Source organism: Lactuca serriola, chromosome 3, assembly GCF_051521515.1.
Source record: "Lactuca serriola cultivar US96UC23 chromosome 3, Lser_US96UC23_V15, whole genome shotgun sequence".
NCBI lineage: Eukaryota > Viridiplantae > Streptophyta > Magnoliopsida > Asterales > Asteraceae > Lactuca > Lactuca serriola.
The window spans coordinates 140381251-140453339 of record NC_136410.1 but is presented as its reverse complement, the minus strand read 5'-3'; the positions used below and the strand labels follow the sequence as shown (position 1 = coordinate 140453339).

The window sequence follows — 72089 nt, the reverse complement described above, 5'->3', positions numbered from 1 at the left end:
TACATAAGAAACCTCACGTGGCGGCTACATTTTGCCTCACTCTTAACCCTAATTGTGAATAATACATGACTATTTATAGGGAAAAGACAAGTCTTGGGCTTTTAACCTAGAATTCATCAAAGGGGCCCATTGCCATCATCCATGGAGTGCTTTGAAACCCTACAAAAACTCGCTTGCTACAATTACTAAACTCACCTATTGTCATAATATTTTTTGAATTTTGTCTTTATAGCATGTTTTGGTTTATGGTATTTCAGTTATGAAGAGGGCAAAGATTGACCTTACAAATCCACCTCCTGTATTTGCACCCCAGGTATTTATAATCTGTTTCAACAAGTTTATTAGCTTTTATTCCATTGTATATCTAATATTTTGCATATTTGGACATCTTGTTTTACGATGTTGATCTTGAAGAAGATAACGATGACATTGATGTTCTTGAAGTTTTATCTTTACAAGAACCTACCGATGATGTTATGGAATTGGATAGCCTCAGGGGTGAAATAGACCCGGTACAACCTTGAGTTGATGTATATGTATGGTATGTGGTATTTTGTGAACTCACAAAGTTTTGTGCTTACGGTTTTCAGTTTATGTTCCAGGTCCTTCCGGTTTGAAAGGGAAGAGCTTGGGATGATCGCATTGCACACGCTATAATCTCCGCACTATTTGACTATGATGTATTTTTGGGATGATTATTGATATACTCTAATTTCCTTTACGGTTTTTATAAACATGTTTGGTTGATGGCTTTATTAATATAAAATCAAAAAACTTAGTTATTGTAACAACCCAAAAATGTAATAATTAGAAATCTCAACCATATTTGTTTTCCCAAAATTCCATTACATAAACACATTGTCCAAAAGATCAGAGTATCCAAACAACAAGTGCTGAAATACTGGAGAGTACATGTTGCGGCATCAAGTCGGGCCCTTGCCCTTAGAACCAAAAGTACCTGAAAATCCAGGCCCAAAGTTTCAAAGTCCGCCAAAGGCCCAAAGCTTCCTGAGTGCATACGCCTAGCGTACCTCTTCTGTACACTTAGTGTACTAGGTTAAGGAGTTGTACGTGCAGCGTACAACATAGTACGCCCAACGTACAAACTATATTGCATCCAACTCCATTAAGTCCTTAATGCATAAATACTTTTCACTCAAACTTCAGATCTAATACGTTTTAAGGGTCCTAAGGCATAAAGTTGGCAACTTTATGCCTTTGCATGCCATATATGTGATGGGTTTTGGTCATAAGACATCCTATGTGCTCATACAAACCCTAAAGCTCGGATCTAGGTTTCTCTATTGTACATACTTTGAATCCAAGACTTTGAACCCTAATACTAGCATATGGAAATCAGAATTCACATGTAAATAGGTTTAAGAACATACCTTGATTGTTATATAGCAATAACAATCCAATTCCTCCTTGAATTGACCTTGGAAAGCAAAGAGTCACAAGTGTCACTCCTCTAATGGCTCACAAACACCATAAGCAAGTGGAGAAGGTATATAGAGAGAGGAGGGAGGTTAGAATTCGTATTTGGGACCTCTTGGGAAGGGATACACGAATTCATAACCCTAGGGGTGTTTATATAGGTGTAGAGATAGGGTTTCAGTCATTATCCTTATCTAGTTGATTATCCATTAAGCAACCAATAAGATAATCCTTGAATCCTTATCATACTCGAATTCTAAGACTTTCCAACCTTAAATTCGTTCACCATACTTAAAAGATAATCCTTACCTTATTTTGTAACTATCACATAATTACAAATCAGCCCCTCTAGTTTAATTAATTGCATTTGATCACAAAATTAATTCTTAATTAATTATTGACCAATATTAATTAAACAAATATGATTTCTCCTTTAATATATTATTCTTATAACATATTAATAAATCATATTATCCTCTCTCTCTTTATTCATTTCTCCAATCAAGTTGCTTTGGTGAAGGCAACCCAAAAGGACCATGCACCATCGGGTCAAGTACATACCAAAATAGTTATGGACTTAAACACTAATCCAACAGTCTCCCACTTGGATAAGTCTAACAACTATTCTGCGTATGACTTCGGATCCCGATCTGCAATCGTAGCTTTCCAAAGCCGCTGTCAACTCTGATCATATCAAATACGCGTGTCCTTAGATAAGGGATCATATATTCCTCCATTCTAGATATCATATGAGATATGATTTCAAATCATTCTCTTTGTACTATATCTCGATTTCCGATTTATGACGACAGACTAATTGAACAAATCAAATTAGCCCTAGCCCGGCCGAGCATTTACGTTTGTCATCACTAAACCATCGAGGGGCCCAAAGATATCGCTTTTATTCTACTTTGAATAAAAGGAACGGATAAACTTTGATACAATGCTTGCTTGTACTCACGCACCGAATCACACACAACAATATGTTTTATAACACCAAGTTACTGGTGCGTTTACATATTATCAATGTGCAACCGATTCGCAAGATACAACTCACACATCTCGGTTTCAAGAATATAAGATGTTATCGTCTCACCAATCACTCGTGATACAATCCATGGAGTGATCCAAGTGAGCGTGGGTCTAATCCAATGCTCAAATCGCATTCATAAGCACTCATGAACGTTGTAGCAAACATTTGCTTATGTCTAATACTTTTCTAGACATTCCACACACCAATTCACGACAGTCTTCATTCATATCTACTTCCAACATATGAACGACTGTGGCCCGTTTGAATAATTCGATTATTCTTAATAAACTCAATTATTCTGGAAGTCAAAACATGCAAATGTGAAACACAAGAATAATATTAATCCCATATGGCCTCAAACCTTTGAGTATAAATAAAACTCCTTTTATTTATCACCATATCGATTACTCATTATTTGTCGTTTCGGGTAATCAACTTCTTACTTGAATTACAACACTTGTCCCATGCTCCTAGCATGCACACAATGTTTACCTATGGTTCTTACTTTGTGAAATAGATCATATTGAACACATTTCCAATCCTTCTCATTTCACAACTCCAAATCCGTTTTTCATAAGTTAAAGAATATCAAATTCTTGTTACTTATAGAATATGCTAGATTCTAACATTCTATGCAATTTATCCTTTCGTAATGTCACTGCACCAAAGTCACAAGGACTATTGCCAATGATATTACAAAGTCCTCTATCGGAGATTGTTACAAGACAATTCCATAGATGTGATGTCTCTCACTCAAAGTACTTTCTTTGAACATCCTTTTGCATAGAAGTTTCTAATCTAGTCATAGATTTCTCAATATTCAATTCCCAATATGGACACACTTCCATATGTTCCATATGACAACTCATTCTTAATAGAATCTCATCTATTCGTAATGATGTCAATATGGTCCATCCAATATGGAAACATTTCCATATTTTCCAATACTATACTTCCAACTACTCACAAGCGACCAATCCTCGTCGAACTTGGATTGTCCTTTGATAGTTGTTTAATTATTTTAGTCAAAACCAATTCTAGTCCCTTTTCCCTCTAAATGCGCTCGTCATTTGGAAAATTTTAGAATGGTCAAACATTAAAGCATTTGCAATCGATCCTATACCCGAAGCGTATGGGACACGACGCATAATGTTTTATTTGCTATGTTCTCAAAATTCGAATTGTGAAAAGGGATGCCGTAATCATAATCGAAATTTTAAGAACACACTATGAACCTTTGACTAAATATTATTAACATTTCTCAACCTAATCCTTTAGATTTTGAAATGAAGCATAATATTCTCTCCCTTAATTATAGCAAAACAACTCTTCAACTATTGCGACTTTGCAAAGTATGACTCTTGTTTTCTATAATTAATATTGCTAACCTTGCAATACTTTCCTTAATAATCATACAATCATAACATTTATGCTCCCACTATCATGATGATTATTATAAAACATAACACTTATGCTCCCACTAGCTTCGACATGTATTCATAAACATTTTAACTTTCAGAAAACAATACTTATTGAATTTCTTAAGTTCATGTTTCTAATACTTAGTGCTTTGATAATCCTTTATCAATGCTTCTTGAACTTATACACCTTTGCCTTCGATAGTTCATATGTGTGTCTAAACAATTAAGACTAATTGCCAAACCTCACAATTCAAATTATGGAAAGGGATGCCGTAACCATAATTGAATTCGAGAATGCAATTTTACAATCACTATCTTCTTAAAATCTTTCTTAGTGAAAGCATTTCCTCACAATCATTTTCATGAAGGAGGAAATCTTATGACACTTAGATTTTAAACGGTGTAAATGTTCCTATCCATGTGAATTTGTCAAAACCAACGTTTACGACAAATTCAAACTCATATGGATCGAACTTTCTTAATCTTGATTTCTTGCCTCATGGTAGCACAGCTGCCCACCACGTCTTCCAAGTAGTTAAGCATCTCACCCTTTCAAATCAATGTACCTTTCATTGATTAAGGTGCCTTGCCTTTTATGCATTCAAGATGAGAACTCATAGAACTCATATGCATAATTAACTCAATTGGAACAGCACATAATTAAAATAATGTCAATACGATAGGTTGTGAACCTCAACTCGTGTGCCAGTGATGATCGATAAGGTTTATTTGATTTGTTCTTGAAACCTTTCAAGACCATTAAGACTCCCACTGACTCCTTGACATATAAGATTCTCTTGTCAAAACATTTCTTGACAAACAAATATTCAAGAGTTAGTGTAGCTTTTATCAAAACTCTTCATAAATTGGTCCTAGTTGCTCTTTGTCTTATCCAAGACATCACAACTTTTCACATTTGATGAACGTTATAAACCTTTTAATACTTATCACTCAATGTCACAATCTTAACTTTAAGACTTGTTATTTGAACGAAGTATGATTGACTTATTGATTTAACCATTTCTTCAATTCTTGATTCCTCTTCTTAGACATTCAATTGTACTAAGACTCACTTAGAGGATCAATTGAGATATGGTTCTTAATCATTAAGACCTATCATAAAGCATAAAAGTTACTCTCCCATCTTCTTAGAATGGAGAAACTTTTATCTTTCTGCCTATATGATTCTTCTTATTCGTTCTACTATTGATCTAAACCCTTTAATCAATTTAGAATTACACTTAATCTTGTAAGTATAATCATATTTACTAAGCCTTTAGTAAATCATGACGAATATCTTTGTTACTCTTATGGTGAACTTGATTAACACACTACTTTGTGTACTTGATCTCCTAGTCCTTCACTTGACACTTTGTCAACGAATTGGTCTAATTTCCAAATATGAAATTTCTCATTCATCGTGCAACCAAGTTGCATGATTCCAAATTTCTGTCCAATTGAAACTTGGGCGATGAGAAAACTCTCCCTATTTGGTAAATTCTTGACTTTTCCATAAACACCATAAATAAGAATCATATCCATTTGTTGTAGAAATATGCAAACACCAATTTTCATGACGATTTCATTGCAAGGAAATAAATAAATAAATAAGTCAAACAAAATTTATTTTATTTATAAAAGCAACGGAAAACATATGTCCTTACAATGCAAAATCCATTGAAAACTATGTATTTCAAAAGAAAAATTTCTAACAACTCTATCATAACTATCTAAGATCAAAATCTAATCTTCAAGTCCATGCGATCAAGATCCATTCCTTGTGATTAGATTCATCTTGCTCTTTCACCAAGCTTCCTTTCTTTTCACCGATCCTGTAAAACATTCAAATGCAATCTTATTACATTATGTATTAAGAACTAATGAATAGGAACTTAATGGAGTTAGATAGTGGATTTTACCTGAAGCGCAGCCATACTCTTTGACTCTCCCATCTTCTGGACTCTTCAGGCTCTTTGGGCAGACTTGTATCCAACGCCCTCTCTTTTGGCAGCAAACGCAGGTCGGTTCTCCTAGAACGTCCTCGGAAGCATGGTCGGTTGACTTTCCCAACAAATACGCTCCATTGCTTCGCCAAATCATTTCTGATTCAGCAGCAATGAACATGTAAGTTAGGTCAATGAGGTTGTCGTCATGATTCATCATATAATACTTTCTTTTGAACTCATTATATGATTGAGAAAGTGACTGCAAAACCCAATTCACAGCCAACTCATCTGGGAATGACACACCCAACATTATCAACCTATCAATGTGTGATTTCATTCCTAGAACGTGGGCACACACGGGTTTACCATCTTCATGTTTCATTTCCAATAGGGCTTTAGTGATATTGAACCTTTCAATTCTTCGATCTTGTGGGTTGGGGAGAACAATAGGAGGAGGAGGAGGAAGTGAAGCATGATTTCTTATTCCTCGATTGAATCGTGGAATACCATCTTCATGTGGAATACTTGTTCCACGGGATTTGGGAAGACCATAGTTGTCGAACTTTGACATCTACAAAACGGGAGAAAACAAAAACAAATTCAAGTTAGTTGATTGATTGAGTCCTTGGTAAATCACCCAAAAGAAAATTCCAAGGCTAGGACCCAACACAATATTCTACAACTCGGGAGAGGGATGCCGTAACCCTAATTGCAGAATATTTGAAGGTAAGTGAATGACGATTCACTAATTTCCACCATGAAAAACGAAAAAGAAATTTAAGTTTTAAATCTATGAAAATTCCTAGATCCTTTGAGATACATTGAACTTTCAATGGCATGTTTATATCTCGATATGCCCCTCTTGTTTGTGACTGGGATGCCGAGGATCACAAAGCGGGTGTGAATAACCATGCAAACTACATGGTGCCCTCACATGTTACGGTCACCTATTCGATGTGCCGGTAAACCACACACGCTCCACCGAACTATGACAAACATTGAGTCACCCTTTGCTACCTTTGCTTAGAACCATTTAGTGTGCCGGTAAACCACGCACGCTCCACTAACGTCTTCGCAAGGGCACAAAGTGTAATTTCATGGAATTGCATCAATTCACTTTTGCCTAAGTAACTAAGATTGGGAATTTTATAAAACATTTAGTTACTTGATAATTCATTATACTTATAATGGAAGGTTTCGTCCTATCCTACCCGTTCGGCTAACGACCCTCCACTAGTCAAGAGTGCGGTGGGTAAGAGTGGATACCCATTCAATCGCCATTTTATAGGCAATTTCCTTAAACACCCCTTATAGACCAGCTTCGTGAATGAGGCCTACTAACGGTAAGACTGACTTTTAGTTATACATATATATAATGTTAGACTTTTAATGTTATATATAGTATAGGGTGTATTTTATAACCTTTTAAAATACTATGTGGTTAACTTTAACAATTACACTTTTAATTCTATTAAATGGTTAACCTAAACTTTTATGGATTTATTAAACCTCCTTTAATTATACACCTTAATTAATTAATAAAACCATAAGGGTGTGATTTGAACAATACTAGAGTTTTAGAATTTAACATTCCTAATTAAACTTTTAATCAACTTTTAAATTCCAAAACTTGAGGGCAAGTTTTGAAACATTTTTTCAAAACATTAGGGTTTCAACTATTTAAATTTCAAAACAACAAAAACTTTTGGGGTTCAAATTTAAACTATAAAACCTAAAGGACCAAATATGAAACTTTTCACAACAACAAGGATCAAATAACAAATAATTCAAATTAACATTTAATCACATAATTATCCATATTTGATGATTTCTTGCAAAATAATTTATCAATTTACTTAAAATAATTAATCAATTATCTTATAAGGAAACAATTATCCTATTAATTGATAAATATCTTCAATTAGATTAAAATTATAGTCAAATATATCATATAATCGGATTAATATTAATCTAACATGATAAGGTAATTATCCCAATGCAAAAACAGCAAGAAATCCCGAGATAAGCACTGTCTGACGCACCGACTCGCCGAGTCACCCTCTGGAACTCGCCGAGTAGGGCTGACTCGCCGAGTCCAAGAGTGACTCGCCGAGTTAGGTCGAACAGTGAGGCCAAAACACGATTTTCAGTTACATCAAGCATCAATACAATAGAAACCAATCATGGCTCTGATACCACTGATGGGTTTTGGTCATAAGACATCCTATGTGCTCATACAAACCCTAAAGCTCGGATCTAGGTTTCTCTATTGTACATACTTTGAATCCAAGACTTTGAACCCTAATACTAGCATATGGAAATCAGAATTCACATGTAAATAGGTTTAAGAACATACCTTGATTGTTATATAGCAATAACAATCCAATTCCTCCTTGAATTGACCTTGGAAAGCAAAGAGTCACAAGTGTCACTCCTCTAATGGCTCACAAACACCATAAGCAAGTGGAGAAGGTATATAGAGAGAGGAGGGAGGTTAGAATTCGTATTTGGGACCTCTTGGGAAGGGATACACGAATTCATAACCCTAGGGGTGTTTATATAGGTGTAGAGATAGGGTTTCAGTCATTATCCTTATCTAGTTGATTATCCATTAAGCAACCAATAAGATAATCCTTGAATCCTTATCATACTCGAATTCTAAGACTTTCCAACCTTAAATTCGTTCACCATACTTAAAAGATAATCCTTACCTTATTTTGTAACTATCACATAATTACAAATCAGCCCCTCTAGTTTAATTAATTGCATTTGATCACAAAATTAATTCTTAATTAATTATTGACCAATATTAATTAAACAAATATGATTTCTCCTTTAATATATTATTCTTATAACATATTAATAAATCATATTATCCTCTCTCTCTTTATTCATTTCTCCAATCAAGTTGCTTTGGTGAAGGCAACCCAAAAGGACCATGCACCATCGGGTCAAGTACATACCAAAATAGTTATGGACTTAGACACTAATCCAACAATATGCTCCTAACAACCCATTCTATCTCATGAAGACCTTTCCAAGGGTCTTAACTCATGCATGGAGCCATAGAAGTCACCAAGATTGCATTTTATGATATAATCAAGCCAACGAACCTCATATCTATCCTTCCTAACCTCTAGAGTTTCCCAAACTCCCAAGAGAGGATTTATGGAATCAAAAGAGAACTTCTAGAAAACCCTAACTCAATGAACAAGGATAAGCAAAAAGAAAGCTTTTTACCTTCCAAAGCTTCCCAAGATACTCTAAATGTAGGATCCTCAAGCTCTTCCCACGTTCAAGGCTTGAACATCACTTCCTTCTTCTTGAAAACCAACTAGAATGGCCACCAAGAACACTTTAAGACACAAAACCCACTCTCTTGCAAAACTAGGGTTTTATGACGAAAGGAGGCTATGGAGGCTGATTAGGGTTTAGTCTAAGTGATATAAGTGTACTTAAATAGTGTCTAAGCCAAGAAATTAGGGTTTGGTCATTGGCCACGTACACCCCGCGTACATGCTCATACGCCCAGCGTACGAGCCTCGGCCACCCATTGCATGCACACCCGTACGCTAAGCATACGCATATGTAAGCCCAGCGTACGGAGGATCCATTTTTTGCCAAAAATGAAATAATTTGAGGGTAAACAATGGAATTCCTGGATTGGAGTGTTACAATTCTAAATTTTGGGACGTTACAAGTTGGTATCAGAGCCTTGGTTTGAGGGTTTGGTAGATTTTTCATTAAGTTAATTGCTTTATTAAAGGATTTTATAATGAAACAAAGGGGTGTGGTGCATCCAATCGACCGAGCTAAAATAAGTTTTCTCAAAATACTCATACATGTTCTATGTGGTATGCTTTGAACTGAGAATATGAGAATCACATGCTGGATTAGAGCTAAGGATCTGCTCAGGATTGCATTATGAATGCTATGAGAAATGCATTTATATGTCTACTGTATGAGCTAGTAGATTTGCATGCTAGATTTGGATCAAGTATTTGATAGGATGGTATGTTTAGGTTATGCTTTGATTCATATTACTCAATGTTCGAATGTAGCTTACTTTGTAATTTTAGGAGCATTTCTTTCTTTAAATTGTCGAACCAAGCTCTCCCTTGCTTCTTTATTGACCGAAAGATCACAAATTGGTTCTATTATCAGCGCTTCCCCTTCGAATCAAGCACATACTTCATCCTCAAGACGATCAAACATACACTTCATCCTCTAAACACATCTTCAAAAGCTGATCTTTTATCCTCAAGATAGAATTGAATTTTCTTCAGCTGACTATCTATGATCTCTATGGTTGTTTTCAGGTAAGGAAAATACCGTAATTGGATGTTGAAGCTCCCCACTGCCCTGAGGTACTTCCTCATCCTTAAGGGTAACTTGAAGGGATCCACATCCCTTCTTAAAATGGTCAATGTACCAACCATCCCTAAGATTTCACTTGCACTCACCTTTTTATTTTCTTTGATGACTCTATCAAAACTCAAACGAAAAAGTTTACAACTATCATTGAAAGCTTCATTTTTCCTCCTTAGAAAATCCACGAACGTAATTCAACATGATTTATACTTTTTCGGATGATAATTCACGGCCAGAATCGCATTCATATCTTCATGTATTTTTTCATAAACACGACTGTTGACTACAATAGCAGATGCACTGATTTTTGGAAACTTAATTACCAATAAGTCGGGACTTAGATCCTGCAGACCGCTGTCTAGATGCATATACCTAAAAGTTTCCCCGGTTCTGCCAACTTTAACATCCACCTGCACATTTAATATGGAGCATTAAATGTTAAATCAATTATTGGTTTTCTAAAGATAAAAATAAAAAATCAACCTCATCATATATAATCAGAGCATTTCTTTCTTTAAATTGTCGAACCAAACTCTCCCTCGCTTCTTTATTGACTGTAAGATCACAAATTGGTTCTATTATCAACGATTCCTTTTCTTGGTTTTCTGAATTACCTCTCTCTGTGTAGTAGCTCATATTGTGGTTAAAATCAAAAGCTTCTTTCTTGCAAGTGAAAAAGAATTTTGTGTTCTCCTTGTTATAGAAAAGTTCAGTAAATTCTCTAGCTGCCTTCCTTGCGTCATTATATGATTCAAAAAAACAAATTTTTCCTTTCATTCCTTCTTTTTCTATAAGCAAGGAACTCAACTCTTCATCAAACATGTAATGATCTGCATAATTTGTAGATTTTGATGATGAGAATCTAATGGACAGAGAATAGGTGAAAGGACGCAAATAAGGTTAAACATGGGGCGGGCAGGTAAGAAGACGAAAATAAGTTGAAACAGGTGGCCATTTGACAATGAGACTCATACTCTTCTGGTGATGAACTGGAAGTGAAGATAAAGAAGAAATCACAAGAGAAGTCATAGGTCCAATGCAAATGGAAGAGCTCCATCATGTTTCTTATAGTCATCATATGACGAGATCCACTTCTGTCTGAGATGGATTCTTATACCATATTTAGAAATTGATAAGTAGTAGAAATTGATATAAATTGGTAGTTAATGTAAGTCTATTCACCATCGGACGTGCTCCTCCACCAGCCGCCATTGGCATTTCAACAGTAGTCGATATCGGCTCTAGTTTGAAAGGCTTTTTTACTATACCCATGGGATGGATTATGTACAAGGCATTATATCACCTCCCCTATTCGTTTTTATATAGGTAATGATAGTTTTGGATATAAATATAATATATTAAAATTTGTTATATTATTATTTATTTAAATTAAAAATCTAAAAAGAAACAAAAACTTAGTATCTCTTCGTTGAATATAACTCAAATGCTTTGATTCTAACTTACATATCGTTATTAAACTTATTAACATTATTTTGTTATATTTAACGTGTGTGTCTCTCTCTGTGTGTGTATATATATATATATATATATATATATATATATATATATATATATATATATATATATATATAAACTAGTGGTGTACCCGTGCGATGCGGCGGCGCCAAATAGTTCATTTCGGTGGATAGTTTCCATGCAGCGATTTGTTTCCTTCTTGCATTAGATAGTTTCTTTCGGCCATTTGGCGGACTGTTTTGTGTCAAATAGTTTCTTTAAACGAATAGTTTCTAGCTTGGTGCGTAGATGCGGGAATGAATAGTTTCTTTTTGGTGGCATCTTTAGCCTTGATTTTTAACTTTGCGATAATTTTGTAGGTCTGTCCAAAATGGTAAAAATGAAAAGAAATGATTTGGAAAACCGACACTCTAGTTTTTCTAAACTGATTGTTTTGTCTAGTTACAAATTTTATAGATATAAAAACTAAATGTACCAAACCTACATACCATCTGTAAAGAAATCAAAGATTGTGGTCATTGCATGAACAATATTACGTAAAAAGGCTAAGACTAAACTCCACAAATGGCCGTTATGGTTTGGTGAAAACTGTCATTTGTGTCCAAATGACTAGCACCACAGGTCCAAAGTTTTCATTTTGTTGCGAAATTGGTCCAATTTCCTTTAAATTTTTTTGTAGTGACGATATTTTACCCTTGTTTTTGCTTTTCCAGTTTTTATTTATTTATTTAAATATTTTTATGACTAAAAGAAAAAAAAGGTACTTATCTCTCTCTCTCTCTCTCTCTCTCTCTCTATCTATCTATCTATCTATCTATCTATCTATCTATCTATCTATCTATCTACAGTTCACATATTCCATCTGGTTTTCACATACAGAAAAATACGACCCCCACGACTATCGGCCGAATATATGAACACCACCAACGCCATGGATCAGTACCACCAATCCATTACAGTGAGATTGTTCCGAAATATCATCGTAGTTTCCTTCTAACCAGGATTGCAAATTAGGGCGATATCCTTTTCAAATCCGAGCATAGTCGTATATGGATACTAGATTCCACATTAGAACAATCCACCGGCTTAATAATGTTACAAGAATGGTCAGCCATAACAACATCATAAACTAAAGGGACAGGAATCAACGAACTAGAACCAGATTTATCAAAGTCGCACTACCCTTCAAACTTGAAAATCGATTTTCTGGGAATTTCTCTTATGTACCAATCTTTTTGACAAGTAATGAAACCGATTTAGGTTGAAAATTGTCAGAATGATGGTTAGAGGCGTCAACAAGCTAACAGTCAATTTTGCACTTATTTCCCCTTCCGATGTAAAAAAACATCAAGATTTAGATATGGAGGATACCCTCTATAAACTAAGATTGAATTAACCACACATTAATTCTATGCGTGGGAGTTGTATATAAATAATACAAACAAATATCATGTGATAAAGGAGTAACAAATACAAGATAAATACAACATAAACATTTAAATATAATTAAGACTAATTATCTAATATCCCCCCTCAAGCGAATGGGTGGTGGACCGAGACGTAGCATAGCCCTAAATTGTTCAAACTGAGGGTGCGGAAGACTCTTGGTGAAAATATCTGCCACTTGAAGCTTGGTAGAGACGAACTTAGTATAGAGCTTTCCTGAAGTAACTAACTCTCTAACAAAATGATAATCTAGATCAATATGTTTAGCGCGTTTGTGAGAAATTGGATTTTGAGTCGTAAAAAGAGCACTCTTATTGTCACATAGCAATGTTGGTCGATCAGGAGGCAACGCATGTAGCTCTCGTAGAAGCTGAGTGATCCAAACAATCTCAACTGCAGCATTAGCCATGGCACGATACTCAGACTCGCAGCTAGAGCGGGAAACGGTCGGTTGCTTCTTGGCACTCCAGGAGACTAAGTTACCGCCTAGAAAAATAGAATATCCATAAGTTGATCTACGGGTTTTAATACAACGAGCCCAATCTGCATTAAAATAACCAAGAATGGTAGTAGTGTGAGGGCGACAATAGATTAGTCCAAAGGAAAGAGTCCCTTTAACATATCGCAATATCCTTTTTACAGATTGAAAATGCAAGGTGGTAGGTGCATGAAGATACTTACTAGCTTGGTTAACAACATAAGAGAGATCGGGTCGTGTAATAGTCAAATACTGAAGAGCACCAACCAAGGAATGATAGAGCGTAGGATCAGCAAAGGGTGGTCCATCAGAGGTAAAGGTTTCGTGACTGACCAAGGGAGTAGGAACCGGTTTTGAATCAAGTAAATCTGCTCGTGTAAGAATATCGGTTGCGTACTTTGACTGAATCAAAAAGAGACCGTCAGTGGTATAGGAAACTTCCAAACCAAGAAAGCAATTTAAGTCACCCAAGTCTTTTATAGCAAATTCGCTATTTAGTTTGCTAATAAAAGATGTGATAAGAGAGTCGTGATTACCAGTGAGAATCAAATCGTCAACCTATACCAATAAGTACATAATAGTAGAATCTTGAGCAAAAACAAATAGAGAGGTATATGAACGGCTGCAGCGAAACCCATTTGCAAGAAGAAAAATGTTGAGGCAATGAAACCAAGCTCTAGGAGCTTGTTTAAGCCCGTACAAAGCTTTAGAAAGTTTGCAAACGTGATTAGGAAAATTCGGATCAACAAATTCCGGAGGTTGTTCCATAAAAAGAGTCTCGTTGAGCGTGCCATGAAGAAAAGCGTTTTTAACATCAAGTTGATGTAAACGCCAATTGTGTAAGACTGCGAGAGAAAGAACGATACGAACCGTTGAGGCCTTAACAACAGGACTAAAAGTATGAGAATAATCAAGACCTGGAATTTGTGTGTAGCCTTGAGCAACTAGGTGTGCTTTAAATCGTTCTATTGACCCATCAGAATTATATTTTGTCAGATAAACCCATTTTGAGCCAACAACATTTGAGGAAGATGGACGTGGAACAAGGGTCCAGGTATTGTTGTGTCGCAATGCCTCCATTTTCTCTTGCATTGCAAGCATCCATTGTGGGCTTTTAGCAGCAGTTTTAAAACCCTTAGGTTCAGTGGACGAAAAAAGTGAGACATGTAAGGCATGAGATGTGAGAGATGCAAGATCAACAAAGTGCTTTTTCTTGAATATTCCTGCTTTTGAATGGGTCACCATGGGGTGAGATGAACTGGGTTCAACTAAGGGAGGATCTATAACTGCCGATTGAGAAGGTGCAAGAGCCGCTGAGTCAGGTGATATGGGGTCAGGAGATGATGGTTCAGATTGAATCGGGTTAGCAGGAACAGTAGCAAAAGTCGAAGATAATGGTTCAAATGATATTGGGTCAGGATTACACAGATTACATGGGGAGGTGGATGATCTGGGCTTAGGCGTAGCGGGTTGACTCAAGGAAGTTGCGTGCTGGATAGGCGGCCCATCATCAAGAAAAGATTACAACTCCAATTTATCAAGCGATTGTTGATCAGAGGAACCAGAAAAAGGAAAAAGAAAGTTCATTAAATCTGGCATGCCTTGTAACATATATCCGAGAGGTGCTGGGATCAAGACACTTATATCCCTTGTATTGGGCATTATACCCAATGAAGATACAAGGGATACTTCTTGGGGCAAGCTTATGAGCAGAGTAGTCGCGTAGGTAGGGATAAACCTGACAGCCAAACGTACGGAAATTGCTATATTGAGCTATTCATGAATAAAGAAGCTCAAAAGGAGAATAATCATCAAGCACCTTGGTGGGTAATCAATTGATAATGTAGGTGGCTGAGCTAAAGGCGTCAACCCAATATGAGGTAGGAACATGAGAGTGGAAAAGCATGGCTATTCCTGTTTCAACAATGTGCCTATGCTTCCGTTCTGCACGTCCGTTTTGTTGAGGAATGTAAGGGCAAGAGACTTGTTGAAAAATGCCATTTTCTTCAAATATTTTACGAACATTATGATTGATAAATTTCGTGCCTCCATCACTTTGAAAGACTTTGATTTTCCCGGAAAGTTGAGTTTGAACAAGCTTAATAAAGGCTGTCAAAACTGAATAAAAACCATTTTTCGTTTTTAAAGGATAAAACCATGTGAAGCGTGAATGATCATCAATAAAAACAACATAATATAGATAACCATCAGAAGCAACAGGTGCAGTGATAGGTGCATTTTATGCACCTATTTTTCATGTTTATTTCCGTCTTTTTATAGCATTCTACTTCATAATTCTTGCATTTAGTTGATTATTAGGGCAATTTCATATTTCATTAAGAATGTCTGGTACTTCACAATTTTTGATTTATTTTGCAGCCATTATGGAGCATGGAACATGGAGCTTGGATGCATGGATGCGTGGAGCTTGGATTCTTGGAGCTTTAAAGCATGCAGAGAAGATGAACCGGTCATTCCATGGAGGAAAGCATGAAGACATAACCCGAGTCATTGTCGCATTATCATCATAGCAAAGGACTACGTTTGAAATGTGGTTCTTGTCACACTGACACGGGTCGTGTTTGTCCTTTATCATCTCATATTTGACCAACATGACTCGTGGTGAAGCTAGACTGAAGATGGAGTCAACAGTGAAGACTTTTTGGAATTTTAGCAAAAAGCATGGGCCATGCCAAAAACACATGGGCAAAAGGCATGGCCATGCCAAAAACGCATGGCCACATGGCATGCACGTGAACTTTAATAAAAGACAGGAGAAGACGTCATTTGAAGGGAGAACGGTTTTTGGGAGCAGTTTGGGCGATTCTAGGAGAATTTTTGGAGCTTTTGAGAAGACCTAATCATTGCAAACACTTTTGATTTCATTTTAGTAAGAATTAAACATTGCAATTCAATCTTTATTCTTGTTTGATTTGTTGTTAGCCATGTGTGGCTAAGAAACCCTAGTTTCTAGTTCTTGTTCAAAACATGTTGATTGCTTGACTTGAAGCATATGATTTGATGTTCGATTTGTGATTCTATTCTAGTGATTATGTTTTTGTTTAAACTAGAATCCTTGAATTTGATTTGTGCTTGATTGGCCACTTTCATGAATTGAATTTTTGTGCAGTTAATTAACTTTTAGGGCGCCTAATCGTTCTATTGAGTTAATAATTGGTAACAAGCAATAAGTTTTCTTATTGTAAAACATATATCACATGTTTTCACACTTCCGAGCGTATGAGAAGAAATGAACATTGTTGGGAAGCTTGTACAAAACTTAATGCAGTTTTTCAATGCAATCTAAGAGCGTGTTTAGGTTGAATTAGTAAAGCTGGGTCTAGTCAAAGAGCGTGTTTTGGTTAGATAATTTGGCAAGAGAGAGGTATTAGAGCGTGTTAATATCTTTCAGTACCAACTTAGAATAGCAATCATGAATTACATCAAGTCATAATCAAGTTGAACAACAACATTGAGAACTAGAACTAGAATCACTTTTACAATTTGTTTGCAAATCTATTTTATTTTATGCATGCTTTTAAAGTAGATTGTTATTTTTTATTATTTGACTTTTGCAAACAAACCCCCCTTTGTGACCAAAGTACCTTTTGAAAAGAGGTATAGACTTTTGTCCTGTGTCTCTGTGGTTCGACCCCTCTTGCCTTGTATTACTTTTTAGTGCATTAAAGCAGTGTATTTGGAGTCTATTGTACCCCTATTATTTGTTGGGTTTGACACCCCTAACATGCAGGCCTCCATAAATCACAATGAATCAAATCTAAAGGATATAAAGCACGCTTGGGATTCAAATCAAATGGTAATTTTTGTCCTTTAGAAAGTTGACATGGTTCACACATAATAGGTTTAGGTAAAACGGAAGTAACATGCAAATATCCTAATTTGTTCAAAACAGAAATAGAATCAAAAGATGTGTGTCCTAAACGATGATGCCACAACTCGAATGAGGCCTTCGTAGAAGCTCCAGAAGGCGAAACCGAAACCAAAGCTGTGAATCCATAACGTAGAACATAGAGTCCATCTTCACACCGTCCTTGTGCTATCACTTGATTGTTTTCCCTATCCTGAATATAAAAAAAATGGTTGAGAAAAAATAACATCAACAGGATGGTCCAATGTAAGTTTGCTGATAGAGAGGAGGTTTTTGGTTAAATTAGGAATGACCAAAACATCACGTAATAAAAGTTTCTTAGATATGGTAGAACTACCCATGTGAGAAATAGGTAGTTGAGCACCATTTCCAAAGGTGACATGCATATTACCCGTGTAAGGAGCCGGTTTAGACACATTGTCTATTTGTATTGTGATGAAGCCATGTGTGCAGTAGCACCTGAATCAACATACCAATCAGGATGACCTTGAGTTACATGGCACTGAGACTGAAAAGCTTATGCTAGATTGGAACCGGAAATGACAGAATTTGAGGCATAAGTGGACAAGTTTGGACATGATGAGGCATAATGCCCGTTAGTCCTACATAATTGATAGTGGGGAGGCCGACGACCACCACGGCCTCGTCCACTGTTAGAAGCACCACGATAACCACCACGAGAATGAGTTTGACCACAACCCCGGTTATTGTTGTTGTTGTTGAAACGTAAGTTCTGCGAAATAAAAGCAGCAGGTGGTGTGGAAGAACCATATAATGACTGAAGAAAAATCTCATGGGCTTCAACCTGAGCAACAAGATCACGAAAAATAGGAGGGGGTTTGGTGGTACGAATAGCAGTGGAAAATGTTTCAAAAGAGGGACCCAAACCACATAGATACCAATGGAGCTTATCAATATCTTCAACAAGTTGAGCAATAGCAGAAAGTTGATCACAAATAACCTTGAATTTTCGACTATATTCAGGGACAGAATATGTACCTTTAGTGATGTTACGAAGGTTATCACGCAAAGAATGAATGCGTGCAACTGAGGAACTGCTATATGCATCTTCAAGTGCTAGCCAAATAGAAAGAGCAGTCGATAATCCAAGTACTTCAGAAGCTGCTTCTTCCGTCAGAGAAGAATTAAGAAGGATAACAGATCGTTGGTCGAGATTGAACCAGGTAGCATAAGCAGGATTCGGAGTGAGTTTATCTTCAACCTTAATCTCTGTGGGTGGGGCTTCAGAGGAGCCATCAATGTGGGCGCTAAGTTGTTGATAGGAGAACAAGGGCAACATTTGATTTCGCCAAAATAAATAATTAAAAGAGAGTTTAATCGATATCATATGCAGCAACGTGTTCATAGTGAAAGTGGTATCTGTAGACATCGCCATGAACAGATCCCAGGAAGAAGAAAGAAAATAATAAGATCGATAGAAGGTTAGGGTTTAGGAAAGAATGAGAGAGAAAAGACTAAGCTGATACCATATAAACTAAGATTGAATTAACCACACATTAATTCTATGTGTGGGAGTTGTATATAAATAATACAAACAAATATCCTGTGATAAAGGAGTAACAAATACAACATAAACATTTAAATATAATTAAGACTAATTATCTAATACCCTCCATGAAAACGAACATCAACTAGATCTAAGGAAAGAGGAGAAAAAGGCTGTCAAGAAGAAAAGACGAAGGAACCAAAACACCCACCTGAAAGTCAACTACAGTCCACCTTAAATCTTCAATGTCGGATTCTCCCTCTTACTTTTCTAGCATCCTATGTTTGCTTCATTATCTTCCATCAACGAGAATCTTGGAGAACACACAAAAGAATTTCGTTTATGGGTTTAGGGCTGGTTCATTCGAGAGCCCATATCTTCCTCCCTAAATCCTCTGATTGTGTTTTCGATCTGAGAACACAAATCAATTTTGATCTTTGTTTTGAGGTATGAGTGTGTGTGTGTCTTTGAGGAAGATGATGGGTGTAAGTCTTGAGGAAGAAGATAGGAGTGGTCGTGATATTTTGTCTTGTATGTGTGTGAGAAAGACAGAGATAGAGAGAAAGAAAGAGGGAGAGAGAAAGAGAAAGAAAAAAAAAAAGGATTTTTTTTAAATTTCTTTTAATCTTAAAAATATTTAAATAAATAAATAAAAACAAGGATAAAATCGTCATTACAAAAAAATTTAAAGTAAATTGGACCAAACTCGCAACAAAATGAAAACTTTGGACCTATGGTGCTAGTCCAAACCTTTTTTTGACCAAAATAGCAATCTTCAGCAAACTACAGGGGCCATTTGCGAATTTAGTCATATCACTATAGATGTCTATCTATAATGAATAAAAAATTATAAATTTTGATATATATTTGAATTAGTTTTTCTAATAAAAAATAACTCCTTAAAAAAAAATTTATATATTAAGATAAGGATTAACATAGTTTAAGGAAAGATGTATATTCATTTTCCTTTTCTGTCAGTACTATAAAAAGTTTTGCAGAAAAAATAAATGATTGACTGAGAATAATTCTTTTATTCTCAACATCTTTATTTTCTCAATTAAACTATATATATATATATATATATATATATATATATATATATATATATATATATATATATATATATATATATATATATATATATATATACCCCTCTACTTTCTTAATACGCAACAAAAACACATAAAAATTCGTAGGAAAACACAAACTTAATTACTAGTTAATACCAAATGTAAAATTAAAAATGAATAAAATGATAACAATACACAAGAGTAAACTACATTCACTATATAAAATTCAAAAAAATATGAAAGAAGTTCAAAAAAAAAAAAAAAATTGGAGATCATTTAAGCACGAACTCATCCCCATATTACAAAATATAATCCAACTTGATCCCATAAAAAGCTTAATGGCACAATATAATACATTTTACACTTCATCTCGACTTCTTACTTCTCATTCCCATCCTTGATTTCGCATACCTTTATTTCTAGTTAAACAAAACCTCATTTATTTTTCAGTATAACAAGGGCATTTACGTCTTTTACACAAACAATATACCATACCCAACTAACCAACTCCCAAATTGTTCAACCTTTTTTGGTGGGAAAAAAATTTGCAAATCTTTTGTCCCATCAACATTAGTCTCCGTAGTTGTCATAGTCTACGTTGTCATAATCTACTGCATGTCAAACACAGTATAATGTTGTCATGTCAGGTCATGTCCTATTATGGATTTAAATTTAATAAACAATAAATAAAAAAGGTAAATAAAGAATATATATATATATATATATATATATTAAAAGGATACTCTAGCCGCATTCCTTCACCAGATACCGATGAGTATAAAACAGTGCCTTGTAAATGATTTAGTGCTTCACTTGAACAAGCAGTATCCTTCAACAAATGTCACAAATTAAATATTATTTCCATGTTTAAAATTTTTATAAATAAATTTATAACATACATCAAAGTCAACAAATGCCACAGGTGTCCCATATGTACTTTGCATCTTTAATTTCAAAAAACCCCGACATCTGTAAAAATTCACAATGTCAATAACTTAAGAAATCCACCCTTAAATCTAAAATAAATAAATAAATAAATAAAATTCCTAACCTTGAAAATACTTGATTTAACTCTTGTTCTGTGCAACCTTGTCCAAGATTAGCAACAAATATTGTTGGACATGGAGGAGCTGATGAGTTTCTCTAATTAAATATATAAAAGAATTAAATTACATTAACTCATTTTTTTTGTTAATTATAAACATAAATCACAAAAAAAAAACAAAAAACAAATGAAACATACCAATCTTGAAGTGTTTTCAGTTCTAGCTTCAAAGCTTCCATGGCTGAAAATTTAAAAAACACAAATAAGAAATTAAAAAGAAAAAATGGTGATTTGTCTAATAATGAATGTCATCATATGTGATGTTTTGAAGCCCTTTAACCTTTCAGTAATAATAAATCATGTAACAAGATGTGCAATAGTGAAAGTTACACTAAAAATCTTTTTTATTTTTTTTTTCTTTCAAAAAAGGTAATTAAAAGTGTGCTTATGTATGACCTTTGTGCAGATGGATAACCAATCGTGTTGTAAGCAGAATTACTCAATCCAGGCATGTGAATGCTGCCAACACCTGTTAGTGTACACGTGTGCAAAACATTGTGCAATTGTGAGCTTCTAGAATAATGTGTTTTTGAATTTTCAATTTCACCCCTCACTAACTCGTGTTTTCATAACTTAAAACTACTTGTTTTGTAATTTGTAATTTATAGGTCTCTTTGGTGCTTTCTTTTTTTGTTTTGAACAAGTAAGAGTTTCTCACCAGGATCTGAAAAGCCCCTTGAAAATGAAGATGACCCTTTTGCCCTTTTGTCGGATCCATGTCTATCATCATCTAAATGTATAGTTGATGAGTTTTAGAAAGATAAGTTAGCTAAAAAAGTTCAGAAAGGAAGAGTAGATTGAAAAAGAGAAGAGAAGTAATGATATATAATTATATATACCTCTTGAGCGCTTTGACCTTGAGTTTGACTTTGCAAGATCAATGTGTAAAGTTGAACCCTTTTCAAGATCAAACACCATTCCCTACAAATTCAATACTTTTTTCTTGATGATTTGTGTAAAAGATTGTTTTTTTTTCAAAGGAAATCAGATGGGTATGTATGGGAATAGTTTTCTTACATTTAAAGTGTGTAATGCTGCAAGTGCAGAAGGCTGATCCATGAAAACAGCAAACCCAAATGGCTGTTTGATATAAAACAAGACAAATAAGAAAAGATATGAAGCAAATTCGAGTGAATACAAGAGGGGAATTAATAGCTACCTTATATATAAAGAAAGAAAAAACATAAATGAAGTTGATAGCTTGAGTTATATATTCAATAGCCATTTCATGTGTGTGATGCATTTTATGAAGTTCAATGTATAGTTATCAATTCGTTTTCTTAAACAAGCTACCAATCCACATCAATTTTAAATTTGGAAGAACGTTTGATTCCCACATGTATCACATTTGATCTATAGAGAGCTTCTTTCTAATTGCGCAGAAATTTGACCCGAACTTTCAATGATCCCTAGCTTTCATCGTCAAATATGCTTTTGAAATAAAGAATAAAAACAACCACAGTTTCAACAATGCAGTTTCGAGTTTCAATTTACAATTGATACCTGAGTTTGTGTTGCACTGGGGCTACGAAGGTGACAAGATTCATATCCCGGGAATTCACGAAAAAGATTGTAAATTTCACGAGGCTTGACGTCCTCGGGGAGTCCAGCAATGAATAGCGTTCGAACCTCGTCTTGAAACGACGGCGTATATAACGGTGGTGCGTAAGAAGTTAAAGGGGGCTGGTGGTACTGATGGTGTAACTGAGATACGGCGGCGGGTGGATGTTGTGTCGCTCCGGGAGGAGGAGGTGGATTTTGGTAGTACGAGAACTGGGTGGTGTGAACACCCGCCGGTGGTGGGTAGTAAGCTGCCATGTCGTCCATTTTAAGGGCCAATTTTCCGTTCTCCAAGCCCTAATTTTTTCCCCAATCTGTGTTATAGAACAAAACTGGGTTTCCGCCGATGAAATGTTGCGGTTATTTCTATTTTTCAAATAATACACATTTTCGTCCTTTCAAATTTGACAAATTCATTTATAGTCCATCATTTATATTTACATTTCAGTCCCTCAAGTTAAGTACATTTACATTACTATGCCTCAATTCTTATAGAGTGTTAAGCAAATGTATGTTTATTGTTAGCATTATTCTTAGTATTTCTTCTAAGTGATGATTTAGCTTGGATCAAATCAAAGTAAGTATATTCGTGTGTTGACTAGATTAACTAAAAAAATTACCTTTTGTATTTTGAAATACATCCTTCTTCAAAATACAACCATAAAATCCCTCATAAACATTAAACATACATTGTCTATTTACATTATTTACTTTTATGTCTTTATGGTTCAAGAAAAGAATTTTGAAAAATATTATTTGAAAACCAACACTTATATAAGTATTTTATATGTATTCTAACTTATCGTCTACCATTTTTTGTTTTTTACAAACACCCATGATACAGTTACATATGAAAATAGATATACAAGTAAATGAAAACAACATTTGATCCAATGAGACATTTTGGGATTAGGGTATGCCTTCATGAAATGATGAAATTTCCTTATTATTAATTAAGTACTATTTAAATCATAAATGCATTTGTTGGCATATTCGTTACGTAACATGTCATGAATATGGATAATGTGTACTGAACCAGAAGCGTCTTCATCTTCACCTTCCATAACATGAGTAATTCGATTCATTGAATTTTTCCAAATAAAACTTATAGGACATCATCCCATTAACCAGTTTCATATGGATATGGATGATGTCTATTTAACCAAAAGAGTCTTTCATCTTCACCTTCCTCACCTTCACAACTCGTTGAATTTTTCCAAATCAAACTTATAGGACATCATCTCATTAACGAACAGATCTAGCCACTCAAAGAATGAAGGTGGTTAAGTCGATGTTACATACATCAATGGACAAAACTCTAAGAATTACATACATCTATGGACAGAACTCGAAGAACTCTTCTATTACTCGAGTTGTTCAGGTGATTATATTGGAATCCCTATTTACGAATACTTATAACTATAAACCCTAACAACTATTAGATCAGTCCTATATATAAGTAAATCCATAAATAACCAAGTAAGTTCATACATATTCGATCATTTATCATCAATGAGCTATAAAAACAAACAAGTAGCAATAGAGAAATTGCATTTGCATTATTAGACAAACAATCACCCCAAAAGTAGATCCAAATCATTTCACATTGTTAACAATAGTAAAACCTTAAAACCCATTCACACAAATATAAGTTTTAATCTTTTTTTCACCACCCGATTAATCTTTTTTTTTCAGATATGAAAATATAAGTTTTTAATCCAACATCATCATCATCATAGAAAATCATCATCATCAACATCAACATCAACATGGTCTACATCAAATTAACCATTGCATCCATCTAAACGAGAGGGGGATATTGCTTAGCTTGCTGACGGACTCTTCTCTTATACTCCACCGTATCCTACATCATCAAAATCACAATTTGTGAAATGACCAAATTACCCTTCAAATTATTAAACAATTTTAATTACCTGGATAAAGAGATGATATCCATCTGTCTGTGCAGGGTCAGCAGGGTTAGGGGAATCCAACAGATCCTGAATTCCAACTAGGATTTGTTTTACTGTTATTGCTGGCCTCCAACCCTAGAAAAAAAAAACCAACAAAAAAAATTAAAAAAGGAAGGGTATTTTGGTAATTTTGTCTAGATTCAAAGAACTTACACTGTCTTCATTAAGGATAGACAAACAAACAGTTCCAGAGGGGTAAACATTGGGATGAAAGAAGCCTTGTGGAAATTTACACTTTGGTGGTTTACTTGGATAATCTTCAGTGAAGTGAAGGGTAAGAGGGTAATATCCACCTTCCCAATCAGTCTGCATTCATATTGTTCAAATAATAAAATTATATGAAACTATAATACAAACTCCATAATTGTTCTTTTATTGACTCCATAAACAATCCATGGAAAACATAAGGAAGACAACTAAAATCACATCTTTCGAACCCTGAATTCATTTTGTGTTCAAACATTTCTTCAAGAATCATGATAAAGTATTTCTTTCTCATGATTTCGTAACAAAATTAATGGTGTTAATGTGTTATCATATCAACAGCTTAAAAACGTAGTCTGAAAACTCATATCAATACCCTAAATTCAATGGTGTTCTCATGATTTCATCATCTTTTGTACTAATATAACAACCTTGATAAATTTTTTACACAGAATACTTAAACGAGTTCCAATTAAAGAACATAGAGATTCTTCGATCATAACAGATAGGTTTACAGACGCATAATTGACAAAATTTTGTTCATCAATGAAATTCAAATCAAAGAATAAGATATAACGAGAACGAGAACGAGAACTTACCCCTGTCTTACCGGGGATGGTACACTGCCAAATCATCAAATTCACTGAACCATCAGGGAGAGTCTCAGGCTTCGCCACAAAACCCTAATCAATAAAATCAAACCCAAATCGAAAATCCCCAAAAATATCAGCATATATACCTAACCATAGACACACGTTATGAAACACAATCACAAATAAACAGAAAGATGAAAAGAGAAAGGGGGATAGGACTTAGGAGACGAACATGGGGGTGATTCTTTCGCCATGCTTTTCGTTCCTCGGTGAGACGACCACGAGCAATACCACCAGACATGGTTTACAGATTTCGATCGCGATCTGCGTCTAGAATTGTGTGGGTGTGAGAAAGATTTGCAGGGTGTAGAAGTCTGCAAATGGGTTTATTATGGCGAAGAAGACGAAAGGCTGACTTTTGAGCAGTCGACTTTTTTTCTCCTTTATGATTTATTCCTTCCCCCAACAACACCACCAGTCACCACACTAAATACTAGTGTACCAATTATCGAAGATAAGCTCGAATCTGTTCCCTGTGTTTAACAAGATGAAAGGGTTTGAAAGGGTTTGAGATTTGATTAAATCTCGTTATGATTCTCTATTTTTTGAACAAATTAGGTTTAAATTAAGAGATAAAATAAACACAGTAGTTGATTTTTGTATAATTTGTTTATTTTGTGATGTCATTTTTTGGGATTTAAAGAAAAATTATATATTGAATTTACTCAAATATTTAAATTTTAATAATTAAATAATTATTTTTATATATTTCAAATATTTTGGAAACTCTTGTCCTTTAAATTATTGTTTTTAAGAACACGTCATATTTTATGTTAGTATTATTTTTATAAATTATTTAGTTATAAAAATAAAAGCATAACTATAAAAATATTTCGTTTTAGTAAAAATGACAAAATGTTTAATAATAAAATATGATTAGAAATTTAGAATGGATAAAATAAAATTATTATTAAGTATATGATATATATATATATATATATATATATCATAATAAATAATTAGATTATTGAAAAATATGAAACGAGTGAGGAAAATATAATTTATAAATTTATAATTCATATATTTCAATAATATTAAATAGTATTAAGTTATTGATTAACATTTTTAGTAAGTAATATTGTTTTTTATTTAAAGTACTTATAATAAGAAAATGAGTCTAATCATCGACATCCAAAAACTTTATTGATAAAGCTTGGAGAAACAAATAAAATGTTGGTTTAATAAAAATGATAGTTAAAAATAATGTAAAAGTATGTAAATACTTTTAGCAATAACGAAATTTGATTTGAATTCAAAAAAATTAAAATTGCAATAATAACTTATATAATGTTCACGTTCTCCCATGAAAATATAATAATTCCAAATATTTATTTTTTATTTTTTATTTTTCATCTTTTTCAACTTAATAGTTCCATTTCAAAAATACGTTGGTTAATTGTTCCAAGAAATATATATATATATATATATATATATATATATATATATATATATATATATATATATATATATATATATATATATATATATATATATATATATATATATATATATATTGTTATGGGTATGTTAAATGCACACCTTTAGAAATTATCAACTTATTTAATTCATGCGTGAAAACCAAGCTACCCTTTTGCAACGTGTGATTTGGGTCGGTCGTGACGTTATGATATGAATCTATACGTGTGAATCTTTTTGCAAGTTGACAAATTGGGACATTGCCTTGTTATTTCCAATAAGGTTTTGTGCAAATGTCAAAATGCTTAATTACAAAGGAAAAATAACTACTATATTCAAAGTTGGTTAAACATTAATTATTAGATATTTGTTTTTGAAAATATATAAGTGGTTTTGTGTTTTGGATGTTGTTTTGTTATGTGATCACTCTCCTACTATTTTGGTTAGTTTGTGCGTCGATTTTAGTCCTCTTTTCTTTAAAAATTTTAATTATCGGTTGTTGCTCGATGGCATGGTTTCCACCCATAAATGTGATAAAAGTGTAGTACTCGAGTGTTCAAGTTGGTTGGATAACGCCATTTTAGTAAAGTCTAAAATGGAGCAAGTGGCGTAGAGTGTCTTTTTTTTTGTTGGCTACCTAGGGTTGAAGGCTTGAAGCCCAATAGTAGTGAACTAACCTTGTTGATCGATTGAGGTTGTATCTCTTTCGTCCTAATATCAGTGACGGACGCAGAAAGTTGTCATAGCAGTGGCATAATTTTTTTTCCTCCGAATATAATAACATAAAAAAAAAAATTAAAAGTACTAATACATCAAACCGATCCATTACATCTTCGATCTTTACTTTCATAAATGCTTCTTTTTCAACATAAGAAATCATCGCATCGTTCAAAAAATCATCACCTATTTTGTTACGCAAATACATCTTCAACAACTTCTTCGCTGAAAAGCATCTTTCGATTGTTTTGGTTTTACCCTATAAAACCAAAACCAACTTCAACAACCTATAAACCATAGGATAAGACCGATGTTTCCCCGTTTCCACCATCAAACGCAAAAGGTCGTAAATTCCTTGCAAACTAGTGAACCGATCATCTTTATGTAAAGCATGATAATATATTTCAAGTTCACCATCAATTTGCATCCTCTCCGCATCATCAAAATCTTTTTTGTAGAACTCACTCAACTTTAACAACTTTGTTTTGTCAAATTTAGCAAATGAATCACAAGGACTCAAAGCCCCCATGATTCTAGTAATTGGGTGCTAAGTTCACTAAATCAGTCCCCGAATTCTTTAATTTGCATATCCATGACGGTGTTGAAAATTTCAACTTCAAAATGAAATTGATTAGTAACTTTAGTCTTCAGCAGTGGATCGATTCCATGCTTCTTTTCTTTGACTGCCGATGAATATTGGGTAATGGGTGGGTATGTGGGTCAACTAGGTTAAAAACTTAATAAACAATTTGGACCACAAACTCACAATGCATTTGAGCTATTTGGCTAATTTTCTTTATGTTATTGGACTAGCATTTTTTACACTTTATATTTTTTGGGCCTCGAATTCTCGAAAGTATAGTGTCACCCAGAAGAATTTGAAGTCGGTGCACCTAATAAACTTTTTTTTATCTTTACGGACCGAAGCAGATCAGTGGCCCGGGATCCCCCGGGCACCACACACATCCACCCCCGCCTAATATCATGGTACTTGAGCTCTTTTTGGGATGAGCTTCTATTTGGAAAGAACAAGCCTAAAAAAACAAACTCGTTTCATAAAGTAATTAAATGGTCATATTTTGCGGGTGCTCAATAGGAGTAAAAAAATATATAAAAATGAATTGGATTGTGTAGCTGCAAAACCTCAATTTGGCTACTTCGTTAATGTAATGTTTCTGGTTCTTTTTGTATTGCGTCTTGCTAACTTTATGAAATTTCCGACGTTCTAAAAAAAAAAAGTGTCTCAGTTGTCTTTGGATCCTACACAAGACAAACACAAGGGGGTGGAAATAACATGTAAACTAGAATCACATATTTAGCTAATAGTTACAAAGTTAGGAGATAAGTTGGGAACATGAACAATATGAAGTCGAAACTTATCCACCATCTATTAGGTAATCGAGTGGCATCAATTGCATGAACTTAAGGGAAAAACTATCATGATGTCTAGTGATGAACAAATCTTTGTGTGGTGTCAAGTGATTATAACAACTAGAATCAAACAACCATGTATTATCTTAGAATATTTGTTCATCCAAGTAAGACGGGGATTGGACGGGGTTTCATGTGATCATTTTTTTAAATTTTCACATGGAAAAGTCAATTTCATGTATGAGATGCGTGCGAATGTAAATTGTATTTTCTTTCCGAAGCACACGGTGCCAATTTTGGTTATATGATCTCTATTGTGGACCAAGAAGACGTTGATCATTTTCTTTTTGGTGTTGCAATATTTTTTGTTCATTAAGATTTTATCTAGGTGAGTTGCTTGTTCTTTTCTTATTTGCTTATGTTGGGTTTAAAAGGCAATCAAACTTATGAACGATATTTGGTTTTGTAACACATGATTCCAGGTATTTCATATTTTGGCCCTTGATATGGAAATTGTATGCAAATTGGTCCCTATTTGGCACTAAATGAAAAGTGGGGGAAGGGTGTGTGTGTACGATGGGTGTACGCCTAGTACGTTGGGTGTACGTGGTCATTGGTCAACCCCTAATTTTTAGCATTTGGACCCTATTTAAACAATCGTATGCCCCAAGGTTCTCTCATTACCAGCCTCCACTGCCCCTAAAAGCCTCATTTTGAAACCATAACCTATTTTAGAGAGATTTGACCCTTGTGTGTGTGTGTTTGGTGGGTATTTGGTGAATCTTGAAGAAGAAGAAGATTGGCGAAGGATCATTGATCAAGTTGGAGCTTCTAGATCCAGAGTTTACTCACCTTTCTCAACTTCATAGAGGTATAAAGTTGATGCATCTGAAATAGCTACACCTAATTTTACCTCCTAATCAACTAGCTATTCGACCTAGGGCAGTGTGCCCCTTCGCAAATAGTATAGCACAAAAGCCGGGTATCGAACTCAGGGAACGGTTTTAATTAATTAACCTACTCACTATTAAATTAACCTAAAATTCTAGCAAAGTAAATTGGTTTATATCTAATTTTGCAAGTTTAGATAAACTGAAATTATCAACAACTAATTCAATCAATTATGAAAAGCACTCTTGTTAGTTCGAATCCACTTTCCCTCATTATTTAGCTATTAATTAAGGATAATTCTCGTTGGTTGCCAAATAATATTTTATTAGCAATTCAAGTCCAAATTTACTAATGTTGAATTAATTCATGTAGATCTATGCGTAGTCACGTATAATTTAACACAAAATCAATTATTAAATGGATTGGAGCTATGTAAGCTTGATTAGGTAAACACAATATTATAATCACAATATATGTTCTCTAGCACAACCAAAACTAATACTTTGATTACTTATCTAAGATTTGGTGGATCCTAACTCTAGTAATTCAATGGTCACTAAATTACTAGGTGTCAGGTTCCTGCAATTCAATATTCACTAACTACACAAAACATGAGTTTAAGCAATCCTAAGTATCAATTTCTAGCATGTTAGGTATAAACAATTAAACACAAGCAAATAACCAACTAAAAGAATCCATAATCAAATTACTAATTCATGAGTTCCAGCTTCATCTAGCTAACAGAAGCTACTAGATTTAGCTACTCATAGTCACAAACAAACAAATAGTCTTCATAATCAAAATCATAATAATGTACCAAATCAAAAAGTAAAGTATGTTCTTCTTCTTCCCCCTTGGTGTTGTTACCAAGTTTCTAGCCTTTAAAACTCTGAAAATTGACTTCTGGTAACTCTTCTCTCACCAGCCCCCCTCTAAAATCATGAGGATCAAGGATATATATATATATATATATATATATATATATATATATATATATATATATATATATCCGAAATAACCCTACTCATGTCGTGAGCAAGGCTTCTCACGTCGTGAGTTCGATAGCAATTTGTATCCAACACGAATTCATGCTTCTGGATGCTTATCTTCTAGAATCATCATGCTGACGTCATGAGCCTTCACTTCTCACGTCGTGAGGACGTTTTTTAGCTGAAGTTTTTATCTTTTAAGCTTTTAACCTCCAAAGTTTCAATCTTTGTCGCTTCCAGTCCTTATTCTTCAAGATGTCTTCTTTTGGCTGCAAAATGTAATTTAATCTTATAAGTACCATTTATCTATGAAAATAACCAAAATATTAATAAAAATATAATTAAATATTGCCTAAAAATATGTAAAAATATGGCAATATCAAATACCCCACACTTATCTTTTGCTTGTCCTCAAGCAAATCTAATTATTTTTAAGTCTAACTTTCATCCCTAGCATCACATAGAACAATCTATTTTGAACTCAGCCATTATACCAAGACCTCAATGCGCATATTTGTGTCTAGAATCCTAACAACTTCCCAATCCTAAATACTCACAATCCTTATGAACCTTAACCCCTTAGTTTATACGACACTCATTTCTGTAACCCTCCGAATCAATCCTCAGAAATCTTTCTTAACCTCAAGGTATTTTTGGTTAAGCTACCCAATCATACATAATCTAGAAATTACAACTTTTGATACCACGATGGAGCCCCTAGAATTCTTCACTTCTTTTAATAATTGATCTTTGATTTCTTTGAATTCACCACCTTTTTGTTTGATTTTTGGTATCTTCAATTTTTGATTCCTTGGAATTTTGATCAAGTTCAGGTTGCAAAACTTATTATGCCATATATACTACCTGATTACCTTTCATATCTCATGGCTTTTCACAAGGAATGGGAAGCCACAAATACACTAGAACATATGTTGGCTCAGTTAAACATTTGAGCTCTCATAGAATCATCCCACGCAACACTAGTAACTTAAGTTTAAACCATTATTACTAGATTCAATTTTTAGATTATTATTCCAAATCTATGTCTAAAAATTTTTAAAACTTTAAATTTCCTAGCAATTTACTTTTCCGACCCCCTTGTAACGCCCTAAACTTTGCAGGTATATCTTGAAAGCCCTTCTTCCTTTATTAGTTGTCATTTTTGGTCCCTGGAGTTAGTGGTGTTGGGTCACGAGAAGTATAATGACTAAAGTTGCAACTTTGGGACTAGAAGTAGTATGTTGAGCGTATATAAGGGTACGCTAAGCGTACTAGGTGCGCCCTAGTACGCTGGGCGTACACTCATGTACATTGGGCGTACTTATGTCCAATGAAAACCCTAATATCCGGTGTTGAGGACTATATAAACAACCTTATGGCTCATTCCTTTGCTCATCCTCAGCCTCCTTCCCTCAGAAAATGTCCCAAACCCTAAAGTGTGTGAAGAAGTGTGAGTTAGTGTGCATTTTGGACCTTAGAAGTGAAGACATTGCTCCAAGGAGCTAGAAGAGGAGAACAAGGCTATAGATCTGAAGTTGTGTTGTGCCATTAAAGCTCCAGAAGGTAAAAAGATTGAAACTTTGTGCTTACTTGTTTATAGATCTAGACATTTAACCTTATGGGGTCTTATTGTCCCAAGAGTCCCAAGAAGATGCATGTGATGTCTTAGACGAAATAAGTTATCCTTTCAGACCTTAGGAGATGTCCTAAGTGATAAAAACCAGTTCCCAAAGGCTAGACTTGTCCCATGCATGAAGTAAGAAGGTCTTAATGGGTTAAGACCATGAGTTAAGGACTTTCTGGACGTCCAAGGTGATAAAGTCCTGAACTTTATGGTCCCAAGGCGTATTTGGTCGATGGATCTGGGATATGGGCTTAAGTGCTTAAGCCATTAAGCACTTATTAGGATTTTAGTAAAACCCCACGTACGCTCGGCGTAAGTTCTATATGCCCAGCGTACGGGGTCAGCTATCCTGATGGCAGTTAGCGTAGAACAGCATTACGCCCAGCGTAACCAAAGAGGTATGCCCCGCACACGCTCTCTGATTGGGCTCTTGTCATATGGGCTTAGGGTTTATGGGCTAAATAGATTTGGGCCTTGTTGGACTCTGCAAATAGCATATTTTGGGCCAGGTTATGTTAGTGGATCATGGAGATAGGCCCAATAGGGAGGTTGGGCCCAATTTGGTAAATTGGGCCAACAAAGGACTTTAGTGTATGGACCTTCAAGATAAGGACTTGGTGTTGGGCCTTGTCCCAACAAAAAGGAATGGACTTTATGAATTATATGGACACTTAGTCAAGGGAGTAATGTCGGGTAATAACCTAGTATTTATTATGTGTGTCAGATCGGGATTTCCAATGAGGCAGCGGTTAGAAGTTCAACATTTCGGCACTACTAGTCAAGTGAGTTTTCCTCACTATACTCAAGGGTCTAAGGCACCAAGGCCGGCCCTTCGAAATTTTATTGGTTATGTTATGCTAGTATGACCTGTTAGTTAGATATCCTAGAGGGTAGGATAATATTATATGTTATGTGGTATGATCCTGTAGATCATTTTGTTGTCTATAGACTGTTATATGATTATCTGTTATATGTGCACATGTTTGTTTATTGGTTGAGGCTTATCTGCTTTGTGCGAAAGCCAACAGACCTGGGCATTCCAACCTGTTGGTTGTGGGCCTGGAGTATTCCATCCCGAGGATGCCTAGACTCATAGTATGTGGGCATTACAACCTGTTGGTTGTGGGCCTGGGGTATTCCATTCTGAGGATGATTGGACCCATTATATGTTGGCATTCCAACCGAAATGTTAACGGCCTGGGGTATTCCAACCCGATGGTTGATTAGACCCATAGTATGCTATTTATGGTTATATTTGTATTGTATGAGTATGAGTATTTTGGGGGAACTCACTAAGCTAACAGAAGCAACTAGATTTAGCTACTCGTAGTCACAAACAAACAAATAGTTTTCAAAATCAAAATCATATTAATGTACCAAATCAAAAAGTATAGTATGTTCTTATTCTTCCCCCTTAGTGTTGTTACTAGGTTTCTAACCTTTAATACTCTGAAAATTGTCTTTTGGTAACTATTCTCTCACCAACCCCCTTCTAAAATCGTGAGGATCAAGGATATATATATTTTTCCGAAATAATCCTACTCACGTCGTGAGTTCGATAGCAATCTGTATCCAAAGTCTTTACCTGGGTTACTCTATGCTTAGATCTAGATCTAGTGGTGTTTTGGACATATTTTGGTCCAATGAATGAGTTCTTGTGAGTAAATGACACTCCATAAGTTTTGAGTTGCTCCTCTTGATGTTTTTGAGGTCCTTAGCCCATAAAGTTTGCATATTGATGGTTTTAGTGTTGGGTTTTATGTACTACAACACTCTTATGGTGCACATACAACCTTAATGCTTTGGATCAAAGTTTTCTCTAGTTATACATGCAACAAAAATTATCAAAAGCATGAAACCTATAACTAGTATACAACTTGGATACTTGAAACATAAAAAACTAGTTAGAAGAATGCCTCTTAGTTGTAGCATGTAGAATTTGGCCTTTCAAGAGCTTAGCACCTCAAGTGTGATGCCTCAAATGGTTCACAAAACACCATGAACAAATGGAGGAATTTAAGAGAGAGGCTATCAGACACAAAATCGGCTAGGGTTCTTGTTAAAACCCCTTGGGTTCCGATTTTGGAGCTAAAGGGTTACACTTATAGTGTGGAATTCCTAGAGTTTCAACTTGTAAACCCTAATCCACTCCATTGGGCCTTTAATCCAATAATCAACATGATAAGCCCTATGGACTAAATCTTCATGGACTCCACAAAGATTTAGTCCATATAATCAACATGGATCATTAGCCCAAACTATAAGTATCATTGATTTACTTAATCAGTCTACATTAATTTAATTAGTCTCTTTTGATCACTAAATTAATTCCAAATTAATTATTGATCAATACTAATTAAATAATAGGATTTCTCAATTAATATATTATACTTATAATATATTAATAAATCACAAATAACCTCTTTCTCAAATATCCATCCTATCAAATTGTTATGGTGAATGCAACCCCAAATGGACCATGCTACTATCGGGTCAAGTACATACCAATTATAGTTATGTGCTTAGACACCTAATCCAACATGTAGATCAACCATGCATAGGTTAATGCTCATTTGGTGAAAGTAGAATGCTAAATATAGGGTTTGAGTCTCTTTGAGCCATGCAAAGGCATCGAGTTGGTAACTTTATCGTTTAAGACATTCCCCAAGGACTGGATCTGTAAAATGGATGTTTGGACTTAAAGCATTAAGTGCTTAATGAAGTTTTGGCAAAAAGGGGCGTACGTCGGGCGTACTCCAGTGTACGTTGGGCGTACATAATTGAAGCCCCATAAGACCTTGGTCACGAAGCAGTATGCTAGGCGTACCCAGGTGGTACGTTAAGCGTACTCAACAGGGGGCATTTTGGGCCACTTTTGGACTCTAGGTTTTTGGATCTTGTTGGGCGAAATGTCTTATTGAGTTGGTCCATTGTTAGGCCTTATACCTTTATGCATTTGGGTTATTTTAGGGCTTCAGGTGCTTTGGGTTTAGGCCACGGTTTATTGGGCCAATTGCGGGAAAGGGGTAAAATGGTCTTTTACCCTAGGAGTCGGGATTAATGGATAAAATCCTCGGTTGTGGTTTATAACCTAATTACTAATTAAGGTTTTATTTGATTGGTTATCGCAAGGATTCTCCGGTTCAGTAGCCCGAGCATCTATTTGTTATCAGTGGATCGAGGTGAGCTTCCTCAGTGTACTTGTGGGTTGAAGGCACCAATGTCGCCCCCCTGGATTATGTTGTGTGATAGTAGTGGTCCCTGTGACACTTATTGATATGTCTGTATGTGCTTGTAGTCTTTGTGATTCCTTTTGTATGCATGTATGCATGTATGCATGTGTGCCTGTTTGCTATATGTATGTGGGGTGAAATAGACCCGTACGGTTGAATAATACTGATTAAATTGAAATAGATTTGGGGGTAAAATAGACTTGATACAACATTGAGATGACATTGGAGATGAAATAGACTCATTGGTGAAATAGAACCGATACAGACTTGAGCTGACGTATATGTATGGTATGCGGTATTTTGGGGAACTTACTAAGCTTTGTGCTTACAGTTTTCAGTTTATGTTTTAGGTACTTCCGGTTCGAAGGGGAAGAGCTCGGGATGATTGCATTGCACACACCATGATTTTCCGCACTATTTGACTCTGATGTATTTCTGATATGATTACTGATATACTCTGATTTCCTTTACGGTTTTTATAAACATGTTTGGTTGATGGCTTTATTAATACAAAAACAAAATTTTTGGCTCTAAATTTTGGAATGTTATAGGTTTTGCCCGGTTAAAAAGGTAGAAAACGTAGACACATTAGTACAAAGTTATGTTCATTGTGGTTTAGAATTATAAAGTATTTTCATCATTGAATAGTTTCGAAAAGAATGTGAAAACAAATTCTAGTTATGTTGAAGTGAATAAACAGGTTGTGTGTATGAAGAATATGAGGAGTGCTAACCAAGGCAGTTCAAATCATATGCAAAATACATTGTTGGCAATATGTAAACTAATATGAACCAATAAAGAAGTAACTATTCAATGAGGGTGTGATTTCATTCGAGTAGAATGATTATGCACTTACTACAGATGTCAATTTGTGTATTCTTCTAGGCAATGTTAAGATTATGTGGTGTTTATCCCCTCACTTTTCACCTTTACTCTAACATCTAGGCGCCACCTCATTTCCCCCCCCCCCCCACTTCTTAAAACCTAGGAAATAATCAATCCTTACTTACCATCACTTTGTTTTCTTTTTATTGAAATGGAATTATAATACTATAATTTATTGTAAGCATAACAATTGTTGGGTTATGATGATCATAAGAGCACAATGCAACTCATCATGGTTTTTACAACTTTTAGCAACAAAACAAAACATAATGTAGATCGAATATATACCTCTTTTATGGAGTATTATGGTTGGTTTCTTATTTTCTTAGATGATCTAGAACCCAAACCAGAGTTTTTCTGATGAACACACACCTAAGTTAAGTGATCTGGCACTAAAATGACTAAGTTATTGTGCTCTTTACTGGATGAACTCGAACCCTAGCCTAGGTAGGATGTCATGAGTTCTTTTGGCCTAGATGGGGAAGGAGGGAAGTCAAAATTCGTTATATAGGTCAAGAGTATCATATCCTATATGTCAAATATGATTATCCTATTTAAATTGGTATGATTTATCTCTTTAATTAAGGGATAAATCCTTACCAATTTAAACTAAGGATAATTATATCTAGACCATTAAGATTCATTAGTTTCTAATTAACTCACCTATAAGACAACAAGTTAATAAACTAAGCCCTCTAAATTTCATTTTGTTATTTTTTGCTTAAATTAATGTATTGCATGTAACTTAAAAAGACATTGCTAATTATGAAAAGTCGCCACTAGTTATGATTTGACTACTTATAGAAAGTTACTTAATTAGTTGTGACATGTTAATGATGGAAAGTCAATGTGACCATGGACATATTTTCAAAAATAAAGAACTATAAATAAAAAAATTTAGTGAACGAATTTCTGAATAGAAAAATTATAGTAATAGGCTAGAAGATATACAAAATGAAGGGTGTAGAGATGAGAAAAAAAATGTAAAGGTATCTTTGTCAAATATGTTTTTATTCTATTTTTTGGATGAGATTGGAATCTAATAAAATAGTCTTATTGTTGGAAATTATAGAGGAAATTTACAAGTTGGTAAGTTTCCTCCATCCCACATTGGTGGGGGAAGAAACTTTTAGTGGTTTTATATGCTTAATCCCTTGATAGGCCTTCAAATGATTTAATGGATCAAGGAATGAGCCAAGCCCACACGCACGCCTAGCCTAGCCTAGCACTAGTCGACGCCACGAGTGCGCTAAATGGCGCGATTTAGGCGCACTTTGCATGACGCATCGGTCATTAGGAGCTGAGGAGCTTTAATTTTTATCGAGTTCGGTTCAAGTCGGTTTGATCGAATGGTCAAACGGTTGACCATAGTTGACTTCGTGGATAAGGTGCCAGAATATTCTAGAAGCCTCAGGAAACGGCTTGCTTGGAGAGCAAGTCGTCGCCCTAGGTTTTTTAGGGGTCGGCTTATGGGGGCCTGTTTCATGCCTTTTAGGGTTTCGATACCTATAAATACTGCCCCCCCAGGAGCTGTATTGACTACTCACGAAAATCAGAGCTCTCTCCCACTCTTTGCGTTTTTTCTTCCAGTTTCCGAGTATTCGCTTTGTGTTTATCGATTTCCAATGCCCGTTGGAAAGTCGGTAGATTTGCATTAAATACTGGGGTTTTACTCTGTTGCTTACAGCGAGTAGAAGCGAAGTAAAAACCTTTAAGGACAGGAGTCTGATCCGTGCAGTTATTTGAAGTTCAAGATCAGCCATCAACAGGTCGGTTTTACTTTTCTGTCTTGCATTTAATTTCGTCCAACAACAGGACAGTCTTCTTCTTCCTTTCTTATAATCAGATCTAATCGTGAAGGATTAATCTGGTTTTGGACGAAACTCGGTAAATATAATAATAATAATTGGATTTGTTAATCGCAACTAATCGATATATAATTCTCAATATTATTTTTCGGTTTCCTTGCGTGTCTATTAGTTTGAATTACAACATTCTTAAAGGTTTTTAATTGTAATAAATCAACAGACTAATGGACACTACTGCTAGCCTCCACTTCATGAACCAAGAGTTTGCCAAACTTGATCAATTCGATGGTTAGAACTACACCCGTTGGGCCGAGATGGTCAAGTTCATGCTTCATGTTTTGAAGCTCGCTTTTGTCTTGGACCCAAAACTGGCACCAATTCCTGCTAATCCAATTCCGGAGGAGGGGAAAGCTGTAGACCCAACGGTCATCACAGAACTGGAAAAGCAAAGGACTCTGCATAGAGAGTTTGAGGAACTGTGTGTGGGTCATATCAAGAACTCCCTATCTGATCGACTCTATGATCTTTACGCGCCGGTCAAAGATCCAAGAGAGCTATGGAATGCGTTAGAACTTAAGTACAAGGAACATGAGGAAGGTACTAACAAGTACCTTGTGTCTAAGTACCTAGAGTTTCAAATGGTAGATGACAAATCAATCATGGAGCAAGTGCGTGAACTCCAAGTCATGGTCAACAAGTTGAACGCACTCTCCATCTCTATTCTAGAACTCTTTCAGGTTGGTGCGATTATCACAAAACTGCCACCCTTGTGGAAAGATTTCTCTAAGAGAATGATGCATAAGTCCAAGTACTACTCCTTGGAAGATCTGATGAAACACCTCCGCATTGAGGAGGAAACTCGCATCAGGGACAAGCGTGGTAAAGTCGGATCGAGCGTGCATCACGTGTCAGTTGGGGGTTCTAGTCATAAAGGCAAGTCTGGGGGACAAAACAAGAAGAACTTGGGACCCAAGAAACAAAGCTTCAAGAAACCAGGTCATCAGAATCCTAACTCAAAGCCAAAGAGGACCGGACCTTGCCACATCTGCAGAGAGATTGGGCACTATGCGAGAGAATGCAAAGATCGCAAATCAGGACCGGTTGCACATGCAGTCGAGAAGGTGAGTAACATGGTGGCAAGTGTGAACTTGGAGAGAGTTTTATGATCTCCTCCCTTACCCGAGCAATCTGTGCTCGAGGATGGTTCGTGGACACTGGAGCCACCGTGCATGTTTGTGGGCAACGAGAGAACTTCTGCACTTACCGCCTAATGCCACATGGGACGGTCGTCATTTGTGTTGATGGTCACAGAGCCAAGGTTCTAAGAAGAGTTGATGTTCGTGTGAAGTTCACATGTGGTGAATGGGTAACCCTTCGAGATGTTCTTCATGTTTCTACTATATCGAAAGGGTTGGTTTCTACGGACAAGTTTGATAAGGGTGGGTTCAAGATGGTGCTTGAGAGAGGCAAAATTGTGATCACTAAAGGCAGAAGATATGTTGGGAGGGCGAACAATTGTTTAGGGATGTATCATTTGTGCCTTAGTGATGAGGGTAGTGTGAATGGTCCTAGTGTTAAGAGTGGTAGTTCTAGTGTTGCAAGTGTGTCAAGTGTTGATAATGATGTAATTGGTGGATTGGTTGCTAATGTGAATGAAGTGAACTTTTTTGGTTATTTTGTTTGTTCAATTTCTTTATGGCATAAACGTTTGGCTCATACTAATGTTAAAAACATTGAAAAAATGCAAACTAAAGGAATGTTAAAATATGACACAAAAGATTTTGAAAAATGTGAAACATGTGTGAAATCAAAGTTCACTAAGAAACCATTTCCATCAGTAAAGAGGAACACATCATTGCTTGAGTTGATTCATTTTGATATATGTGAATTAAATGGAATCTTTACTCGAGGAGGAAAAAGGTATTTCATCACATTCTGTGATGACTTCAGTCGATATCTACATGTTTATTTGCTGAAATCAAAAGATGAAGCTTTTGATGCATTTAAGTGGTATAAGGCCGAGGTCAAAAATCAACTTGAAAGACACATCAAAATTCTTCGCTCGGATAGAGGCGGGGAATATTTCAACCAAGAGTTTGACACATTCTGTGAAGAGAATGGAATCAAACATGAGAGAACTTCACCATACACTCCCCAACATAATGGTTTGGCTGAAAGAAAGAACTGAACCCTTTGTGAGATGGTCAACTGTATGTTGAACCAATCGGGTCAACCAAACAATCTGTGGGGGGAAGCACTATTGACTGCTTGCTATGTTCATAATAGGATCACTAGTATTCCTAAAAGCCCTTATGAGTTATGGAAAGGTAGAAAGCCTAACCTAGACAATTTGAAAGTGTGGGGGTGCGTTGCTTATTATCGGACTCCCGATCCTAAGCAAATCAAATTGGGAGAATGAGTTAATAAGAGTATATTTATTGGATATGCTCATAATAGCAAGGCTTACCTGTTATTAGATATTGAATCAGGTGTTGTTGTGGAATCCAGAGATGTGGAATTCTTTGATGATAAGTTTTCTAAGGATAAAGAAAACTCCAGTCATACATCACCTACAAGTACTTCTCATGAAATACTCCCACCTCCTCCTATTGTGGAGGAACCAAGGAGAAGTACCAGGGCTAGAATAGATAAAACTTTTGGAGATGATTTATACTCTCATTTGGTCGAAGGAACAAAAAAGAAAGTGACGAGAGAGGTCATCTTTGCCATTAATTTGGATGATGATCCTAAGACCTTTACTGAAGCCATGACGTCTCGAGATGCTCCTTTGTGGAAGGAAGCCATAAATGACGAAATGGATTCAATTATGGGTAATGGAACTTGGGAGTTAGCTGATCTACCCAAAGGGAGAAAACCCATAGGATCCAAATGGATATTCAAGAGAAAGTATCATCCAGATGGATCCATATCTGCCTATAAAGCAAGATTAGTTGCTAAGGGCTATAGGCAGCGAGAAGGTATCAATTATTTTGATACCTATGCCCCAATTGCTAGGATTAGTTCTATTAAAACTCTCATAGGAATATCAGCTTTAAAAGGACTGTACATTCATCAAATGGATGTAAAGACAACCTTTCTGAATGGTTATCTCAAGGAGGAGATCTACTTGGAGAAACTTGAAGGTTTTGTGATACCTGGACAAGAAAACAAAGTGTGTAGACTTGTTAAATCCTTGTACGGGTTGAAGCAAGCTCCCAAACAGTGGCATGAGAGGTTTGACACCACTGTGACTGCTTTTGGTTTTCAGCATAATAGTGCTGATAGGTGTATTTATTCTAAACATACATCTGATTACATAGTAGTTATATGTCTTTATGTTGATGATATGTTGATCATTGACACTCACCTAGAAGGTATTCTTGAGACTAGGAAACACCTATCCTCGAACTTTAAGATGAAAGATCTTAGAGAAGTTGATACAATTCTTGGTTTCAAAGTGAAAAGGACAGGTGGTCATATTTCTCTGAGTCAATCTCATTAAATAGAGAAAATTCTGACAAAGTTTCAACATTTGAACATTAAGGAATTCAACACTCCTTTTGATTCAAGTGTGAAACTTAAGGTGAATTCTGGTCAAGCAGTGGCTCAACTAGAATATGCTAGTGCAATTGGAAGCATGATGTATGCTACTCACTGCACACGACCTGACATCTCATTCGCTGTAAGCAAATTGAGTCAATAAACTGTTAATTCAGGGACGGAGCACTAGAAGGCAGTGGGTAGAGTACTAGGATACCTAAAAAGGACAAGTACTTTTGAGTTGACATATTCGTCATCTAATGGAATACTTGAAGGTTATTCCAATGCCAGCTGGATTGATCACACTAGTGATTCAAAATCAACAAGTGGTTGGGTTTATACTTTAGCTGGTGGTGCTGTTTCTTGGGCAAGCAAGAAACAAACATGCATAACTCATTCAACGATGGAAGCAGAGCTGATTGCCTTAGCAGCAGCAGGCAAAGAGGCAGAGTGGATTCGAGATCTACTTATGGATATCCGTTTGTGGGATATTCCAATGCCTTCAATACCCATGTACCGTGACAGTGAGGCCACACTGTCTAAAGTATATAATGCGATATATAATGGGAAGTCGAGACATGTAGGTCTGCGACACAATTTTGTGAGACAACTAATTGAAAGTGGTACCATCAAGGTTGTCTATGTCAAGACAAGCAGAAACTTGGCAGATCTGTTTACCAAACCTCTGACGACAGATTTGGTTACATCTACCATGAGAGTCATGGGTCTAAAACCACAATAGAATCGCTTAGTGATGGAATCCCAACTTGATATTAGTGCCACTAATTCTTAAGTTTAAAGGGTAACAACGAAGTCACTAACGATAGAAGGTACTATCATTAATGATAGATCTATGTGAGGTAGGATAGTACGTCGTTGTCGAGAACGAGGTTGAGTTACAACTCTTAACAAAGTTTTGGAGACATCTAAGCAACGAAGATGTTGTAAAACTTTGCCTACATGATCTAGAGGTGGTGCCGCCTCAAGTGAAGATTAGTGGTTTATCTTCCAAAGGGTCATGAAAAGGGTTTTCTAGTGCATGGCCATATTAGCGTTCAGGGAGAACACAAAGAAAACTTGTGATATGTGGGGGTAAACTGAAGAGGTCATTAAGGTTCATGGTTTAAACCTATAAGGAAACCATTGAATCGATCTATTCTTGTTTGTTCTCATTAAACTAGGGTTTAATCTTCGTGACACCCAAGTGACATCATCTGTCTAAGTGAAAGGAAACTTTCCAACTTGGTGGGGGATTGTTGGAAACTATAGAGGAAATTTACAAGTTGGTAAGTTTCCTCCATCCCACATTGATGGGGGAAGAAACTTTTAGTGGGTTTATATGCTTAATCCCTTAATAGGCCTTCAAAGGCTTTAGTGGATCAAGGAATGGGTCAAGCCCACGAGCGCGCCTAGCCTAGGCTAGCACTAGCCGACACCGTGAGTGCGCGAAATGGCGCGATTTAGGCGCGCTTTGCACTTCGCACGACGCATCGGTCGCTGGGAGCTGAGGAGCTTTCATTTTTGGAGAGTTCGGGTCAAGTCGGTTTGATCGACCGGTCAAACGGTTGACTAGAGTTGACTTCGTGGATAAGGTGCCAGAATATTCTAGAAGCATTAGGAAATGGCTTGCTTGGAGAGCAAGTCGTCGCCCTAGGTTTTCTAGGGGTCGACCTATGGGGGCCCGTTTCATGCCTTTTAGGGTTTCGATACCTATAAATACTGCCCCCTAGGAGCTGTATTGACTACTCACGAAAATCAGAGCTCTCTCCCACCCTCTGCGTTTTTTCTTCCAGTTTCTGAGTATTCGCTTTGTGTTTGTTGATTTCCAATGCTGTTGGAAAGTCGGTAGATTTGCATTAAATCCTAGGGTTTTACTCTATCGCTTACAGCGAGTAGAAGCGAAGTAAAAACCTTTAAGGACAAGAATCCGATCCGTGCAGTTATTTGAAGTTCAAGATCAGCCATCAACATGTCAGTTTTACTTTTCTGTCTTGCATTTAATTTCGTCCAACAACAGGACAATCTTCTTCTTCCTTTCTTATAATCAGATCTAATCGTGAATGATTGATCTGGTTTTGGACGAAACTCGGTAAATATAATAATAATAATTGGATTTGTTAATCGCAATAATCGACATATAATTCTCAATATTATTTGTCGGTTTCCTTACGTGTCTATTAGTTTGAATTACAACACTTATTTGATTTGGCTGTTTTTGTTTGTGTCTCATCCATGCGACCATGTCAAATCTATGTGATAGACCTTTGTTTTGTTTGATCTAGTTCTCTATACCAAACGCTACCTAATATAATTATGAAATAGCGACGTAAAAAATGGATGCATAAGGGATTGAGAAAGTAAAATACCCGTACAATTGCCTAAATAAATATGTCATTAAAATTTAGACTTCTTGGACTAAAATTCGAGGATTCTTAAATTAGGGACAGTCGAATCTCATAAACTTCATCAAACACATGGTTGGATCTAGGGGTGTTCGTTTGGATGAATCAGTTTGATCCGATCCAATCAAGTGAATCCAAATTGATTTCGGTTTTCAAAACATGGATCCGAATAGTCCAAACTAAATTTTAATCCAATCCGATCTGATCCAATTACAATTCGGTTGGATCGGTTTTTATAATTCGGTTTTGAAAAACCGAAACATTTTAACACGAAAAATAATTATAAGATTACTAAACTTTACACAAGAATCAAAAACAAATTACTTAGTTGTGATTTGAAATTAATAAACAAGTAATAAGAAGATATATTATAGTTAAATATTTTATAGATAGAAAACTTTTGAGTGAAAATACATATTAATGTTTTTTTATCGGGTGAAACGTTCCTATTTGAAAAAATAAATTAAAAAATTAATAAAAAACTATAGATATATATTATAAGTAGATAAATAACAAATGTTTATTCGGTTTTTTTGGACTATTCGGTTCTTATTTTATAAATCAAAACCAATCCGAAATCCAAAATAATAATTCGGTTTTGTTGAAAACCAATCTAAAAATCCGAATATCCGAACCAAATTGTTCAATTGGATAATTCGGTTTTATCCGAATAGTGAACAGTCCTAGTTGGATCAGTAGAAAAAATCACACTTTTTTCTCATTACGATGATTTTAAATAGTAGGTTTGACAGAATAATTGGTTTATACGAAACCAATCCAAGAATATGAATAATCATTAATTCGTTATTAATCATTTATATTGGATAGCTCATAACAAGAACAAGTGAAAATTTTAGTTAAAACACTTGGATATTAATAAGGTTTGTTTTTTTTTTTTTTAATTATCATATAATAAAAAACAATTATAGTATTTTCTCAAACAATTAGTTTTTAAATCTCAAATCAAAATTATATAGGTTTTAATTTTAAGGGACGAGGGAGTCGTTTCCTCCAAACCCACTGAACCCACTGTCACATCAATTTTTGTCTCTTTTTTTATTCATCTTTTCCAACCACAACACACGAAAATCCTATCTTTCTCAATCCACTTAATTAAAAAAATTACAAAACAACTAAGGTACACGTTTTAAAATACATGGTACAAGAGAAAATGAGAGAGAGAGAAAGAGAGAAAGTATAAAGATATGATGAAGTGAGTTAGTGAAACCAATTAACCAACTCATTGAAGCAGTAGTGGTGCCGCCGATAACTCTATTGTTAATTAAGATTTTACCTTTAATTGTTTTGTATTTGTTTTAATCGAATGGGTTGAAGGAGTTCAAAAAGATAGGGTATCCGTGTGTTGTGGGTTATGAAAGGTGAAGAAAAATAAAAAAGAAAAAATGATATGACAGTGGGTTTAGTGGGTCAGGAGAGAATGACTCCCTCCTCCCTTAATCATTTTAACTTAACTCAAAATTGTATTTGGAATTAGGGATGTGTATTATGTTGCAACATGATTGAATTGAAACCCAAAATTTAATCCGGTCATTAATCAATTATAAAAACTTTTATTTCTGATTTTTGGAGACATTTGTTAAAGTTGATTTTAATGTTTGTTGAGTTAAGGTACATCGGTTTCGTGGTGTAGTTGGTTATCACGTCAGTCTAACACACTGAAGGTCTCCGGTTCGAACCCGGGCGAAGCCATAAATTATTTTTTTCTTTCACATAATTTTTCATGTTTAATCATATTCCTGTCCAGTTACCATTTTTTGGGCTTATAATTGTAATCTGAACTTGGCCCAAAAGGGTAATACACTACTTACCATTTTCGAAAATAATATAAATAGTTTTTGTTATTTTAGTAAAGACTAAACTGTACAAGTTTACTCTCAAAACTTCTGTTATTAACTGAATTCCAATTATAAAATTCTAAACACAATTTCTTATGTAAAATATATAGTTTTATAAGTAAGAAACGTGGTTGCATAAAATATAAAGCATACGGAATGGATGGATACAACAATTAGTAAAAAGATCATATGTTTCAGAGAATCATTTGTTTATAAGAAACTAACCCAAAACTATGAATAATAGTTATCAACATTTATATTAGTCTATTAGATAGCTCACAATAAGAACAAAAGGTGAAAATTTTGTTAAAAATCGACATTAATATATATTTGTAACGATTATTACTGAAAAAAAAAGTACAATTATAATATCTTCTCAAACAATTAGTTTTTAAAATCTCAAAACAAAATTGTTAAAAATCTTAAAAGTGTATAGGTTTTACTTTTGAGCCTTTTAACCTTTTCAATAAGAATCAAAAGTTGTATTTGGAATTAGGGATCTATAGTATGTTAGCAAAATGATTGAATTGAAACCCAAATCCAAAAATCAAATTAAAATAAGAAGCTAAAAAATGGTCGATTATAATTTATAAACTTTTGTTTCTAATTTTTGAAGGAAATCGAAAGAATATTATGATAATTACTGGAATACTGTACATCGGTTTCGTGGTGTAGTTGGTTATCACGTCAGTCTAACACACTGAAGGTCTCCGGTTCGAACCCGGGCGAAGCCAAATTTTTTTCTTCTTTCTGTTTAACTTTATTGCTTAATCATATTCCGGTCTGGTTACCATTCTGGTTAATTTAATTGTATCTTAGCTTTGGTCGAAAGGGTAATACAACAGCTTGGAAATTAGAAGAAATAACTTTTGTTATTTTAATACGACTAAACTGTACAAGTTTGCTCCATAAAAAAGTGCCTTGAACTGAATTCCATATAAATGTTTAGTTTTCTAAGAAAATGATATATCATTTTAGGGAAAAGATTGGATATATAGCCCACATGATTGTTCATTTGGCTTTATAAGCAATGGCTTTATAAATTTTATCACATCATTTTAAATTTAAGATCTTATTCGAAGATAACAATTCATTCGTTTCAAAACAAATAGAAATCAAACCAAGAAAAATATTATTATGATAATCAATTCACGAAGAATTTAAATATGTTTAATAATATAATACGTAGTCACAAATGTATATATTTTTCATGATTTTGATAGTAGAAACCTTAATTAAGTGTCATCTTAGGAAAATTTGAATATGAGACCAAAAGAAGTACATTTCTTTAAAATGTTCAGGCCTTGTTAACTTCAAGAGTTGTATATGGTAGATATGTGTTTCTTTTGGAAATGACAAATGTTATAAAAATGAACCCCCGACTAGCAAGTAACTAGCGGAGGAGCAAAGACAAACAAATTACAAAGTACAAAGTACATGAAGGAAACATAATTTCAACATATGGGAAGGGGAGGACGCCAATTCAATCCACTTACATGTTCCACCTCTACCCCTACTTTTAATCCATAAGTACACCGTTGATTTTATATAATCTTCACCTTTCGAGGGGCTAGTGAACATCGTTTTGAATACCCGATCATTCCGGTATTTCCACAAATTCCATAGCATTCGGTAACATATAACAGTGAACCCGTTTTTCATTTGTGGACTGTGGCCCAGTTATTAATGAAGCTGATTAAATCACCTAAATAGTGAAACAAGCTTTGAGATATACCACACCATTTGAATATTTATTCTCTTACCGTACATGCAAACATACATTGCACCAAGATGTGATCCGTACAGTCGACTCCGTTTATGCAAGACCCACAACGGGTGGTCAAATGGTGATCGATTCTCCTCCTTAGTGCTCCTATAGTGTAATTACCATCGACATCGAGTAGGTTACTCCATTTATCTTCACCATTGACGAGTTGAATTGGGGAAAGGTCGTTGTGAAGATTGGATAGTTTCTATGTTAATCCAGTTGTATTAGGGTATGCATTCCAATTATCCACAAATTCTCCTTCATAAGATATGTCTGCCTAATTCAAGATTAAAAAGAGATGGATGTTTATCCTTGATGGGTACCTCCAAAATCCATTTATCATACTAGAACTATGTGTTGTCTCCTTATTTGACTTTTAGTTTGAAAATGTCACCAATGTCTAACCCGTGTTTTGTGAGATCTTTTCTAACTAATGTAATGTTATTCCAGATGCCACTGAGATTCCTTTTTGATATATGATCATGGGATTTATTCTATAGATTGTGGATACCTTTAATCGCCTGACACCATAATAATGTGTTCTCATTCTTTAAACGCCACCACCACTTGACTATTAGGCCAATATTTAGGGCCCTAATTGATCCCACACCTAGGCCCCCTTCGGCTTTGGATGCAACAATTTTGTTCCATGAAACCAAGTGAATTTTCAATTTGTCTTCATCGCCACCCATAAAAATCCTCGTCTTATTTTCTCTAGTGCATCAGTTAGCGCCACTGAAGCTAAAAACTGGAAAAAGAAGTACATGTGGAGATTTCCCAATACGAATTTGAGTAATGTTAGCCTCCCGTCGAAAGAGAGCGGTTTGGATTTCCATGTGGACAGTTTGGAGTTGAATCTGTCAATAATGGGCTTCTAGCACTTAAAGTGATTCATGTTTGCTCCAACTGGAACACCAAGGTAATTGAAATGGAATGTAACAACTTCGTAGCCTAATATATTCGCCCAGTTTGATGTCTTGCCTTTCGAAGCACCAATTCCAAAGACCCTAGATTTGTGGAGGTTAACTTTAAGGCCTGAGGATACATAAAAACGACGCGCACAAGTTATTTAAGATTAGATCAAGACCATTCACTCACGAATAATGCGTCATAGGCGTAGAATAAGTGTGATAGTTTCGGACCACCATTGGGAATGTGCATTCCTTTGAATATCCCTTTGTCTCAGCCGCCTCTAGATCTACATATAATCTTTCCATTCCAATTATGAAGAGGAAAGGTGATAGGGATCACCTTGGCCAGCACCCTTGGAAATTATGGATTCATCTATACAGATTCCATTGATGATGATCGATGCTCTGGAAGATCCAAGAGAACCTCGAATCCACATACACCATTTATTACCAAACCCTATATATGCTAAAATGGAGTTGATATACTCCTAGTTTATGGAGTGAAATACTTTATCGAAATCAACCTTGAACAAAAGGATTTTTCTTCAATTTCTTGGCCCAAGTGTGTAGTTTGCTGATCACCATAGGAGCATCGAGTATGTTACGACTCTTAACATACGCCGACTGAATGACACTGATAACACCACTGATTATTGTTTTAAGATGCATGGCAAGGATTTTTGAAATAATGTAGATACAACCATTTAGACTGATAGGGCGATAATCAGTCAAGTTGGAAGGGTCCTTAATCTTTGGCGCCGATGTGATGAATGGCGAATTACATCCTCGTGCGAGGAAGCCGAACATCTCAAAGTGCAAGACAGAGTTTATGTTGTCTTTATTGAATGTGTCCAAATAGTTTTTAATGAATTAAAATATAAACCCATTAGGCTAGAGGATTTTTAACTTCTGCAAGCCCAAACCACATTTCTTATGTCTTCACAGATTCAATTCTAATAGCCTCCATCATAGATAAGGACTTGAAGTGTGGGCTGGTAATTTTGGGCCTCGAGGTCCATTTTTATCTGAATTTATTTTGGAAGAATTGAAAGACTTCACATTTGACTTCCACCATCGATGTAGTCTATTTTCCATTCACCATCAATCCATTGATTCTTTTATCTTGTTCTTGATATTAATGTAACCATGAAATTTTTTAGTGTTTTCATCTCCGTCTACCAACTATTTAGCTCTTGATTTTTGCTTCAAGTCCAACACTACCATTTTCTTAAATTCTAAATCTTTTGTAGTGTCTAGTTCATTTTCAGTTAGGGCTCATCTCTGCAAGTTTTTCAAGGCGTGCAATTGTATCCTTTATTTGATTCATCTCCTTCGTTTCTTCTTTATGAGTGGTTCTCTTCCACTTTATGATTTCCTCCTTTAGGTGACGTAATTTTGCTACTAGGTATGCATTCGGGTTACCGTAACCAGCAAAACTGTGCCATGCATTTTTTTATTAAGCTATTGAAACCATCTTTCATCAACCAAGAGTTGAACAATTTAAACAGGGGTGGACTATAGTCGGAGGTCTGAGAGATGAGAGTGATATGGTTATGATAAGACAATTCTCTTGAGTGACTTGTGACCACCAACGAGGGTAATGATGATAAGAACGTGGGACAAGCAATAAACCTATCCAATTTACTCAATTTGGCACCCACACTGCTCATGTAAGTATACTTTTTCACCACCCATGCTGAAGTCGAGTAACTTAATATATTGAATGAACTGGTTAAAAGTGGATGCACTGGATGAACATTACTGAACGTTGAATCTCTCATCAGACCTTCTGATGACGTTGAAGTCTCCAAAAACTATCTTGTTTCCCGGTTTAGAAGAAATAAATGCTAAAAATACCTTTAATGAACGAAATAGTATAAGTTATCCTATTTATTATTTTTCTTATATTAATGCTAAATGGGATTGACCCTTCCCCCTTTAACCCCCACGCCACAAAGTGCATAACACTCATAACATAAATGCACGATTTGAATCTATTTCACATTTTCCATGTCAATAAACTACTTTAAAAACACCTATAGATGAAAAACAAAACTTTTCGGTTATACTAAATTACTATATATATATATATATATATATATATATATATATATATATATATATATATATATATATATATATATATATATATATATGTTTAGGTTCATTTGAGACCATGTGTAATATCCAAAAAATCATGACCAAAAATTTCATTTTTAACTATTAAATAAACCATAGTTATTAAAATCATTCTATCTAAAAACATAAGTCATAGTATCAAATCAGAGTATCATATCAAAACATTAGAGAGAACATCCCAAGCTAAACCTCGTGGTGTGTGCAATGCAGTCATCCCGAGCTCTTCCCTTTGCTACCGGAAGTACCTGAAACCAAAACTGAAAACTGTAAGCACAAAGCTTAGTGAATTTCCCCCAAACTACCACATACCATACACATAATCATGCTACGAGGAGATACGGGACTTGCCCACACTCTGCTAACTATGAGATACGGGCCTTGCCCACACTCAACTATCTATGAGATACGGGCCTCACCCACACTCTGCTATATATGAGATACGAGCCTCACCCACACTCAGATACCTATGAGATATGGGCGCCCACACTCAGCTACCTATGAGATACGGGCCTTGCCCACACTCAGATACTAAGAGCACATACAGGTATCACACATACAAGTATAACCAAATCTATCAATCAATTCCATATCCATACTCAAATAATGCTAAGATACGGGCCTTGACCACACTTAGATACTAATTTACACACATAACATACACGTGCCAACAGTGGTGCCTTCGAATCGTTCAAACCAGGAGGAAACTTACCTCGCTGTCGGATGATAGCTGAAACGTCTCTGCCTGGAATCAGCTCTACTCACTCTCTGAACCAAAACAAACCCTTATATACCATTCCATGCTCATACCCTTAAGGGTCAACTCTGGTCAAGTCAAAGTCAATGCTCCGAGTTAACTAAACTCGTCGAGTTTACCCTTCAACTCGCTGAGTTCCCATGAATCATAGAATTGGGAAAACGCGATGCAACTCCTCGATTTTTCTCCTAACTCGGCCAGTTCTTCCCTTTAATAGAATCGGGACTGCTCAACCCAACTCATCGACTTACTCCATGAACTCGTCGAGTTCCTCATGGTTCTTAGTCTATTAAGTCCTTTCCTTAGATCTAAGGTTCCCGAATATAGATCCACATTGTTTCCATGGTGTACATCTATAAATTCGACAACTTGATGGCTTTGCACGCCTCAAATGGACCCAATCTCGAGATATAGCAACCTATTTCTATGGATATTGTCTTTTCTTGGGGATGAATGGGTTTAGGACCCTTTTTATGAATCTAAGGACCAAATAACACTGATAATGGGAGTTTTTAGCATCAGGACTATGAAGGTTTATCATGCTCCAACAATGGGGTCAAAAAGACCCATAAAACAAGACTAAGAGAGATTTAAGCCATTAAGCATCAAGTTTGAGACTTTTTACCTCAGAAAATTTCCAATGACGGACGAGATCCCATATCTAGTGCTTCTCCTCAAGCTCAATGACCTTCTAGTTCTTCCAAGCCCTTCACCAATCACAAGAACACACAAAAATCCACTCAAAACCTCTAGTTTCTCAACAAGAATAAATAGTAATTTAAATACATACCAGGATATGGGCATTACAATTCTCCCCCACTTGTCTCAGACTTCGTCCTCGAAGTCTGTTGCCTTAAATAACTCTGGGTAATGCTCCCACATCTCCTCCTCTGGCTCCCAAGTCCACTCCGAGCCCTTACAGTGCTGCCACTGGACCTTCACCAACTTTACCCTCTTATTCCTCAGCTTATTCGTCTTCCTGTCGAGAATGGCTACTGGTCTCTCGATGTAGTTTAGGTTGTCATCCACCTAGATATCCTCTAAAGACACAACTGCACAATCATTCACCAAGAACTTCCGTAGCTGGGAGACATGAAAAGTGTTGTGGATCTGGTTAAGCTCAGCTGGGAGATCCAATCGATAAGCAACCCATCCCACCCAAGCTAAAACCTTGAACAGACCGATGTGCCTGGGGCCCAACTTGCCCTGCTTTCTGAACTGGATGACACCTTTCCAAGGTAACACCTTCAGGAGGACCATATCCCATACCTGAAACTCTAGGTCTGAACGACGCTTGTCGGCATAGCTTTTCTGTCGACTCTAAGCAGTCTGGAGCCTGCTCCGGACCTCTTGGATCTTCTCCGTGGTCTTGAGTACCACCTCAGTACTACCCATGACTCTCTGACCGAACTCGCCCTAACATATTGGGGTCCTACACTTTCTCCTGTAGAGCATCTTAAAGGGTGGTTAATCTTTGTCGGCGTGATAACTGTTGTTATACAAAAATTCTGCTAACGAAAGGTATGTATCTCAACTACCGCTGAAATCCAATACACATGCGTGCAATATATCCTCGAGAGTCTAGATCGTCCTCTCATTCTGCCCATCAGTCTGAGATTGAAAAGTTATGCTAAAGTGAAGACGAGTACCCATCTCGTCATGAAACCACTTCCAAAACCTGAAAGTGAAGCGAACATCTCAGTCCGACACAACCGACACCGACACTCCATGACGTGCCACCACCTCACGAACATTGATATCGGCTAGCTTCTCAGCCAATATACTCTCCTGGATCGAGATAAAATAAGCACTCTTGGTCAACTAATCCATGATGACCCAAATCGAATCTACTCCACGTGCGGTCTTGGGAAGCTTTGTGATGAAATCCATAGTGATATCTTCCCATTTCCACATGGAAATATCCAACGGCTGCATCTTGCCGTGTGGTCTCTGGTGCTCAGCCTTGACTTTCCTGCACGTAAAGCACCGCTCCACATACCATGATATGTCCCGCTTCATGCATGGCCACAAATAATCGGGGCGAAGATCCCGATACATCTTCATCGCCCCGGGATGAATGGAGAATCTAGACGTGTGGGCCTCCTCCATCAGAACCCGACGCACCTCGCCCCAGTAAGGAACCCAAACCCACTGATGCAGGGTCAAAAACCCACAACTATCATAATTGAATGAGGCAACTGAAGGGTTTTGGTATACTACAACATGCTATGGTGTACATACAACCCTAAATGCCTTGGATCTATGTTTTCACTAATTATACATGCAATATTCTTCCAAGACATTAAGCCTACAACTAGCATGCATTTGACATAATCAACATAGAAATGAGGTAGATGACATACCTCTTTGTAGTAGCTTGTAGTTATGGCCTTTAAGAACTTAGCACCAATAGTATGAATGCCTCAAATGGAATCACAACACACCTTTGGACAAGGGATGAACTTGAGAGAATGTGCTAGACACCAAAGTCGGCTATGGCCCTCCAAGAACACTTGCATTCGCTGATTTTAGCAATGGAGTATCATATATATAGTCTAAGATTATGGTAAACCCTAATCCATACCCTTGGGCTTATTATCCATGATCCATGATGTGACATCCCCATTTTTTCACGTCCAGAAAAGACCGATTTTTGTTTATGCCTTGTAAAATCAGAGTACTTTTTTTCATAAAAATGTTGCGGAATTTGTTCCCAGAAAAACACGATAAATATGTTATCAAAATATTTTCGAAGAAAAGTATATTATTCATTTTAAAACGTTTGGGATGTCATCGTCAATACAGAAACATAAGCATAAACGGAACTTACATTTATTTACACTAGTGATCTACATCTCTTTAATCTCTAAGTGTAATGTGACTTCATATCAACACCTATGATATAAATAAACTGAGTGGGTCAGGTTGGGAAATCTGGTGAGTACATAGGGTTTTCAACCCACAATAATATAATTATTATGTTTAAACAATTAAGCAATTAAACCCCATTACCCATCCCCATTATATTCTCTATTCTTAAGGATCTACCCTAAGAATCAACTATTCCTCGTTCATTCATTCCTAAGGATCATCTAAAGGAATCGGCACGAAGTCCATCGTTGCCATGGTTTACACAACGGGCACTAAGTCTGCATAGTCGATAGGGTTTAGGCACTAAGTCTGCATAGTCGCCAGGGTTTAGGCACTAAGTCTGCATAGTCGCCAGGGTTTAGGCACTAAGTCTGCATAGTCGTCAGGGTTTAGGCATCAAGTCTGCATGATCACCAAGGTTTAGGCACCAAGTCTGCATGGTCACCAAGGTTTAGAGTACACCGGGTGAACACATCGTTCACAACACCTACAGGTTGCGGGCCTGCTAGTGTTCCACTGGACTGTCTAGAATAGTCCGTGGTTGTCATCCATACTCTGCTGAATGACAGGGACATCGTTTGGGAAAAAGGCTTCTCACATCGTACACCTTTTACCCATACCTCATGGTCTATATCACCTCTCAACTCATCGTCCAACTCATATTTCATCTATTATATCTATCCATGTTTTACCCCAACATTTTTGTAGATATAAAATAAATATATAGTTTAAATCATTTAAAACATGTATAAAATCTTTCACCGAGCATAGACAGCAAGTAAACAGACAATATGCACACATAGCACGTAGTAAATACTTCATATCTATGTGTAAGTTGAAGGGGACCATGCATTCACCTGAAAGGTGGTGACTTAGCACTCGGACAGCGCTTCGATACTCTCAAAACAATTTTCCTTCGATAAAACCTAGTATCAACACCACTAGGGTTTAGTCTAACGATAACCACGACAAATTAATAGTCTCACTATTATTATTATTATTATTATTATTATATAAACATTAAATAACACTCAATATAACTCATAATAATAGTCCAAATAATTATTTTAAGGACCTAATAACATTACTATAATTATTTGGAAGCTATATTAAAAATTGCGTAAGCGTAGCTCACTTACAACGAATTTTATCGAAACCGGAACTTTATTTGGAGCAGCATTTCGAAACCGAAAGACCCTTTTTTTCGGGACTCTAGGAGCCCCAGGGCTTCCTTCGGGTGCTAGGGAGGTTCCCTAGGGTTTAAGAGTGTTTAGGACACTTAGAGAGAGAAAGAAGTTAGAGAGAGAGTGAAGAAAGGTGTGAAAAATGCGGAACCCTCGTCCCCTTTTTATACCCTGCGAGGCCTCGGACTACGTTGGGCGTAATCCTTGGCTACGCGGGGCGTAACTTTGGATAAGCATGCCACCTCGGTTCCAGCTGTCACGCACACCGGTCGGATAGGAAGCGAAGGTACGCTGGGTGTACTAATCTCGGACGCGGGGCGTAATGCAAGACGATGTGTCAAGATCCGAAGCGAGGCTTTGTTCAACGATGGACGGTTCAGAACGCGCCACGTCATCGATTTCGTTCCAGACTTCGCAATTTCGAATGCAATCTTTAAAAATTCGTAACTTTAGCATACGATCTCCATTTTCGACATTCTTTATATCCACGCGAAGGAGGGAACGTAATCTACAACTTTCGTTTAGACTCTATCGGCTAATTTTGACTCGATTTTAAATTTTATATTATTAACAGGTCGGGACAGGATTGGTCCGTTAAATCCTCATAACTTCTTCATTCGACGTCCGTTTTTGCCCATCTTTTACTCGTTATACTACTATTAACGAGATCTTCGATTCTTGTTTAGGCCGTGTTGGCTAAAAATCACTCGATCTAACATTTGAATTTCGGACTGTACACCGCTAATCCGAAACTTCGAAAAATCATAACTTCTTCATACGAAGTCATATTTGGGCGTTCTTTTTATCGATGTTCTTATTTTAACATACTCTACGATTTTCATTTATATTGCTATGGCTAAAACTCGCTCTATCGTAAATTCACTATTTACGCTTCCCGGAACCGTGCTGATTCCGTCGCGAACCTTCGACAGGTCATAACTTCTTCGTTATAACTCGGATTTTGGCGTTCTTTATATGTACGGAAACCTTGTGACATATACTACAAATTGGTTAAGACTATTTATTATAAATAATCTTTTGTCGAAAAGTCGTTTTCGACCCCTATTATCTCTAAATTGACTAGCCCGGATCTACGGGCATTACACATGAATCCAGTGGGCTAACTATATATATATATATATATATATATATATATATATATATATATATATATATATATATATATATAATTTGCACAATTAGTCCCCATTGATTGAATTAGTCTATTTTGATCACAAAATTAATTCCAAATTAATTCTTGATCAATACTAATTAAATCATATGATTTCATATTAATATATTAGAAGTTATAATATATTAATAAATCATAAATAACCTCTCTCTCAAGTATCGTCCTATCAAATTGTCCTGATGATATGCAACCCAAATGGACCATGCTACTCTCAGGTCAAGTACATACCAAATATAGTTATGGAATTAAACACCTTATCCAACAGTCTCCCACTTGGATAAGTCTAATAACTATAATTGCAAGTGCGACTCCACAACCCGACTAGCAATCATAGCTCTTAAAAGCCGCTGTCGAACTCTGACCTAGTCAATGACGCGTCCATTAGATAAGGGATCATATATTCTTCCATTCTAGATATCATATGGACTAAGACATGGATTATAATCATTCTCTATGTGCATCTGTTGTTTCCCGATTTCCGATTTATGATGACCGACTAATTGAACAAATCAAATTAGTCCAGGCTTGGCCAAGCACTTAGGGGTGTCATCACTAAATCATCGAGGGACTCACAAATATCGCTTTTATCCCTTCAAGGGTAAAATGAATGGATAAACTTTGACTCATATGATTGCTCTATCTACTCATCAAATCACACACAATGATATGTTTTATAACACCGAGTTACCGGTGCGTTTACATATCATCAATGTGCAACCGACTTATAGACTGCAACTCACCTCTCTCCATTTGAAGAATATAAGATATTATCTTTTCATGATCACTCGTGATAAAACCCATGAAGTGATTCAAATGAGCGTGAGTTTAATAAAGTACTCAAATCTTATTCTTGGAGTACTCATGAACACTACAAGCAAACTTGTTCTATGTCTAAACGCCTTTAGATAAACTACAGACCCATTCATGACAGTCTTTTCTCAGTACCTACTTCCAAAGTATGATCGACTGTGGATGGTTTGAATAACCTAGTTATGCGGGAAGTCAACACATGCAAAGTGAAACACAAGAATAATACTAATCCTATATGGCCCCAAAGCTTTTGAGTCATATTGATTACCCATTATTCATTGTATAATGTTTCGAATAATCAACTTAACACTCGAATTAAAATAATAGTTATGCCATGCTCCTAGCATGCACACCATGTTTGTCTAAACAATACTTATGCCATGCTCCAAGCATGCACACTATGTTTGTCTATGGTCTTTACTTTGTGAAATAGATCAATTAAACACATATTCAACGAGACTCATTTCACAATTCCAAATCTTTATGACCAGTGTAAGAATTCTAAATTATTGTCACTGCCAAAATGTGTTAGATTCTAAACTATCATGTCGTGATTCCTTTTTAATGTCTAGGTACCAAAAGTCACAGACACTTGACCAACGATATTACAAAGTATTTCTTTGGAGATTGTTACAAGACAATTCCATGGAAGCGAAGTCTCAAACTCAAAGTACATTCCTTTGAACATCTTTCTTACATAAAAGTTTTCTAACCACATATTCTTAATATCCAACTCCCATTATGGAAACATTTCCATATTTTCCATATGACAACTCATTATTAATAGAATCCTTTCTATTCATAATAATGTCGATACGGTCCATCCATTACTATACTTCCAACTGTCCTTAAGCAACCAATCCTTGACGAACCTTAGATTGTCCTTTAATAGTTGTTTAACCACTTTAGTCATATCCAGTTCTGGTCCTTTTCCTTCTTAATGCCCTAGGGATTTTTGGAAATTTTGAACGGATGAGTATTATAGGACATATAATCGACCCTATACCCGAAGCATATGGGACACGATTCATGATGTCTCACATAAAGACATGATACTTGACCAGTCTTTTGCTATAGACTTTTTGTTTACCATGTTCTCACAATTCTGACTATGGAAAGGGATGTCGTAATCATAATCGAATTTTGAGAACGCAATTATCATTTCCATATCTAAAATTTCCATATGTTGAACCATTCCAACATAACATTCATATATATTTGACTAAACCTGATTAAAATCTCAATCTAAGCTTTTAGATTTGAAATGAAGTACAATTTCCTCTCCCTTAATTATAGCAAAACAACTTTTCAAACTTTGCAACTTTGCAAAATGAAACTTTTGTTTCCTATAATTAACATTACTAACTTGCAACATTCACCCTAATTGATTATGCTCTCACTAGCTTAATAATTATTTTTCTATTAGCATAATACTCATGCTCACACTAGCTTTGACATGTACCCAGAAATCAACTGGACTTCTAGAAATCAATACTTCATTGACTTTCTTACCAAAGTTCAGATTTCTGATATGAGATGCTTCGATAAGACTTTATCTAGGCTTCTCAAACTCATACACCTTTCCTTAGATAGCTCACATGTGTGTCTAAACAATTTAAGAACTTACAACAATAAGTCTCAAATGTTTAGACCTTTTTCCATTTCTCATAATTTGAATTATGAAAAGGGATGCCGTAATCATAATCAAATTTGAGAATGCAAATATCACAACTGCTATCTTCCTTGAAATCTACTTAGTGAAAGCGTTTCCTCACCATCATTTTTATGAATCGAAGAGAAACCTTATGGCACTTAGATTTTATGGTGTATGTGTTCCTATCCATGTGAATTTGTCAAACCATAATCATAAGACAAAGCTAGTGACAAATCCAAACTCATATGGATTAAACTTGTTCAATCTTCATTTCTCGCCACCTGGTAGCACAAGGGCCTACCATGTCTTCCAAGTTGTTAAGCAACTCACCCTCACCGATCAATGAAACTTTCATTGATCCAGGTGCTTTGCTTTATGAAAATAATTGAGAACTCATAGAACTCACATGCATAGGCAACTTTAACTAGAAATGGGCACATAAACAAGAATATGTCAACACTATAGGTTACAAACCTCAAGTCGTGTGCTAGCGATAAACAATAGGTTTATTCTTGATCAGTTCTTGAAACTTGTCAAAATCTTTAAGACTCCCACTGACCTCTTGACATATAAGATTCTCTTATCAAGGATCATTCCTTGACAAACAAATATTCAAGAGTTAGTGTGGTTTCTTATCAAGATAAACACTTCACACAATTGGTCTTAGTTGGTCTTTGTCCTTACCAAGACATCACAACTTACCAATTTCAAATGTACAAGAGCAAGAAACATTTTACTCTACACTTGATGAGTGTTATAAACCTTCTTAAGATATGTCACTCAAGTTACAACCTTGGAGTATGACTCTAGGATTTGATTTTGGAACGAAGTATGACTCATCTTCTTGATTTAACCATTTCAACAATTCACGATTCTTCTTAGCCATACAAATGCACTAAGATATCCTTTAGAGGATCAATTGTGATATGAATTTTGATAATAATTTAGATGATCATAAAATACGATACTAAAGTACTCTCACATCTTTTCAGATTGGAGAAACATTTATCTTTCTGCCTAATTTGATTTTTCTTATTCGTTCTGCCATACATTGAAGCCTTTTCAATGACTCAGAATTACACTTAATCTTGTAAGCATAACCATATTTACTAAACTTTAGTAAAATATGACGAATAGTCTTATCGATCTTTGTGGTAGACCTTGACCAACGCACAAGAATATGTACCTGATCCCTTAGTCCTTCACTTGACTCACATATACATGTGATCAAGGAATTAGTCTTAATTTGCCAAAGACGAAAATTCTCATTCATCATACAATACTAGTTGCATAATTCCAAGTTTCTATCCAATTGAAACTTGGGTGATGAGAGTCTTTCCTCACTTGGTAAATTTTGACACTACCACAAATGAAAGAATCAAATCCATTGTTAAACATAGAAACATACAAACATCAATTTTTCAAAAATGTCATTGCAAGGAGATATAATATAAAATAAAACAAAATATTATTCCTTCATAAAATGTGAAAAAAACTTTTCCTTACAATGCAATTTCAAATGAAAACTATGTTATTACAAATTTCTAAACAATACACTATAACTCCCAAGCAGAAGCTCAAAAATCCGATCTTCGAACCATGCGATTGAAATCCATCTCTTCGCGATCAGATTCAGCATGCTCTTTCTTTTAAGCTTCCTTCCCTTTGCATGATCTTACAAAACATCAAAATCTAAAACTTGTCACATTATGTATTATGAATCAACAAATAGGAACTTAATAGAGTTAGATAGTGAACTCACCTGAAGTAGAACCATACAATCTGATTAAACTTCTTAGGTAGTCAGGGCGACTTTGCTTCCAATGTCCCTTTCCTTGGCAATAGAAACATACAAGCTCATATGGAACAGTCTCAGAATTGGTTTTTCTCTTATGGTAAAAACTTTTGACCATGGCCAATTCCTTTCCTTTAGGAGAAGGAATCTTTTCTGGAATGTCCATGTCAGCTCGGGATGTGGATCTTCCATTCAAATTTGCTTGACCATTGCACCAAATCATTGCTGATTCAGCAACAATTAGCAAATAGGTAAGATCAATAAGGGTAATGTCATGATCTATCACATAATAGTCTTTAATGAACTCACTATATGACTCGGGAAGTGACTGAATGACCCAGTCAATAGCCAACTTCCTCAGGAAGACGACACCTAACTTTTGGATTAGTGTCTAAGTCCATAACTATATTTGGTATGTACTTGACCCGACTCGGCATGGTCCATTTGGGTTGCATGGCATCATGCATTTGGATAGATTAAAATGAGAGAAATAACACTTAAGGTTTGGTAATATATTATAAGTTCTAATATATTAATAAGATTGTTTAATTAGTATTGATCAAGAATTAATTTGGAATTAATTAAATGATCAAAAGGAGACTAATTAAATATATGGGTTGATTGTGTAAATCATCCATACTTGTATAGTGAGCTAATGCTCCATGGATTATCAAGTTGGGCTAAAACCTATAGGATGCTCCATGGTGTTTTTGTACCCATGGATCATGGAAATGAAAGGCCATGACAATTAGGATTTACATGGTGTAACCTTAATTGTGACACACTATATAAGCATCTTATTCTTGTCAAAATCGGAGACCATGATAGACTATTAAGGAATGGTGAGGGCTAGCCGATTTCATGAAGTGTATCATTTCTCTCTAAGTTATTCCAAGTGCATTTTATGTTGTGTGAACCATTTGAGGTGTCACACTTGGGGCACTAGGCTCTCGAGCTTCATGGAGTTAAGCTACATCAACAAGGTATGTATTTCTATCTAGTTTATTATTCAAGTATCAAAAGACTGTATGCTAGTTAGGGTAATACCTTGGAATATTCATATTTGCATGTATAATAGAGAAAACATAGATCCAAGGTATTTAAGGTTGCATGTACACTTAGGAGTGTTAGAATGCTCATAACCCAACACCAACATCCTGAGCCTATCAATATGCAGCTTCATGTCCAAGACATGAGCACATACAAGCTTTCCATTTTGGTGTTTACTATCCAATAGGGATTGAGTGATCTTGAACTTTTCAAGTCTTTGATCTTGTGGGTTAGGGAGAATAATTGGAGGAGGTGGAGGAAGTGAAGTATGATTTTCACTTCCATGATCTAATCGTGGAACATCATCTTCGGGAGGAAAGCTCGTTCTAGAATATTTAGGAAGACCATAGTTTTATGAACTAGACATCTACAAGGGAGAAATTCAAGTTAGTTGATATAAGTCCTTAATATATCACCCAAATGAAATATTAGGGCTAGGACCCAACACAATAATTTAAAATATGGAAGAGGGATGCCGTAATCCAATTGTAAACTATTTGAAGGTAGGTAAATGACGATTTACCAATTTCCACCACGAAAAACGAAAAAGAAACTTTAGGCTTTAAGTGAATTGAAATTCCTAGATCCTTTGAGATTCATTGAACCTTTTAATGGCATGTTTAAATCTCGATTGTGCCATTCAAGTTTGTGACTGGGATGCCGAGGATCACAAACAAGGTGTGAATAACCATGCAGATTAGCTTGGTACATTTAATGTTACAACCACTTAATCAATGTGCTGGTTAACCACACACGCTCCATTGACCTATAGTTACCATCAAGTTACCCTTTGCCATGCACTGTCAGTCCTAGCTTAGTGTGTTGGTTAACCACATGCGCTCCACTAACGACTTAAAAAGGTGCAAAGTGAAATTTCATGGGATAGCACCATATTCACATTTTTACTAAGTAACTAAGATTAGGAATTTATAAGTGTTTAGTTACTTAGTATTTAATTATACTTTTAATGAAAATTAAAATATCCTGTCAAACCCGTTCGGCTAACGACCCTCCACCAGTCAAAGAAGCGGTGGGTGAGAGTGGACACCCATTAAACTGCCATTTTATAGGCAGTAACCTTATACCTCGCTTATAGACCGACTTCGTGAATGAGGCCTACTAACGGTAAGAATGTCTTTACTCTTATACATATATATATATATATATATATATATATATATATATATAACTTTTAAAATTCTAGGGTTTGGAACCGAATGTTTCAAAGGAAGACTTTGCATTTACAAATTTCAAAACTTGAGGGCAAGTTTTGAACTATTCAAAAACTTTTGGAATCCATAACATATGAGTTTAATATAGGCTTTAATGAAAAGACTCTTGAAAATCCATAACTTGAGGACAAGTTATGGAGTTCATAAAAACATTTATGGAAAAGACTCTTCAAGACCATAACCTATGAGTTTAATGAACTCTTTAAAGGAAAAACTTTTCACATTCCATAACTTGAGGAAAATTTGTGGAGTACATTAAAGGCCATTAAGATCATCAATTAAACTAACAAGCATGTCAAATAATGTTCATGATCTAGATTAAACTCATATGAACAAGATAATTCATATCAAACAAATTTCATGTAATTAGCCTAATCATACAAAACATGAAACTTTGACAATTATCTTCTAAATTGGATAAGCATGATCATTACCACATCAAAAACAGGTTTCTAAGTTCAAAAACAGTTTAGGGTAATGATCCTAGTCCAATTCCAGCCTTAAAAGTCGAAAATCTGCACTTTGGAGAATCAACTTGTCGAGTGCAAGAACAAACTCGACGAGTTGGTCAGAATTGTGCTTGGATTCGGCGAGTCCCCCAGTGGACTTGGCGAGTCCACTTTCCAGAATAGCAGAAAATCGATTTTTCAAGCTTAAACAACAAATAGCATCAAGTATAATTGGAAACAACCCATGGCTCTAATACCACTGAAAGGTTTTGGTATAATACAACATCCTGGTGTACATACAACCCTAAATGCCTTGGATCTATGTTTTCACTAATTATACATGAAATATTGTTTCCAAGACATTAAGCCTACAACTAGCATGCATTTGACATAATCAACATAGAAATGAGTTAGATGACATACCTCTTTGTAGTAGCTTGTAGTTATGGCCTTTAAGAACTTAGCACCAATAGTATGAATGCCTTAAATGGAATCACAACACACCTTTGGACCAAGGATGAACTCGAGAGAAGGTGCTAGACACCAAAGTCGGCTATGGCCCTCCAAAGGCACTTGCATTCGCTGATTTTAGCAATGGAGTATCATATATATAGTCTAGGATTATGGTAAACCCTAATCCATACCTTTGGGCTTATTATCCATGATCCATGAATCAATTGGGCTAAATCTTTATGGGTTCCACCATATACTTTGTCCATCATGTATCATAAGCCCAAACTATATATATAACTAATTTACACAATTAGTCCCCATTGATTTAATTAGTCTCTTTTATTCAAAAAATTAATTCCAAATTAATTTTTGATCAATACTAATTAAATCATATGATTTCATATTAATATATTAGAACTTATAATAGATTAATAAATCATAAATAACCTCTCTCTCAAGTATCATCCTATCAAATTGTCCTGAAGATATGCAACCCAAATGGACCATGCTACACTCAGGTCAAGTACATGCCAAATATAGTTATGGACTTAGACACCTTATCCAACAACCACCTGGCCTATGATCCACTCAAACTTCTAGTGCTCCTCGTTCATACCTTCGACCTGAGCGTCCCAAATCCGCTCCAGCAGTAGAGTAATCACTGTCATCCTCAAGCATATATCCCGTATCGGAGTTGTAACCGCCTTACGGATGAGAGCATCGGCCACCACATTGGCCTTCCCTAGGTGGTAAATGATCTCCCAATCATAGTCCTTCACCACATCTAACCACTAACACTGCCGCATGTTTAGATTCGGCTAATCCATTAGGTACCTCAAGCTCTTGTGGTCCGTTTAAATGGTACAACGAACTAAATAGACGTAGTGTTGCCGAATCTTGAGGGCGAAAACCACAGTCTCCAGCTCTAAATCATGCGTCGGGTAATTTGCCTCATGAGGCTTCAACTACCTCAAAACGTATGCTATCATGCGACCCCACTGCATCAGCACTACACCCATACCCGTCATCGAAGCGTTACAGTAAACCATGAAATTGTCAACGCCCTCTGGTAAAGTCAGAATTAGTGCCTCACATAACCGCTGTCTGAGATTCTCGAAGGCTTCTTGCTGCTCAGGCCCCCAACGGAATGTCACTGACTTCTTGGTCATTCGGGTCAAAGGAACAACGATCTTGGAGAAATGCTGGATGAATCTATGATAATAACCCACCAAACAAAGAAAACTCTGAATCTCAGATGGAGACCTTAGAACCTCCCATTACATCACGACCTCTACCTTGACTGGATCGACCAAAATACCCTTCTGGTTAACTAGGTGCCCCAGAAACTATACCTCGCGCAACCAGAACTCGCACTTGGAGAACTTTGTGAAAAGTCTCTCCTTCCTCAGTGTCTCCAGCACCTCCCTCAGGTGCTCCTTATATTGCTCCTGAGTCTTGGAGTAAACCAACATATCATCGATGAAGACTATCACAGAACGGTCCAACATCAGTCTGTATACGTGGTTCATGAGATCCATGAACACGGCAGGAGCATTGGTGAGCCCAAACGGCATCACCACGAACTCATAATGACCATAGCAAGTTCGAAAGGTTGTCTTCTGCACATGTTCGCCCCTGACTCGCATCTAGTGATAGATAAGTCATCCATGCTCGGGAGGGGATAACAGTTCTTCACCGTTACCATATTTAACTCCTGGTAATCAATACACATCCGATGTGACCCGTCCTTCTTTTTCACAAACAGGATCGAGGCTCCTCATGGCGAACTGCTCGGACTGATAAATCCTTTGTCTAACAGCTCCTACAGCTGTATAGACAACTCCTGCATCTCGGGAGCAGCCAACTGATATGGTGCCTTGGCTATCAAAGCCACACCAGGAACTAGGTCAATCCTGAACTCTGCCTATCTCTCCGGAGGTACCCTAGGTAGATCCTTTGGGAACACGTCCGAGTACTCCCGTACGATCGGTACATCATCCACGGTCGCGTTACCCTTATCCCGGGTATCAGTGACATAGGTGACATACCCTGCGCAACCCTACTGTAGATAGCGTCTCGCACTTGCTGACGAACACAAATTCGGTCCACGCTGCGGCCTCTCACCCTGGATCACTAAGCCTCCCCTACTTAATGTCTAAACTCGTACTAGCTGTTGCTCGCATTCGATCACTTCCCCATTGGGGCTCAAACAATCTATAACCACGATAACCTTATTCCTTCGCAGGGGAATGGGGACTAAATCCACGAAAAACTACTCATCAAACAACTGCAGTGTACATCCCCGATGAACCCTTGCAACCAGGAGCTCCAACAAATCGCTTGCTAAGCGCGAGCGATACAAAAGATCGGGTAGCCCCCAAGTCAAATAATACCATAACAGATATACCGTTCAGAAGGAACGATCCTATAATAAAACACATAAATGTGAGCAATAATCAATATAAATAAATAGATAAGGAGAAGATATATATATACCCGTCACCACGTCAGGTGCTGCACGTCCCTCCTCTACTATCAGCTAGAAGGCTCTTCTCTTCCCCATAGGCACCTCTGTCCGGCCCTGTCGGCCATCTGTAGTCCTCAATGTAGCAGGAACAGGTGCTGCCACCTGTCCTGCTACTGCTAAACTCGGGCACTGGGATGTCTTGTGTCCCCTTTGATTGCACCAGAAGCAAATCAGATTGGATAATGTGGTGGTGGTGGTAGCAGTACAAACCCTTTTGACATGTCTAGTTCGGCTGCACTTAAAGCAACCCGAACTACCCGCCCTACACGTCCCCTCGTGCGTCCTACCACACTTGCCGCAACGGCCTCGACCCTGCTGGCCCTTCCCCTGGGTATCCATCTTGGGCTTCTTGCCCGAACCCTCCACGCCAGACATCAAAGAAGTAGGCCAAAAGCTTCTTGTACAAGACTTCATAATTCTCTGGGTTATGAGTTTCTTTCTTTTCATTGCAGTCCCTGAAAAAATGGCCATGGCTTCCCCAGTTAAAACAATTACCCGGGTTTCTTTTCTCTGAAGTAAATCTCCTTGTTGAACTTCCACCCTTAAACTGAGCTCTTCGTACTCCATTTGATCTGCTTTCTTCGTAACATTTAAAAATGAGAGCAATGATGGCAACAAGTTCATTAGAAATTTTTCACTACTCATCTCATCCTGATGACACACTTTGTGTGTTGTTGATGAGATGACACCCTTCACGTGTTGTTAAGGAAAGTAGCCCGTTGCTAGATGCCAGCTACTGTTTATGTCAATCTGTGCAAGTAGGATATTTTTGGATCTATATGCTTAAGAATCATTATTGAATGATATTGCTAATAAAATATGATTATATAGGGCCACACATTTATCAACTTGGCACATTTTGAATGTTTATTATTGATATGATAATTAATAAATATTATCAACTCTTGTATTTAATTTGGGAATGGTTATTTTTGTGATAATAAAAATTGAAGAGAGTAAAACTAGTTAGTATATCATATAGTATGATTTAATAAGTCATATCCAAAGTTTTGGACACTTTGGTTAACTATGAACTTACTAGTTAGTTACCTTTATCTAGTGGGAGGAAGTTGATAAAGATTTTGTCTCTTACTTTTACCCATGGCCGAAACTTTTAAGAGCATGAGAGGTTGCTTTTCAACATCCCTCCTTTACTCCCCATGCTTCTAAAGTCTAGTAATTACTTTATATTATTATATGGGGTAGCTTTTTGACTTGCATGGGATTATTAAAGAAGTCCATGGGGCTTGCATTTGAGACTAGGCTTTTTCTCTTGTCATTGACTCTCCAAAATCGCAGCATGCTTTCATGCTCTCCTCTTGCTTGTATTTTGAAGTTTGTTGCAAGTGTTGGTTCTTAGAAGTGCTTCTACCTTAGTGATTTTTAAGATAAGAACTGAAAGGCTTAAGAAGTACTTCATACATGATGAGAACTAGCATTTCAAGTGCCTTGATTTTGATGGTGGATACATTGTAGAGAAACTCTTTCTTGAGTTTTTGCTATCTTCATCTACTCCCCAATTCCAAGTAGGAACAAAATCTTTAAAGGTTATTTCCTTAACTTCCTATGGTTGTTATTATCTTTCTAATTCATGTATTTTGATCCTTTTTGTGGCTTTGTTAAAATGATCTCAAAATATACTAGTTATTTTAAAAGTCTTCTGTTAGATGTTATTAATAATATTTTATAAAAAGTATCGTTTTTAGTTATCAAATCCCATCATGCTTGACACTGACAAGTGTATCATGGGATGTCTTGGTTCTTTCCTTTTTTTTTTTGCTATATAAGGCTTCGATTAAAGTAATCAACCCCCTCGAGAATCTTAGGTGTCGAATCTTCTGGGTGGGTCCAATGACAAAAAAGAGATGGCATGGATCATGTGGGACAAAATTTTTCTCGAGAAAAAAAACGGAGGACTTGATATTGGTAGTCTAAAGGCACACAATCTCCCACTACTTGGAAAATGGTGTTTGGCTTTTTCAACTCAAGTCAACTGGAATTTTGGAAAGAGGTCATAAAGGCAGTTTATGGGAGTGATGGAGGGTGCAACGCTCATTCTAGAGCAAAAAGAAGAGGATATTGTTGGGGAAGAATTGTCAACCTGAAGAATCATCTAGCCAAGGATAACCTACATTTATGTAGTTTATTTTCATAGTCACTAGAGGTCCAGGTCAATACCTTAAAGTGGAATCTTGAACTTTCGAGAGAATACACGGTGGCTTCACTACGGGGATACATTGATGAAAAATTAGAACCAAAGACAACTTTAGGTGTCTAGGATTGGAATAATTTGGTCCCTAGAAAATTGAACATATTGGCATGGAGAATTTGCCATAAGAGGTTACCTACTAGAGTAAACCTATCTAAAGTCGGAATTGGATCCTCATCTACCCGCCCCTTATGAAACAATGCTGAAAAAACAGAAGCTCATCTTTTAATTGATTGTGCAATCTCCCATGAAGTCTGGATCGAAATTAAGAAATGGTGGTACCTGATCCCCTCATGTTTTGATTCATTGACACATATGCTTCATTTCAAAAATATGAATTCAAATAGCATGGGTCTGGGCCAAGTTCAGGAAGCTATAATGTTTATTTACATATGGTTCGTTTGGAAATTTAAAGACGATAGAATACACTCGAGCCTTGAGCCATTTATGAGTTATCGAGCTATGCTTAGATGACCAATCACGAAAATTTATCGAGTTTATCTATAGATAGGAGTAAATTAGTTGAGCTCCAAATCCACTCAAGGTTGCTAGTCATAAGGATCTTCTCGACATCTTATGGCTGCTAGGAACTTCAAAGACTATTTGGTAAAAATTACAACCCTGCCTCTGCATAGATTATGGACGATTTTAACCCTAGACAAGTTCTTGGTGATGTTTGAATCTTATTTTATAAGATAGTATTTTTGGTAGTTGAACTTCTAATTAATATAGTGGTTGTCATAGTTAGCTTAATATTTATGTGTTTCCCTTTTCTTCTTTAGTTGTATTACAATTGTACCATTCTACTTTTGTCCATACCCATGTTGCTTTTTTTATTAATGCATTTCTTGTCGATTCAAGAAAAAATATCATAAACATGGATAAGTTATTATCATTTGCCTCTCTAAATCGATCTCTAGTTTGTGTCCTCATTTTAGTAACATAATTTATTTTCAGAAATTCCCTCTTACAACTACATATCCATGAATATAGTGTGTGTGTGTGTGTGTTACTTAGGTTGGTTTAGCATATATTGGCCTAATTTTGTCTGTATTCGGTCCGAATTGATTTGATTTGGATCAAAATAAATTGTGGTTTTATCGACAAAAGTTAACTAAGTTAATGTAACCGGGTTACCTGTTCCCGTTATTAACAACAAGTATGTATTTGAAAACTACAGTTGAAGTTATAAAAAGAAGAAGAAAAAAAAAGTAACCATTAAATCATCTTTTTTATTCTCAGATTCAGAAGCACCATTTTCATACATAGTTCCATCTTATGAAGTAGATTCCCCCCTTCTTTCTCATTCTTTGAAGAATCATCTGTAGCTTTTTTAGCAACAGCTTCTTGCCTTGCTATTTCTTCTTCCATTGAAACGTGAAGACCAAGTGCCAGCTCACGATCAAGATTCGGGTCAACACCAAAGTCAAAATCAGACACAACACCAGCAGCAGCTGCACCTTCTCTATCACTGGTGAAGATCAGAGTACTAACAACATTAAAAAAATTATCTCACCTCTCCTCACTTACCCCTCCTTTTCTCTTCTTGTTGCTTCCATCAAAACTTACAACCTTTCCCTCTTCATTTGTATCATCTTGTAGAATCCGTGGTGCAGGGTTAGGTGATTTCTTTAATCTCTTTTGGTGTCATCTTTCCCCTTCATGAATTTTGAGCATCTTATTAGTGCTATAGTTTTCCCTTTATCTTCTTGTTGCTTCCATCCGAACTTACATCTTTGCCCTCTTTATTTGTATCATCTTGCAGCATCCATGGTGTAGGGTTAGGTGATTTCTTCAATCTCTTTTGGTCTCGTCTTCCTTTGTTTGTAAATTTTGAGCACCTCAGTAGTAGTGCTACGGTTTTCCTTTTCTCTTCTTATTGCTTCCATCCAAACTTACATCTTTTCCATCTTCATCTGTATCATCTTGCAACATCCGTGGTGCAGGGTTAGGTGATTTATTCAATCTATTTTGGTGTCGTCTTCCTCCTTCATGAATTTTGAGCATCTCACTAGTGCTACAATTTGCCCTTTCTCTTCTTGTTGCTTCCATCCAAACTTACATCTTTTCCCTCTTCATTTGTATCATCTTCCAGCATCCATGGTGAAAGGTTAGGTAATTTCTTCAATCTCTTTTGGTGTCATCTTCCTCCTTCATGAATTTCAAGCATCTCATTAGTGCTACAATTTGCCCTTTCTCTTCTTGTTTCTTCCATCCAAACATACATATTTACCCTCTTTATTTGTATCATCTTGCAAGATCCATGGTGCAGGGTTAGGTAATTTTTTCAATCTCTTTTGGTGTCATCTTCCTACTTTTTGAAGTTCGAGCATCTCACTAGTGCTACAATTTGCCCTATCTTTTCTTGTTGCTTCCATCCAAACTTACATCTTTTCTCTCTTCATTTGTATAATCTTGCATCATCCATGGGGTAGAGTTAGGTGATTTCTTCAATCTATTTTGGTGTTTGTCTTCCTCCTTGTAAATTTTGAGTATCTCAGTAGTAGTGCTACAATTTTCCATTTCTCTTCTTGTTGTTTCCATCTAAACTTACATATTTGCCCTCTTCATTTGTATCATCTTGCAACATCCATGGTGTAGGGTTAGGTGATTTCTTCAATCTTGTTTGGTGTCATCTTCCTCCTTCGTGAATTTCGAGCATCTCAGTAGTGCTACACTTTGCCCTTTCTCTTCTTGTTGATTCCATCCAAACTTACATCTTTGCCTTCTTCATTTGTATCATCTTGCAACATCCATGGTGAAGGGTTATGTGATTTATTCAATCTCTTT

At 36.1% G+C, this 72089-nt stretch overlaps 4 protein-coding genes and 2 non-coding genes across 8 annotated transcripts; 3 read left to right on the top strand and 3 right to left on the bottom strand.

The window, feature by feature from the left end:
• Positions 1-17412: 17412 nt before the first annotated feature.
• Positions 17413-19670, bottom strand: LOC145094681 (uncharacterized). 3 transcript variants are annotated; one of them, XR_013703483.1, is made up of 3 exons: positions 18497-19601; positions 17889-17956; positions 17413-17690 (listed from the first exon to the last, which is right to left on the bottom strand). XR_013703483.1 is itself a non-coding variant. In XM_079032777.1 (2 exons), exons 1-2 carry the CDS (start codon positions 18891-18893, stop codon positions 17686-17688), a joined length of 402 nt encoding a protein of 133 aa, XP_078888903.1. In that variant the 5' UTR covers positions 18894-19599; the 3' UTR covers positions 17413-17685. The 3 variants fall into 3 exon arrangements, 1 of the variants encoding a protein (XP_078888903.1); XR_013703482.1 differs by lacking the exon at positions 17889-17956 and having other exon boundaries at positions 19216-19670; XM_079032777.1 differs by lacking the exon at positions 17889-17956 and having other exon boundaries at positions 18497-19599.
• Positions 19671-20216: 546 nt separating this feature from the next.
• Positions 20217-23092, bottom strand: LOC145093209 (RNA-binding (RRM/RBD/RNP motifs) family protein). The gene is made up of 10 exons (XM_079031284.1): positions 22683-23092; positions 22197-22259; positions 22019-22100; positions 21838-21909; positions 21576-21648; positions 21318-21360; positions 21126-21217; positions 20974-21043; positions 20818-20903; positions 20217-20485 (listed from the first exon to the last, which is right to left on the bottom strand). Exons 1-10 carry the CDS (start codon positions 23004-23006, stop codon positions 20440-20442), a joined length of 951 nt encoding a protein of 316 aa, XP_078887410.1. The 5' UTR covers positions 23007-23092; the 3' UTR covers positions 20217-20439.
• Positions 23093-24279: 1187 nt separating this feature from the next.
• Positions 24280-26053, bottom strand: LOC145093208 (SUMO-conjugating enzyme SCE1). Its single transcript, XM_079031282.1, has 5 exons — positions 25742-26053; positions 25516-25599; positions 24866-25018; positions 24674-24787; positions 24280-24603 (listed from the first exon to the last, which is right to left on the bottom strand). Exons 1-5 carry the CDS (start codon positions 25808-25810, stop codon positions 24541-24543), a joined length of 483 nt encoding a protein of 160 aa, XP_078887408.1. The 5' UTR covers positions 25811-26053; the 3' UTR covers positions 24280-24540.
• Positions 26054-38817: 12764 nt separating this feature from the next.
• On the top strand, positions 38818-39669 carry LOC145095745 (uncharacterized). The gene has a single exon (XM_079033575.1). The coding sequence runs from the start codon at positions 38818-38820 to the stop codon at positions 39667-39669; it is 852 nt and encodes a 283-aa protein (XP_078889701.1).
• A 6412-nt stretch (positions 39670-46081) lies between these two features.
• Positions 46082-46155, top strand: TRNAV-AAC (transfer RNA valine (anticodon AAC)). The gene has a single exon. It is a non-coding gene; the product is annotated as a tRNA-Val (tRNA).
• An 806-nt stretch (positions 46156-46961) lies between these two features.
• TRNAV-AAC (transfer RNA valine (anticodon AAC)) lies at positions 46962-47035 on the top strand. Its single transcript has one exon. It is a non-coding gene; the product is annotated as a tRNA-Val (tRNA).
• Positions 47036-72089: the final 25054 nt, after the last annotated feature.

Excerpts from the sequence above, each read along its gene's own strand:
- LOC145093209 (XM_079031284.1), bottom strand. The coding sequence starts at position 23,006 with ATGGACGACATGGCAGCTTACTACCCACCACCGGCGGGTGTTCACACC. Across the intron at positions 21,649-21,837 it reads AAGGGGCTTTTCAGATCCTG|GTGTTGGCAGCATTCACATG; the intron begins GTGAGAAACTCT and ends GTACACTAACAG. Across the intron at positions 20,486-20,817 it reads GGTGAAGGAATGCGGCTAGA|GTATGCGAAATCAAGGATGG; the intron begins GTATCCTTTTAA and ends CTAGAAATAAAG.
- LOC145094681 (XM_079032777.1), bottom strand. The coding sequence starts at position 18,893 with ATGGCGATGTCTACAGATACCACTTTCACTATGAACACGTTGCTGCAT.
- LOC145095745 (XM_079033575.1), top strand. The coding sequence starts at position 38,818 with ATGGTCAAGTTCATGCTTCATGTTTTGAAGCTCGCTTTTGTCTTGGAC.
- LOC145093208 (XM_079031282.1), bottom strand. The coding sequence starts at position 25,810 with ATGTCTGGTGGTATTGCTCGTGGTCGTCTCACCGAGGAACGAAAAGCA. Across the intron at positions 25,600-25,741 it reads GGCGAAAGAATCACCCCCAT|GGTTTTGTGGCGAAGCCTGA; the intron begins GTTCGTCTCCTA and ends TTTATTGATTAG. Across the intron at positions 25,019-25,515 it reads CCATCCCCGGTAAGACAGGG|ACTGATTGGGAAGGTGGATA; the intron begins GTAAGTTCTCGT and ends ATATGAATGCAG.